The sequence below is a fragment of the Hibiscus syriacus genome, unplaced genomic scaffold (genome assembly GCF_006381635.1).
Source record: "Hibiscus syriacus cultivar Baekdansim isolate YM2019G1 unplaced genomic scaffold, ASM638163v2 tig00110054_pilon, whole genome shotgun sequence".
NCBI lineage: Eukaryota > Viridiplantae > Streptophyta > Magnoliopsida > Malvales > Malvaceae > Hibiscus > Hibiscus syriacus.
In genome coordinates, this window is record NW_024062578.1 from 301,192 (window position 1) to 373,280 (window position 72,089).

A 72,089-nucleotide genomic window follows, 5' to 3' on the forward strand; every position below is an offset into this window, starting at 1 on the left:
AACTTGTTGTTTGTGCTTTCAACTTCTTTTTCTTTGTATTTTTTCTTTCCTTTTTCTTTTGTTTTCTTCTTGAGTGCTTGCAATTTCTTTGTTGATTTTTGAACTTTCTTCACTTGCACTTCTTTTTGTATTTTGATTTGTTGTTGTTGTTGCACGTTGCTTCTTCCACTAAAACTCTGAATATCGCTTGATGTAAGGTAATCGTACCTTCAATTGAGTGTGGATCTAAGAAGGAAGCAAAACAATCTTCAAATAAGTGAATGACTTAAATAGAATGGCTTGGTAGTTGATGTAGGTGAAAATGGAGGGATATTTCTGATATGAGATTGGTAGCGGAAGTATGATTGATATGACAATGGTTTGGGCTTATGAAATAAAGAAAAGGGTAGGATAATATCTTAAATAAACTAAGGAATAACCAGTGCTATAGAAAAGCAAATACCCAACCTTATAAGTTTATTTAAGGGGTGGTAGAAAGGACTTGGACCCACTAGATAATAATCTAGGAACCACGAGTATCAAATGAAAGGGGTTGACGCCACAAGTATTGAAATACTTGATAAGTCGATAAAAGTCACAAAGGACTTGAGAAAATAGATAAATCTCACTTGAATAAATTATATGAAAGGTGTTAACTTGTCAAATGAATTGAAAGCTTCAAGACACTTAGTTAAGAGTACTTCCCTGAATTGTTTAGCTTTGGATCGAGTAATGGACCTTGAGGCATCACTTCTGGATCTAGTGTAGGCGTGACCACATCAATGAGCTTCATTATTTCTCTAAAGAGAGAAATTGAAGGGTAGAAAGGGGTAGGAAGTTGTGATGACTTACTATATTTTTCATTGCTACTTTGTTTTGTGGACATGCACCATGAGGAAAAGAAATATCATACAGCTCTTACGTTTGAGGAAAAGAAAGCCAAAGCAGAAGCGAGGGGAGTAACGTATCATAAAAATATAGAGATTTCCAAAATCAACTTCAAGATATAAAGAAGATGATACAACAAACCTAGCGCAAAATCCACCATTTAGGTAATTTATTAGGTTCATATTTTGTTTATTCTAGTGAATAATGTTTGATTACATTACATTTCACTTTAATGTTTATTATTATTGGATATTTTTAATATATTTTTATTGTTAAGTATTTCAACTTAATTAGTATCATAATTACATTTAAAGTTCGTTGCGAGTGGATAATGGTACAGGGTGTTAAATTTGAGTAGTACAGAACAAAAAATAATATTCGTCAAAACAATTAAACTTAGCGGCATTTTTGTGAATAAACACGCAACTACAAGTCATGATGCTTTGTAGTTTTTTGCGAATAAAATTGTGGCGTTTGTGATGAAACATGCCACTATATACATACTCAATATCGACGTTTGGGTGAAAATGCCACTAAATACCATGACTATTAGCGGCGTTTGAGTGAAAAATGTCATTATAATCATGACTATTAGCGACGTTTGAGTGAAAATACTACTATATATCAAGACTATTAGCGGCGTTTGTGTAGGAAACGCCACTATATATCATGGCTATTAGTGGTGTTTTCACCCAAACGCCTCAAAAGATCTTGACCTTTTGCGACATTTTATGCTCACAAACGTCGCGACCTGTTGTGGTGTTTGCTTTATCGGTGCTTCTTGAGACTCTTTTACTAGCGCAATGAGAGTTTTTAGCGGTGCTTAAAAACGTCGGGAAAAACCTATTTTCCTGTAGTGAAAAAAGTTACGACATGTAGTAATGACACAAATTGGTATATCAAGCATCACTCAATGAGAAATATCAAATTTGATATATTTTCAAAATTAAGATATTAATCTTGAAGTTATCAAAAGCAATAGTGCATATAACCCGTTTAGGTGTAAATAAAGTGAGATTAAACAAATAAGATTGTATTCATGTTTGTTTATTATTTTTGAAGATATTTATATTCATTTCATGCTTGTTTGTTTGTTTTTATAAAGGTGTTCGCATTTGATTGATTTAGCGTTCATGAACATTGTAATACCCCAAAATTTTAGTTGGTGACAAAAATATAAATTTTGAAAGTTTGGTAGCCAAAATAGAAAATTAGGAAAAGTTTAGGTACCTAAGTGGTAATTTTCCCAAAAAGAATTTTATTCCATAAATTGATAGTTTACCCTTGAGACTAGGGTTTTATTGAAATCAGATTCTTGATCTGGAAATTGTGTTAAAAACTAGAAAGTGTTAAAGTCTAGTAAATATTTGGTAAATTGGATCGAATAGAAAATTTGAGAAAATTTGAAGGATGATAAATTAAGTTTAGAAATATTATTTCCGCATGTTAAAATTATGGGAAATAATATGGGTCATTGGATTTGAGAAATTCATTTCCATGTTCAATTTGGACCGTTAGATGAAAAATGGCAAGATTGAAATTTCTGAAAGATTGCATGGGCAAAGTTGTAAAGGGTGAAATATTTTGTTCAACTTTGACTTTGGAAAGATGACAAGGTTATGTGACTTACTATTATTGTAAATATAAAGTTTCATTAATGGTAAAATGGACATTTCACATTAAATGAATTTTTAATTCATTTAAGCTATAATATAAGGTAAATTAACATGAAATTCATTAAAAATTTCATGAAAACTTAGCCAATTTCAGCTCCATTTCGTGCTCCCCATGACCAAGGTAAGAGAAATTTTATTTTTCATTTTTGAGCAATTTCCTTTGGATTTTGGATCATGCTGTGAAATAGAAAATTATTCTATTTGAAAAATGCTATCATTTGGTACCATTATTGCTTGCTAATTTGGTTTGTGTTCAAAGATCCAAATTCTAGGGTTTATGTTCACATTAGGGTCTATGGAATTGATGAAGGATTTTGATGTTTTTGAGGTGGTAGAATCAATTCCAAGCATAATTTATGATTAAAATCAACTATACATGCCTATATAAGCTATGGGTAATTTCGACCTAACCCTAATCTTGGAGAAAGATTATGTTATGAAGAAATTTGATTAGGGCTTTGTTGGTAGAGTTTGTATAAGGTTGAATCGAGGTTGATTTTATGCTTGAATCGAATCGAAATCGAATAAAATCATGAAAACCTAGTCTTAAGTATATAAACCATTTGTCCTTAGCCTTAAAGGATGAGGAAAATTTTGCAAAAATTATGTAAGGGTTGTAAATGACGTAGGAAATATTCTACAAGCCTTAGAAAATTTTGGGGACCATTTTATAATTTTTGAAAAGTTGGGGGACCAAATTGGCAATGTTGGAAAGTTGTTGATTGTTGTGTAATTGTTCAATAGTTGATATAATATTCTGGAAATTAATGTTTGAGTGTTCAAATTGAAGTTAGGATGTGAAATTTGATTGTTTTAGAAAACTTGTAAAAGTTGAGGTTTAAATCAAAAATATGGAAAGGTTGGGAGCTTAAGTGAAAATGTTATGTGAAGTTGGGATAAAAAGGAACTTGAGTAGTCAATTAGAAGTGTTAAGGTCAACACTTATTGTTGAAAACATTTTGATGTTTCGATATAACAAATTAAATTAAATAAATTTTAAGATTTCACAAATGATTTTTTAAGTATATTCGATTTAATTACTCGAATATCAAATTATTACTCCAAGTCTTTCAAGATCAATTTCAAACCTTACTAAATGTGTAAAATTGTGTTTTATACTTAAACTATTTTTGAAACAATTTTCACAAAGTATTTTGAACAAAAATCAAGCCTAAAATCAATTTTTCAAAGTGATGCACCGATGCACCAATCCATGCATCGATGCACCAATTAATTTTTCAAACATCGAATGCATTTTATGCATCGATGCACATACCATGCATCGATGCACTCAGTGCATTTGATGCATCGATGCACTCAGGCTTTTTCAAAACATCGAATGCACTTTATGCATCGATGGACTCTCAGTGCATACTCTTAGTGCACCGATGCACTGAGAGTCCAACTATCAAAAATATTTGAATTTTACACTGATGCACCGATGCACCTAGGGTATGCATCGATGCACTGACGCTCCTAACTGAATTTATTAATTGTTTTCACACTTAAACGGCTCTATTGACTCCACTAATCATCCTACGTTCAGAATCATTTGAAGGTGTATTTAAACAAGCTTAGAAGCCATTGATCAAAAACAAGAAACAACAAGCAACTAGAATCAAGAGAGAATCAAAGAGAAAGCATCAAACCTCATGTTTGAGCATTTCAAGCCTATTTTTCATTCAATGTTCATTTTGCTTTCAAGAACACTACTTGTACTCAATTGTATTCATTCTTGAGTATTCTTTTCTTTGTTGTAGAATTGTACAAACAATTTACGTTGTGAGGATTTCCTTGTAAGTTTGCAAATTTGTAATCTTCTCTTTGAGAAAGAGTGTTCTCAAGAATTGGGGTATATTCTTGAGGGTGTTGTAAGGTTATCTCTTTGGCCTCAAAAGAAAGAACAAATTAGTGAATTTGTTGGAAAATCCTTAGTGTGGATAGCTAAGGTAGTGGACGTAGACTTTGGTTGAGAAAGTTGAACCACTCTAAATCGTTGTGCAAATCTTTTCAATTTTCTGCAAAAGATCCACCGAAATTTTTAATTGCCAATTCACCCCCCTCTTGGTCGATTCCGTCGATCGATTAACTCAATAATTGGTATCAGAGCCTCACTCATTTAAAGGTTTAATCACCTCTTCAGTCGATTCGAGAAGAGTTACATCGATAATCAAGTCATCAATGGCCTCCACTTCAAACGTCGACTCTGATCTTGATTCGATGCCCGTCAACAAGCCTCCTTTCTTCAATGGAGCTAACTATGCCTATTGGAAGAATATGATGATGTATTTCATTCAAGCAAGTGACATGGGAGCTTGGAATGTTGTAGAAGATGGATATATCAAACCTCTCACTCATCCAAGATTGTGGAGTGAATGAGATACAAGAATGTTCCAGCTCAACTCCAAAGCCATCCATATCATATTTTGTGCTCTTGGACCAGATGAATATGGAAGAGTTTCATCTTGTACAACCGCCAAAGAAATATGGGATAAACTACAAGTCACTCATGAAGGCACCGATGAGGTAAAAGAATCTAAAATAAGTATTCTAACACATAGCCATAAAAATTTCAGGATGAAACCAAATGAAGATATCAAAGCTATGACGGATAGATTCTCAACGATTGTCAATGAGCTCAAATCATATGGATAGATCATTCCAAATGAGAAGCTTGTGAGGAAGTTAGTTTATTCACTTCCAAAATCATGGCAATCCAAGAAGACGACAATCATTGAGGCTAAGAACCTAAAATCCTTAACTCTTGAAGAGCTAATCGGTTCCCTCCTCACTCATTTGAAGATGAGGTGGACCTCGATAAGATTGAAGAGACACCAAAGGAGAATGAGAAGAAGAAAAACATTGGAGTTGCTCTCAAATCCACAAAAGATGAGAGTGATTCGGATGAAGATGACGATGACGAGGAGATGGCATTGTTTGCCAAACGGTTCAGAAAAATGATGAGACCTTACCGAGGAAGAAAATCCAAACGAAATGAAGGCCTTAAAAATAAACCAAAAGAGAAGGACCCAATCATTTGCTATGAATGCAAAAAGTCGGGGCATGTCAAATATGATTGCTCACAATTGAAGAGGAAGGATTAATCAAAGAATAAACACAAGGCTCATATGCCTACATGGAGCAATGAAGAAGGTTTCGATGAAGAGGAACAAGAAGTAGCAAACTTGTGTTTGATGGCATTCGAGGAAGATTCTAAGGTAACCTCTAACTCATCTGAATTAGATGATTTTTCGTATGATGAGTTATTAGAGGAATATAATGGGTTGGCTTCAGATTATGAGAAATTGTTTTTAAAATATAAAAATGATATTTCAAAATTGAAAAATGAAAATAAACTCATATCCAAGACCAACAACGATCTTGAAAGTAAAATCAAAGATTTGCAAATCAAACTAGAAGAGTTTGAAAAGAAAAATTCGGATTTGCAAAATTTACTTTCAAAGGTTAATGATGATCATCAAAAGAAAATTGATGATCTTAAAACTTCTTTTGATAAAGTTGGAACAAAACGTTTTGAAAAAGGAGAAAATTCAAAAACCAACTTTGTTAGAAAAAGTTTTAAAAACTACAATCATAGTGGTCCCCGAAGAACCTCTAATGGAAAAATTGTTAGAAGTATGTGGGTTCCTAAAGAACTCATTACTACTAAAGATAAAGATATCCTACACAAATGGATACCTAAGGGGACTAGAATTTTAGAAACTAATGAATATGAACCCAAAAGAATTTGGGTACCAAAAATAAAAAAGTAATCTATGTTTGTAGGAAAAGGAGCATTGCTATAAGGCACGGGAAACAAATTCAAATTCATGGTACCTTGATAGTGAATGCTCGAGACACATGACCGGTGACAAAAGCCGGTTCATTGAGCTTAACGCCAAAAATAGAGGAGAAGTGACTTTTGGTGATGATTCAAAAGGTCACATTGAAGGTATAGGTACTATAGGTAATACCTCTTCCATACAAATTAAGAATGTTTTATATGTGAATGGATTAAAGCATAATCTTTTGAGTATTAGTCAATTTTGTGATAAAGGATTTAATGTCATGTTTGAAACTAATGGTTGTAAAGTTATTGACATTGCATCTAATCAGATTATGCTTGTTGGTCATAGAATATGAAACATTTACATGGTGCATTTAGATTCTATTAATGTGACTAATTTATGCCTAGTTGCAAAAGATGAGCATGATAGTTGGTTATGGCATAGGAGACTAGGACATGCTAGCATGAGTGTTTTGCAACGGTTAATTCAAGGAGACTTAGTAAGAGGGCTGCCTAAACTGAAATTTGATAATGATAAAATCTGTGATGCTTGTGCTAAAGGAAAACAAAAGTGAGTTTCTTTTAAATCCATTAATGACGTATCAACTAGTAGAGTATTATAATTAATCCATTTAGATCTTTTTGAGCCATCTAGAACTACTACCTTGGGTGGAAAACAATATGCATTTGTCTTGGTAGATGACTATTCTAGATATACTTGGGTTCTATTTTTAAGTACTAAAGATGAAGCATTAGAAAAAAATCATCATGTTTTCAAAAGTAATGCAAAACGAAAAAGGTTATTTTATAACTAGTGTTAGGAGTGATCAAGGAACTGAATTTGAAAATCTTGGATTTACTGATTTTTGTAATTCTAATGGTATTAGCCATAATTTTTCAGCACCTAGAACCCCTCAACAAAATGGATTTGTTGAGAGGAAAAATCGAACTTTAGAAGAAATGGCTAGAACCATGCTTTATGAAAATAATTTGCCAAAATATTTTTGGGCGGAAGCCACAAATACCACTTGTTATGTTATAAATCGAGTAATGATTAGGCCTATTTTAAAGAAAACTCCATATGAACTTTTCAAAAATAAAAAGCCTAACATTAGCTATTTTCATCCTTTTGGATGTAAGTGTTTTGTTTTAAACAACGGTAAAAACAATCTTGGCAAATTTGATGCTAAAAGTGATGAAGGAATTTTTCTGGGTTATTCCTTAAATTCTAAAGCTTATCGAGTATTTAATAAAAGAACTTTGGTTGTAGAAGAGTCTATAGATGTTGTTTTCGATGATAATCTCCTTCTGAGGAAGGATTCTTGTGTGAATGATGATATAGGTGTTATAAATACAAATAATGTTAGACATGACGTTGGAGAACCATCATCAAAGGAAGAAACAAAAAATGAGGAAACTCATGATCCTCTCAAGAATCCAACCATTGAAGAAAGGGAAGTCTCTTACCCAAGGGAATACAACTATGTCAAGGATGGTGAGATTGTAGCTGATCCATCCAAAGGGGTAACAACTCGATCCTCTCTAAGAAAAATTTGTAATTATGTGGCATTTATCTCATGCATAGAGCCTAAGAATATTAAAGAAGCATTAAAAGATGAACATTGGATTATGGCTATGCAAGAAGAGTTAAATCAATTTGAGAGGAGTAAAGTATGGACATTAGTTGAAAGGCCTAGTAATAAATCTATTGTAGGTACTAGATGGGTATTTAGGAATAAGCTTGATGAGAGTGGTAATATAATGAGAAACAAGGCTAGACTTGTTGCTCAAGGCTATACACAAGAAGAAGGCATAGACTATGATGAAACATACGCTCCCGTAGCTAGGATGGAAGCAATTAGAATGTTATTAGCATTTGCATGTTTTCATGAATTTAAATTATATCAAATGGATGTTAAAAGTGCATTTTAAATGGTTTTATAAAAGAAGAAGTGTACGTGGAACAACCTCCAGGTTTTGAAGATTCAAAATTTCCGGACCATGTTCTTAAATTGACAAAAGCGCTTTATGGTTTAAAACAAGCTCCTAGAGCTTGGTATGAAAGATTGTCAAATTTTTTAATTGAAAAAGGGTTTTCAAAAGGGAAGGTTGACACTACATTGTTTTTAAAGCATAAAGTTAAAGATTTATTAGTAGTTCAAATTTATGTTGATGATATAATATTTGGTTCTACTAATGATGTTCTTTTCCAAGAATTTTCTAAGCTAATGCAAAGTGAATTTGAGATAAGCATGATGGGGGAGCTCTCATTTTTCTTGGGACTCCAAATCAAGCAAAGAAAAGATGACATCTTCATCAATCAAGCTAAATATGTCAAAGATATGCTCAAGAAGTTTGGACTAGAAAATGGGAAACCTCATGACACTCCAATGAGCTCATCAACAAAGTTTGACTTAGATGAAGGAGGTAAATGTGTCTATGTTAAATTTTATAGGTCAATGATTAGTTCTTTGCTTTATCTAACTGCAAGTAGACCGGACATTATGTTTAGTGTTTGCCTATGTGCTAGATTTCAATCATGCCCTAAGGGATCACATTTACTAGCTGTTAAGAGGATCTTTAGATACCTTAAGGACACTCCTAGTTTAGGACTTTGGTATCCTAGAGACTCTAGGTTTAGCTTGCATGCTTTCTCCGATGTGGATTATGGAGGATGCAAATTAGATAGGAAAAGGACCTCCAGTACTTGCCAATTCCTTGGAAATATGTTTATTTCTTGATTTTCAAAGAAACAAAATTATGTTGCATTATCTACCACTGAAGCGGAATACATTTCAGCCGGTAGTTGTTGTGCACAAGTTTTATGGATGAAACAACAACTTTTTTATTATGGAATTGAAGTAAGTACCATTCCTATCAAGTGTGACAATACTAGTACTATTTGTCTCACTAAAAATCCCATCCAACACTATAGAACTAAGCACATTGAAATAAGACATCACTTCATTAGAGACTTTGTCACTAAGGAAAATGTAGTTCTAGAATTTGTTGATACTTTGCATCAATTAGCGGATATATTTACAAAACCTTTAAACAAGGAAAGATTTTGGACACTTAGGAGAGAATTAGGTTTAACTTACATATCTTCACTTAGTGTTTAAAATAATTTTAGCACTTTTAAGAATAAATGAAAAATGCTTATAATAGTTGCATTCATTGCTATTAGTTAGGGGGAGTTTATGTTATTTGGTGAAAATTAATTTTATGTTCAAATGTTGTTTAAAGAGTAATTTGATTGATTGAACATGATTAAATTTCAATATATGAGTTGCCAATACCACTAGAGCTAATTAATTTAGCATTTTAAGTATTTAAAATGAATTTTTGATATTTTGTGCTTCATGCATCGATACACTTAACAGTGCATCGATGCATCCCTTTGAATGTGCATCGATTCATCATATTGAAGCACCGATGCACGCCTTGAATGTGCATCGATGCACAGGGTCGTGCATCGATGAATCCGTCGGGTTTTAGGTATTAAAACCCTATTTTCTTATTCTTTCAAATGTCTAAACCTCAAAATACCTCGCCGTTCGTTCCTCTTTCACTCAAAAATCTCCTTTTGCTTAAAATCAACGAAATATTGTTGGAATCTTCGATTTTTTTCAACTCCTAATCTTGCATTTATCATCAAATAGTGCAAAACAACATCACATTCCTCTCAAATCTGAAATTTTCAAGGTAATATTTTAAAAACCCTGTTTTATTAATTTTTGATCTTATGACTAGTTTTAAAAAGTTCTAGGATGAACATTATATCGAGCATTGATAGTTTGATGATTACAAACTAGTTTTTACAACTAATTTCATCAAAACTCACAAATTTTCAATGAATTTGTGAATTTTTGAAATAAAAAAAACAAAAATCTAAATTTAATTTCTAAATTTGATGTTTTTGATTTAATTATGTTGTTTTCATGAAAAACCATACATATTATTTACAAATATTATTTTCAAATAGTTTTTCAAAACATTGCCCATTAGGATTCGGTTTAGAGAACCTTGAATTATTGAGGACTCAATTGAGTTTTGGGATTGATTATTGTGTATACATGTGTTTCATATTGCAGGTTACATTCCTAAACCATGTCTAATCCCAAACGCCCTAGAACTTCATCGAGTCGTTCTCATTCAAACCAACCTCCAAATCTCATTTCTCCTCCTCCTAATAGTCTTATAGGACTTTGTTTCAACATGCCTGAACGTCGTAGAGATGACTTGTACCATAGGTATATGGAGTCTTTCCAATCCTATAGAATCTGGGAAGAGCGTATTCCTTCTCTTCAAGCCATGATTGACATTGATTTTGAATACCTCCCAATTCTTAAAACTTGGAAGTTTGATAAATTGTTTCGTCTCAAACCTATCGTTTTTCATCAGTTAGTCCGCATTTTCTATTCTAATGGTGTGCATTCAAAATGATACTCAATGTGGGACTATTTCTATTAGATCCTATGTCTTAGGCCAATATATTAATATTGACCCCTCGACTATAGCCTCACGTTTTGGGTTAGATGATGATGGGTCATATAATGAAAATGAAAATGTGAATTATCCCTATATTCCAAACGCTAGTGTTAGTACCCTTCGTTCTCATCACGATCATTTTCTTCATTTGATAATCTCGTGGTGGTTTCGACCATCTGCTGGTAGGTACTCCACCCTTCGTGCTAGGGATTTATGGTGGATGTATTGTATTAAGAACAAAATCAAAATAAATCTGCCCCACATTAGTTTTAGCCAACTAGTAGATATCATAAACATTGTTCCTTTAAAACATGTAGAAACATTAGTTTGTGGATGTCTTCTTAGTAACCTCTTTATCAAACTTGGTCTAGACGTCTCTCTCGATAATCCCATTCCTCTCCAAAACTCAATCAATCTAACCTCTTTAAAGAAGGCTGAGTGGAAACAAGATGAGGAAATCGGTCAATGGGTCTTTTAGACCCGGAAAGCAAACTCCGGGAGTTAGTTCCTCACGAGCTGCTCCTAGCTCCTCTCGTGCTCCTCCTCCTCCTCCGGCTCCAGCTGCTGACGATGATCCTGAATTTCAACAGCTTATGCAAGACATCGACGATCACGTACCAGATGATGAGCCTGCTCCACAAGAGGATCAAGTGCCTCCATACTTTCGTTTGTTTTTGGAGACATTTGATCTATGGTATGCTTCCATCGAATCCCACTTGACTGCTACTCACGAAGCAGTAAATCAACGCCTAGACACTTTGGAAGCTCGACAGATGGAGTTTCAAAGGGAGATGCTTGCACGTATGGATGCACTCTCTTGAGATGCAAGCCCGATTTCCTCCTCCGCCTCCCGATCATTCTATGGACGAGTAGACCTTGTTTTGTTTTGGATCTTCATTGAACTTTTCTTGTTAAAACATTTTGAATATTTGAGAATTATTGTTTTTTTGGATTGTTTGACTTTGTTTGGAGATATGATTTGGATGTTTTATGGATTTTAAACTTAATTTATATTTGTTTGAGCTTAATGTTTATTAATTTTTGCATCATTTACGTATTAGTTCATTATGACCAATTATCCATTACATGTTTATGAATATTGATTATGAAACTAATGGCTAACGTTTCTCTTTATTGTGGTCTTAGCAGCTTAAGCTATATTACTAATCTATTGGCTAAATTTTTTTACAACCTTGTTTATATTTTGGAGTCTTTTTGATTTAACAAAAAGGGGGAGAAATGTTAAGTGTTACAATATTTTAAAGGGGAGAAGTGTTATAGTAAGGGGGAGTAGTAATTTCAAAATTAATTTCAAACTTGATTTTTCAAAGAAAATCTTAAAATTTCACAAATGTTTTGTTATATCAAAAAGGGGGAGATTGTTGAAAACATTTTGATGTTTCGATATAACAAATTAAATTAAATAAATTTTAAGATTTCACAAATGATTTTCTAAGTATATTCGATTTAATTACTCGAATATCAAATTATTACTCCAAGTCTTTCAAGATCAATTTCAAACCTTACTAAATGTGTAAAATTGTGTTTTATACTTAAACTATTTTTGAAACAATTTTCACAAAGTATTTTGAACCAAAATCAAGCCTAAAATCAATTTTTCAAAGTGATGCACCAATTAATTTTTCAAACATCGAATGCATTTTATGCATCGATGCACATATCATGCATCGATGCACAAGACCATGCATCAATGCACTCAGGCTTTTTCAAAACATCGAATGCATTTTATGCATCGATGCACTCTTAGTGCACCGATGCACTCTTAGTGCACCGATGCACTGAGAGTCCAACGGTAAAAAATATTTGAATTTTACACTGATGCACCGATGCACCTAGGGTATGCATCGATGCACTGACGCTCCTAACTGAATTTATTAATTGTTTTCACACTTAAAATGCTCTATTGACTCCACTAATCATCCCCAACGATCAGAATCATTTGAAGGTGTATTTAAACAAGCTTAGAAGCCATTGATCAAAAACAAGAAACAACAAGCAACTAGAATCAAGAGAGAATCAAAGAGAAAGCATCAAACCTCAAGTTTGAGCATTTCAAGCCTATTTTTCATTCAATATTCATTTTGCTTTCAAGAACACTACTTGTACTCAATTGTATTCATTCTTGAGTGTTCTTTTCTTTGTTCTAGAATTGTTCAAACAATTTACGTTGTGAGGATTTCCTTGTAAGTTTGCAAATTTGTAATCTTCTCTTTGAGAAAGAGTGTTCTCAAGAATTGTGGTATATTCTTGAGGGTGTTGTAAGGTTATCTCTTTGGCCTCAAAAGAAAGAACAAATTAGTGAATTTGTTGGAAAATTCTTAGTGTGGATAGCTAAGGTAGTGGACGTAGACTTTGGTTGAGAAAGTCGAACCACTCTAAATCGCTGTGCAAATCTTTTCAATTTTCTGCAAAAGCTGTACCGAAATTTTTAATTGCCAATTCACCCCCTCTTGGCCGATTCTGTCGATCGATTAACTCAACACTTATGTTGTGACATGGAATTTCTATCGAATGAGCATCGGAAGATTTATTAGGAAATTATTTTCTAACGTGTGCCTATGTTAGTAAGATTCTTAACATGTGGTTATATTGCATATGTTTTGTAATGATGCTCATTTAGATTATGTGCTTTAAATAAAGATCAAGCATTATTAAAGCTAAGAAAAAGCTTAAGGATGAAATGTGAAATTCTAAGGAAGGTTTGCAAGCTAAGGACACCAGGTGAGTGCAAATTTAATTTGTACTTATGTTATCGAACAAACATTGGCTTGCAATGAGCCAGTGACAGAGTTACTATGGTAAGGAGTGACTTCTAAAATATTATGTGATTTCTGATGCATGCATATATGTGCATTTGGTGAGCTAATAGAATTAGTGAACAAGTTGAAAATGCAAATTGGTGAAATCTTCTTAGAATTTAGTTTTGGATAGTAAGTTTAGAAAATCACCATAAATTCTAAAACAATTATTAGATGATCATTTTTATACCTTTGGATTCTTATACCGGTCTAGTTTTTTTTAGAACTAAACAGAAACTGATTTCGAGGTATATACAAAAATATATGAATTTTTAACCGATGATAGGTCAGAAAACGGGGCAGCAGATTCTGCTCAAAACAGATTATGTTGGTCAACTTTGAAAATTCACCATAAATTGTACAAGTTGAACTAGAAGAATTTCCTTATTATATATTATATATTATATATTAATATTTGAGTCTAGTTTCCAGTGGTACAAATGGAATAATTTTTAAAGGTGTATATTAATACAAAATAATATTTCTTTAAAGGTAGTGCAAACTGCCAAGATATGAAATTATGACAAATTTTGGGATTTAACCAAATTAGAAGCAAATGATCAAGTTAAAACTTAGTGAGGCTTATATTTTTAATTGCATATAAAGTCTCAAAGTGAGTGCAATGCATGCATAATATTATACATGGATGTTTATACATCGTTGGGTAGGACTTGTGATAAGTCTGCCTTAATTGTATTGTCATGATATTTATGGCATTTATCATATAATTGATATATTCTAAATATGTCAAAGGTGAATATATAATACATTGATCATTGTTTATTACACATGATGTTATCATGAATACATAAATGTTATTTTGGGTATGAACTACCCAAAGGTTAACTGGTAATTATATACCTTGCTATGGATTGATCAAATAAAAATAGATTATACGCCCAAGTATGTTATTGAGGGTTAATGGTATTAATGGCATGTCATAGAGTCTAGCAGCTACATATTAGGTAGCACTAGAGTGTCTAGCGAAGGCACATAGTGTAGGTCTCAAAGTGTATAACGAAGACACACGGTACAAAATGCTGTAGTGTATAAGGTGGGTACGGCCTAACCTCAACACTATTATGTGAGCAAGGCTCGACCTCAACACTACAGTGAAACATTTGACTCCTATACAGGGGTCCTCATAAAGTTATACTTTGGCTATGGTTTATTGGATAACAAATGATAAACAGGTGAATAAGATGTTGAGCTTCTGGAATAAATGACAAGTATATTGGTAAGAAACTTTATATCCGGTTATATCATGTTAATTTATGGTAACATGGATGGTATACAAGTAAAGTGATCATATTGCATTGAATATTGTTATTCCTCTAAATTATGTTGCAATGCTTTGAATATTTATATAATTGGCTCACTAAGTGTATACTTAGCGTATGATGATTTTCACGTGTAGGAAAAAGGAAAAAAAGTGAGTAAGGAGATGAGCTTGGCATCAATCACCAAGGAAATATTTACAAGTAATAACGATGACATCCTACTGTGTTCTAAAGGTTCTAGCTGGCATGTATACAAGAATAAAATGTCTGCAATTTCTTAATATAGTTAGTATTAAATATAATTAATAGTATAAATAGATGTTATGATATTAAACTATGTTTAAAAAATTTGGGTTTTAAATCAAACGTGTTAGACAATATTATTTATTTTATGAAACAGAACAGAATTGTCTATCACTGCTTGAAACTAGTTTTGAATTGGTAACCAAAAATATTATATTACGATTTTTCTCTGAATAATTATTTTATAATAAGTGTTCAAGTTATGAAACTGGTGATATTTGAATGAAACAAAATTTTACTCAATTCAATTAAAGAAATGTTTTGAATTTCTGGTGTGACATCTGTAACTCGTATTGGTTCATGTGTACGGGTTATGGGTGTTACAAACATGTTCGTTTAACATTTGTTAACATGTTCACTTATATATTCAGAAAAATGATGATATTATGCCATTAGTCCTTAAGTTCCTTAGGCTTTATAATTTTAACTCCAAAGTTCACTATGTGTTCAATTTATTTCCTACTTTCACTAATATTTAAAATGTAAAAAATAAGAAGAATCGGATAAATGAGGTTATAAATGAGTCATTAAACAATCTTATAAATGAACCTGTTTGTAAACATAAATGAATCGAGCATACTATGCTAATGTTCGTTCATTTATCAAATAAATATAAAAATTTATTCATACTCTTCTATTTAACTTAATAAACAAATACAATAAATATTATATGAACAATTCATCAAATACTTTGTTAATTTACACTCCTACCATTAACTATGCTCTAGATACCTATGGAAGGGATTGCATTTCTGCAAATGGAGACAACACTTGCGGAAACCAAAGGTTCATGTAATATTTTCCTATCTTTGGGATATTTTGTTTCATTTGTAGTTTTCTAGTCCCAATAGGGCAAATATTTTAATTAATTAGCCTAATAGGGAATTTTGGAGTTTATTTTTGGATCTACGACATTTGTTACAGTGTTATTAAAACTCGTCACGTTGAGGTGACAAGTTCCAATTAAAATTATTTTTTAATCGACATATAAATATTTAATTATTGTGCTTAAAACTCTTCACCTCAACGTGATGAGTTTCATTAAATTAATATATATTTTTTAACTTTGAGTATTTTGTTTTTTATTAAAAAAAAGTGGAACTCGTCATGCAGAGGTGACGAGTTTCATTAAAATAATATTTCTTTTAAAATTGGTAGTTGTTTATATCCGTTGGAAAACCAACAACATGATTGTTTTGAATTGATGGAATTGGTCACCTCGACGTGATGAGTTTTAACGGTTATTTTCACAAATTTTTCATTATAAATAAGAGTGGATGAGTTGATAGAGTGTATATGAGATTGAAATCATGCATTTGTGTTAAGAATATTACCAAAAAAAATTTAATGGTATATTTGGGTCTGATTACTCATACATTGATAATTCGGATTTGAGCTCGTCTTCAAATGAATAGTGGGTAAATAAGGCTATAAAGTCGATACTTGATCAACATAAGGAGATAAGGAAACTTGAATAAGAGAATAAGGAGATGAAAATCAAGGAGGAGGAGAAGAAGAAGCATTAAGAGTTACTGATCCAACGTAGCAAACGACTTATAGAGAATAATGAAAAAAATAGTTGTGTAAAAATTGAGAAGAAGAAGAAGGAGACAAAAAGTTGTTTTGTATGTTGATTTTTTTATATTAAAGAAATGTTTTATATGTATGAATTTATGTTTCGTTAAAAGTTATTTTTGAGTAGTTTGTAATTATGTATGAAAAATTAAAAATGTAGATGGATAATGATGTTTATAAATTATCCAACGATTGATACAACAAAAAAACATGATAATAGAATTACGAGAGTTTTATCAGCCTACTCGATATTTAGGAAGATGCGGACAATGTTTTCTGTTGTCGCATTCACCTCTGTAGTGGCCACAAAGCTTTGGCAAACCTTGCTTTCATTGAAGATCATCCATATCCGTATGAATTCGACTAGATTCAGGTCGACCTTCAACTTCCTTCGTAATTGCGGGTTTGACAACCATTCTTCAAAAATTGTTGGTAGCCAATCAACATCATTTGGGAGATACTTAAACTCACAGCTGGATGATGATAGTGAGGCATTTTGGGTTGAGCCATTTGGGGCTGATGAGGTGTTGTTGAATAGGCCCAACCACTTTGAGCATTTTGCAATGCATGACCCCGTGAAACTGCTACCTCTCATACATCACCCTCAACATAGAAACCTTGTCCCTCTAAAGCAACCTCATCGATATCAGAATCATCAATTATTAGTGTGTCATTGTCTACTATCATTGGAACAAAAGTTTCATTATCCTCTCTAAAATCAATAATGCTTTCATCGAAACACCCAAAAGGTTGTCATCTGATGATGTTTCTACTTCTTCAACGACAAACGCAACTGTTAACGAAGTACGAATATATACAACATTTTTGTTTCAGTGTATATCTCGATCATTTGATTATTTGAAGATTGATGCAATCTAACCATCACAACAACATCGTCATCATCCTCAAGCTAGATCGCTCCATATATAAGTGGAGTCTATGAAATTATGTGTCGATAACTCAAACATGAAACAGAAGCTCCAAGTTTTCTTTCAATTTTTTGCTTCACGTGGTGATGAGATACAGCTACCGGAAACATCATGTTTATAGGCCTTTGTGACTTAAACACAACACCATCATCAGTTTGTAATTTTTGGCCATTTGAATGGACAACTGTGAAAAATTTGTCTGTCATTGCTTGAGAAAAGTTTCTAGTGATTCAATGAAATTGTAGAAAGTAGAAGTTTTGTGTATATTCTCATAACATAAGCAAATTTAAAAGAAAAATGAGCTATCATTAATGATCATTCAATTCTGTGACATAAACTTTTCAGTGATATATCACTTCATTCAGAAACTTGTCCGTGATAAATCACTTCATTCAGAAACTTTTCAGTGATAAATCACTTCATTCAGAAACTTTTCAGTGATGTATAACTTCATTCAGAAAATTTTCAGTCATATACCAATGCATTTAAGAAGCTTTTAAAAGACAAGCTATCATCAATGACCATTTAATGTCTTTTTCTCATACACCATTTAATACACAATGACAATAACTTTAGTGGCAAATTACTTCACTTCAAACACTTTTCATTGATATATCACTTCATTTCAGAAACTTTTCAGCGATAAATAAATTTATTTCAGAAAAACATCATTTTCTCATACACCAATTAATACACAATGACAACAACTTTTCAGTGCTCAATCACTTCACTTTTCAATGATATATCACTTCATTTTATTGTTATATCAGACAATGACATTTATAAACTTATTTTTTATATGTTTTTATTTAATCTTATGTAGTTTTTTTGTTGTAATATCAGCTCGTCCTATAGTAAGTGCTTCATGAGGGCCTATAAATATATGTGAGGTGAAACAAAAAATATCTTAGCAAAATTGAGTCTTTCACTTCCAAAACTTGACTTTTTTTCTAACATGACTACTATTTTTGTAACTGTTTTTTATGATTGCAAATCTTTAACCATGTCTTTCAAAAAAAATTCAACTAAACGAGTTGAAGTTCAAAATAGAAAGAATAGTTCAACTCGGAAGTAATAGAATTATATCTTCATTATATTATAAATTTCCACTATCCTGCATGAGGTTTCATCTAAACGATAATGTCGACCTTGCTCGTATGATCAAGACATACTATTATCATTCTATGTTTAATGTCGATTTGTATGTAGAGTTTGTTGTTGTCAACCTTGCTCGTATGGTTGAGGATGCTGCTTCCAACTTGAATATCCCACCAACTAAGAATAATGATGAAGAAACAGAGGAAGATGATAGAGACCTGGAAGTATGGTTTCAATTTGTATGTGAACCCTAATAAGAAAAAACATAAAAAATTAAATAACTTAATATTATTTCTGACGAGTCTACTGATTACGAGGATTAAAACATCATAAAAAAAAGTTGTATGTTTATGGTTTTATTTTACTGTTTAAGGTATGTGTAAGGTTTGTTGTATTTATATTCTTAACATAATGTGTTAATTTTGTTGTTTTTATCTTCTTAATGTAATGTTCTTTTTATCTATTACAAAATATATTTCATTGTCCAATCACATCATTTTATATTTGAAAATAAATAAAACATCAGTATGACACGTTGAGGTGACGAGTTCCTTTTTTTACTTTTTTTAAAAACTCTATAATGGAAAAAATAAAAATATATATATTATTTTAATAAATTCGTCATGTCGAGGTGACATATTTTAAGAAAAATAATTAAGTATTAATACGTTGATTAAAAATCAATTTCAATTGAAACTCGTCACTTTGACACGACGAGTTCTAAGAAGACTATAAAAAATGTCGAAGACCTCAAAATAAACTTCAATATTCTATTGAACTAATTAATTAAAATATTTTCCCGTTTATAAAAAAAAAACCCTCATTTATAAGCAAGTGGTGGATTTAGGACAGTATGTCAAAATGGTTGGTTGGGCTACTCTTCGGTCCAAAGAAAAAGAAATAACGCTAATGACGTGTCAATTCTATACAACAACAACAACAACAACAAAACCCTATTCTCATATGCAATGGAGTAAGGGGAGGTAGGGTAGTAGGCTGCCCCCAATACCAGGTTAAGAGCAACTTCCGTGAAAGACCTCCGGCAATCAGAAAATTAAAATAAAGATAAAATACAATGCATGTATAAATAAATAAATAAATGCATAGTTGAATAGTCTTCATATGCAGTCTTCTTATGCGCGTCTGTAATGGGAATTAATCCCTGCAAATAAATTTCTGCGTAAAAATCTCTGCATATAGACAGAAATGTAAGACCGACTAAATTTAAAAAGAGAAAAAGTGAAGAGAATAATACACATAAGTCATCGATAACAAACTACGACAAAGAATAAAGTCAAATGGATTAAAACTCAAATAGATACCAATTCTATATTGGTTATAATTTCCACGTATGTCACACTAGTAAATCCACGTGTAGCCATACCATTGGATGAAACAACGTGGAATGACATGCAAATCCTCGGTTCTTTGAACCCTCGATAGAAATTCCAACCAGTTGATGTCGAGTCTCATCTCTCAACCCCATTAATATATTGAGAGTTTTCCAAATCACCAAAATAGAAAAGAAAAGGAATAAAAAACATCACATGTAAATCTATAGATTTATATAAATAGGAAGACAAATGTTGAAGATTTTGAGTTGGAATTGGACCTTCGATTCAATGGCTTGGAGAGGATTGGTGAACACAATTTTGATACTCCATTTTGTATTGTTTTGTCAACTTCTGCTTCTTCAGCCTCTCGTTTCTGCTTTGGGTTAGTCGGCTTTTTTTCTTACTATTTTGTTTTTCTTGGAGGATTCCCATTTGATCTGGGGTTTTCTTGGATCAAATTGGTGGGTTTTAGTTGTAAATATGGGTTCTTTAGTTTCATTGGTTTTCTGGGTTTTGTTCAAGTATGGTTAAAGGAAGTTCTTGGGTTGGAGATTATGTGAAGCTCGAACTCTTGGAGGGAAATTTTGGATTTTTCCATATTAATTGCTTGTTTTAGTTTCGATTATAATTTATTCATTGTCAAACATACTGTTTTTGTGATTTCTTGGATTATTGTTTTCTGGAAGAGAAGCCTTTGAATAGGCAATTAGTCATTTTGTGCATCTATACTGCCATTTTTCTTTATCCATCTCGAGTAGACTTGAGAAAAAGACTTCTTTTTTCTTATAAGCATAGAAATGAAGTTTTGAATTTTGTGATATGAAAAATTTTCTTGTATGAAAGGCTTATATTATGTAAAAAGATTATCAGTTTAGGATCCTAATTGTGCGACAACAAATAGTTTTCGCATTTTTGTTCATTACCATTCTCTGTTTGGCATTGGTGGAGTATAATTGTCTATTGGATAGTTCAGTTTGATGAACAACTTATTTCTCATTCTTCATTTTGGAATGTACTATAGTAAAACAAATGAAATGAAAAGAAACTGCTGGTGCAAGCATGAAAGTGTTTGTAAAAATGCATCTTTTTCTTGATGCTTATATGATTTTTCAAGTGTCAGTAGCTGGATAGCTGATAATTCTTGTTTGGATGTCAGAATTGTTATTCTTGAGTTTATATATCTTTCCTGTTTCTTTGTCCTTAGAATTTCCACTTGGATGTGCAGATGGAAAGTCAGGAAATGCTGCTGAGATATTTGAGAGAGTTTCACAGAGTATTAAACTGAAGCGTTACAATGAGGCACTCGATGATCTTAATGCTGCCATTGCGGCAGATCCTGCACTTTCCGAAGCATATTTTCGCCGTGCATCCATCCTGCGTCAGCTATGCCGGTACTTTGAAAACTTAGGAAATTAGTATACATAATTTACAATACTTATTTCCTTTTCATGTTTTATTGAAAATGCATATGTTATTAGAAAATATGGTTTGGACAACATTTTCCTTTATGTGCTAGAAAAATGTGGTATGAATGTTTTGTGAAGTTTTGTGGTTCATTTACACCTTGAAAGTGAAAATTTTCTGGTCTTTTCTCTCTTGCTCTCTCTCCCGCCCATCTTGTCTTTTGATTGGAAAATTATATGACAGGTGCTTTTTCAATGTAGATATGAGGAATCGGAGAAAAGCTACAAAAAGTTCCTGGAATTAAAACCGGGAAATTCAGTCACTGAGAAAGAACTTTCTCAATTGCATCAGGCTCAAAGTGCTTTGGAAACAGCTTTCAGTCTCTTTGACTCTGGAGACTTTACAAAAGGTTTGGAATACCTGGACAAAGTTGTGCTAGTTTTTTCGCCCGCATGCTCAAAGGTAGCAACCTACATTAAATTTATTTTCCTTTATTTTTCCGGAGTTTTAACAATATATGTAAAATCTATTTTGCTTCACTGTTTGCAGGCTAAGATCCTCAAGGTGAAGTTGTTGTTAGCAGCTAAAGACTATTCTAGTGTAATATCAGAAACCGGGTTTATTCTCAAGGAAGATGAAAACAATCTTGAGGCCTTGCTCCTTCGTGGTCGAGCATATTACTATTTAGCAGATCATGATGTTGCTCAAAGGTTTGTCTTGCAAAAGAGCATTTTTTGCTATTGGACTACATGAAGAATGGGGGTTTAATAGATACATGGTCCTTTCAGGCATTACCAGAAAGGTCTACGCCTTGATCCCGAGCACAGCGAACTGAAGAAAGCATATTTTGGATTGAAAAATTTATTGAAGAAGACTAAAAGTGTAGGCCTACTAAACATCTTTTTATTCTGCCTCTCCTCTTGTTTTTTTTATATTACTGTAGGTTTAGATACATGGTTGTTTGCCACTAGCCCTACTTTATCGAACAACCTTCAATTTGTTGTTATTATCACATTTCCTTATTTTATTAACATACTCGGACTCGTGGAATCTTGTGTAGGCGGAAGATAACTTGAACAAGGGCAAGTTGCACCTTGCAGTCGAGGACTATAAAGCCACACTTTCTTTGGATCCAGATCATCTTGCTCATAATGTGCATCTTCACCTTGGATTATGTAAGGTCTTGGTTAAACTTGGCAGAGGGAAGGATGCTTTAAGTAGTTGCTCTGAGGCGCTTAACATTGATGAGGAACTTCTTGAAGCTTTAGTACAGGTCTGTAGATTCGATTCGCTTTGTACAACTTTTAATTACAGTGGGGAAAACATAATGCCATAAATCTTTAACTGTGTTTCAATGGTTCAGAGGGGAGAGGCTAAACTTCTAACAGAGGATTGGGATGGTGCTGTGGAGGATCTGAAATCGGCGGCTCAAAAATCTCCTCAGGTTAGTCAAAAATGTTAAATTTGGGTGATAATTTTCCATATTGAAATTTCTTCTCCCGGATTATAGGGCTTCATGAGAGCTAAAAGAATTGTTTGTTTTGCAGGATATGAATATCCGTGAAGCACTTGCGAGAGCTGAGAAAGCTTTGAAGATGAGCAAACGGAAAGACTGGTACAAAATTCTGGGAGTTTCAAAGACTGCTTCGGTTGCGGAAATAAAAAGAGCATACAAAAAGCTTGCTCTGCAATGGCACCCGGATAAGAATGTTGATAATAGGGAAGAAGCTGAGGCTCAATTCCGAGAAATTGCTGCTGCATATGAGGTCCGATCCGTTAAAACTCAACATTCTTTAACTTCGCTGATTATATGAACGAAATACTAGTAACATATTGCATCTTACAGGTTCTTGGGGATGACGAAAAGAGAGCAAGGTATGACAGAGGAGAAGATATCGAAGACATGGGAATGGGAGGTGGCGGTTTCAATCCGTTTGGTGGTGGTGGTGGACAACATTTCACGTTTACGTTCGACGGAGGCTTTGGCGGAGGTTTCCACTTTTGATACCTTCACCACTATGACTTTGCCTGACGTGTTTTCTTCAGCATCTAACTTGTACACCACCAAAATTTAGCTATCCTTTGGCTTCATTAATTCGTTTTAAAATTTGTAGCAGTTGATGATAGCTAATTGAAGTGATTTGATTCGAGTTATTTATGTGTTGTGCCTTTGTTAATTTGTAAATATTTTCTACTGCTTTCCCCAACAAAGCAACAATGAAATACATTAAAATAAGAATTATGTGGCATCATACAGTGGCGATGCTTGAAGAAGTACATCAATATTGGAAAAATAATTAACAAGCTTTGGATTTGGATTCAAGCATTTAAGGTTTTGGTTCGGCCTGATCCATTTCATCTTCTTTTCATGTTTATAATGTAATATTTTATTTTATTTTTATATATTATATAGTTTAATTATATAAAATTCACTTAATATATTTTTAGTGTCTAAACTATACCTTAAAATATGATTTGGTGTCTAAAGAATTTTTTTGTTAATGATAGATACCTATAGTTATTTTTTAATAATAAAATTATTATTTTTTAAAAAATATTTTTTTAGAAAAATCAAACCCCTGCATCATCCCTCTTCTTCCCATCTCCTTACCTATGACGACGAAGGATCACCACCGGTTAAATTTTGTTTGGAGTAGGACGAGGAACTCAATGGTAGCGGTCGTGTAACGTACGGGCAGCTGTATCTTTCGAAATTGTCGAAAAATAACAATGAAAACTTAGAAATCTAGTGATCCTAAGCGAGTTTTTTCACGACGATTAGCGGAGTTTCACAATAGGTGGGAGACTGAGTTTTGGTTGTCACGACGAGACGGTTCAGATGATGTCAACGGTGACCGCTACAGACCGACGATGAAAGGCGTAAAATTTGAAGGGTTTTTTTTTATTTTTTTTAATTATAATATTAAGTTTTTTTACAATAAAATAATTTTTGAAATTTTATTTGCATGAAATGTCAGATAACGGTCAAATTTAACGACTATTTTGGTCCATACACCTAAAAGTTTAATATTCGAAATGTTAAACACCTTTTATTAGGAGAAAAAATTAGACACCAAATGGTATTTTAAAATATAGTTTAGGCACTAAAAATATATTAAGCGAAAATTAAAATTACATTATATTTAATATTAAAATATAAATTTTAAAAATATATTGATTATCAATATTTAAATTTTTTAATAAATGAAAAATATAATTATTATATAAATTAAAATAGTACAATCTACCAATAACCAGCTGGTTTAGTTGGATGAGACACTAGATCCCTCAAGTAAGGTCAATGGTTCGAATCCTAGCTATTGCCAAAAGAGCAAATTAGGTTGGGAAGATTATCCTTGCCTCTGCAGTATCTGATTCAAATTGTCGATCAATAGATCGAATATAGGTGGTTATACAAAAGAAAAAATAGTACAATCTATATAAAAAAATAAAATAAATTGACGAATTTAGATTAGTCATTTATGAATATAGACAGATTTTAATAAAAATTTAAAATTTGTATTTAGAGATGGATCAAACTTTGCTCAAACATAAAATATATAAATTAAACCTATATTATATCTTTCGTTTAATATGATTAAATAATTAAATGATATGATTGATAAATTAAAAGATTAATGGTTTTTAAATTAAAATGCATATATAAATAAATGGTCATAAGTATAGTTTTCTGTAGAATATATTATAATATACACAATTTTAACCCGTTAAATTTAAAATTAATTATTTCATTTCTACTTTTTATTTTTAATATACTATTTTCACTAAATTTAAAAAAAAAGTACATATTACAATTCTATTTAGAGTTAATTGTATCATATATCCTTTCATTATGATTTTTATTTTAATTGATTTTTAAATTTTTGAATTAATTTCATCCCTAAATTATAACTATCATTCTAAGTTAATTAATAAACTTTGAACATTTCAATTTCCTAAACTATGACCCTCATTCTAAATTGGTCCCCAAACTTTTGAATATTTCAATTTCATCCCCAGAGTCATCCAAATATATAATTAGTTTCAAGTATAATTTAACCTAATTTTTTCAAACATATAATAATATAACTTGGCCTAATAATTTTATTCTCGAAGGATGTGATTAATATATACATATAATTTGGGATGAAATTGAAATTTTCAAAAAGTTTAAGGGCCAATTTAGAATGAAGGTCATAGTTTAAGGATGAAAATGAAATGTTCAAAAGTTTGAGGACTAATATAGAATGATAGTCATAGTTTAAGGATAAAATTAAAATATTTAAAAGTTTAATGACTAATTTAAAATAAGAGTCATAATTTAGGGATTTGTGAGATGGAATTAACTCTTTATTTAAGCTCCAATCTTTATAGGTTTCTCGGTATGTAAAAATCATTTTTAAATGAAAAAAAAGTAGGATTAAGGCTTGAAAGCCCATAATGTTTAAGTAAAAGAGCAAACAAAAATTTCTGAAATATATTTAATCAAATCTCACACACTAAAGATCAAAGAAAACAGAGAGAACATCTACCGTTGCCATTTTCTCTGCAATCTCATCTTGTCTGTCTCTCCCAATCCTCTCTCTTCTATCATCTATCTCCCATCACCACCGTCCATTGCGTTGATTTTCCTCTGATTTCGCCTCAAAGTCAAACTCTTGACTACACCTAGTCAAAGCAAATGAAGCAAAAAACCCAGATTACGGCCCCCGATCAGTGCAAACTGAGACACTTATCATAAGCTGCAACCACAGGATCCCCCCTTTCTCTTAGCTTCTTTCTTTGATCTCTATAGGCTATTGCCATTGAAGAACAAAAAGAGAAGTCTTTTCATTTTTGGGTTTTATTATTTTTGTCTTGGTGAATAAGAAAGAAATTTTGAACATTGAGAAGGGAAGGTAGAAGAAACAAAAAGGAAACCCTAAAGTGTTATGATCAGATTGTGTTATCGGCTGTATGACTAGGAGGCGGCATGATTTCGACATCTTCTTCATCGGCGAACGCTCAATCGCCGGGTTTGAAGACTTATTTTAAAACGCCAGAAGGTCGATATAAGCTTCACTACGAAAAGACTCACCCTTCTAGCCTTCTTCACTACGCTTATGGCAAGACTGTTACTCAGGTAGCTTCAAATTTCTAGGGTTATAATCAAGATCCATCTTTTTAGTTTCACTTTAAGTAGGTCTTATTTGGAGTGCAGAATTTTAATTTGGTGTTTTTGTACTTAAAATCTATAATCTGATAATAGCATTTCCAACATATTTGTAAAAATAGTAACCATTTGTTGGAAGCACTGAAAGGACAGGTTTTGTTAAGCTATTTTTTTATGCTCAATTTTAGCATTGTTGATTGAAAGACTTTAAATTAATCCCCTTAAACTTCAAATTTCTATTGTTCTGTTTCAAAATTGATTTTCTAGGTTACCCTTGCACATCTAAAGGAAAAACCAGCTCCGTCAACTCCAACGGCTTCATCATCCAGCTTCAGTGCTAGCGCTGGGGTAAAATCAGCAGCAGTAAGGTGGCTAGGCACTGGGAATGGCAGCCGTGCACTTAGCTTTGTTGGAGGGAATGGTGGGATTAAAAATGTTGGTAGTACTAGTAGGATTGGTGGGTCGTTGGGTGCTTCAAGTTCGAGCAATTCATTGACTAATACAAATTTTGATGGGAAAGGAACTTACATAATTTCCAATGTTGGTGATGCTATTTTTATAAGTGATTTGAATTCGCAGGATAAGGTAATTTAGAATTTGATTTGCTAAGATATTTGAGGAATTGAAAATGATTTACTTGAGCTATTTTAAGAATCTTTGTGTTTAATGTAGGATCCGATAAAGTCTATCCATTTCAGCAATTCAAACCCTGTTTGCCATGCATTTGACCAGGATGCCAAAGAGGGGCATGATTTGCTCATTGGGTTGAACTCTGGGGATGGTAATCATTGTTCTGATTTGCAATTTTGATTCCAAGGTTTAAACTCTGCAAATTTGTGAGTTCTGTTTCATTCTGTAGTTTACTCAGTGTCACTGAGACAGCAGCTACAAGATGTTGGAAAGAAGCTTGTTGGGGCTCTGCATTACAATAAAGATGGTTATGTCAATAGCAGGCAAGATTCAGATTGCTATATCTTTTATATATTTCCGACTTTTTCGAAGTTTGACTTTTTCAACCGGTGTTCCCTGACAAATTATATTTTAAGTTTCCATCTTCAGCATGTTCTGTTTTAGTTCTTCCTGCATTGTGATTCTTGTAGGTTTGTGTCTCCTATTTCTAGGGTTGCATGAAGACTGATTGTAATACCCAATGACTCTGTGGCAGGATAAGTTTCAATGACATCTTATTAGCTTAGTTTTTCTTTCAGATGGTGCATATGTAGCTTACTCCATGAAACCGTTATAAAATATATTTATTTGGAATACACATTTGTTGTTTTACAGGGGCAGTATTGCCTTTTTGGTCAACCATAAATTTAATTTCAATCCACCTTTGAGACCTTGCTTTAGAGGGCTTCATTTGCTCTCTTTGACATTGATATTCAATCTGAACTTATAAGGTGTCAATACTCTCCATGAATCGATTGTCATCGTAATTTGCAATATTCAACATATAATTTCTCTTCCAGTTTTGCTTTCCTCTTGGGCTTCCCTTAGGATGATAGAGGAGGACAACAAAATTGTCACTAGTTGGTGTTATCTTCAATATTGATGTGTGTGTGTGTGTATATATATATTTTGTGTGCGTGTCTGTGTGTTGGATCTACACTTTGTTTGATTAATGCTTGTTGTTTCCAGCAGTCGCTGTACTAATATCACATGGGTTCCTGGGGGTGATGGTGCTTTTGTTGTTGCTCATGCTGATGGAAATATTTATGTGTATGAAAAGGCAAGTTTCTAATAATTAGATCATTAGATGGCTCTTTCCATCTGTGCAAATTACATGATGTTCTATGCAATATGTTTTTTTTAGCTTTTCTTTTTTCCCCTCCAGAACAAGGATGCTGCTGGTGATACTACATTTTCTGTTATAAAAGACCAAACTCAATTTTCTGTATCGCATGCACGCTACAGTAAGGTACTAGTAAGTTCATTTATAGAATTTTGACTTTCTCATTTGTGTATGCTTCCTGAAATTGGTATTCTTTACCTTAGAACTATTGTCTAAAGCCGGAGGCCATTAATATTATATCATCTGTATGGTTCTAGTAGGCCTTGCCTGGTTATAACTTACTGCAGCATACATGACCTAGAGTCTAAAAATAGTGATCGACACCCAAATTTAATAGACACCTGCAATTAGTCCTGATTTTGCCTACGCTTTTTTATTTACTAGTTTTTTTTTTCTCTGGAAAAGCTGCAAGTAATTATGTAGAAGCCAATATTAATCATGCATGCTCAAAACCTTTAATCAATTCATTAACTGCTACTGTAGTATTAGAATGAAAGAAAAAAGAAATAAGATATAGTGTTGTGCTTGCTTGGTGGTGTATATATTTATTTTGTTACAGTTAATGCTATGATAGCCTTGGTATGTGGCACGATAGAGGACCCACCCTAGAACCATAATTTGGGATTTGTCTGACTGTTGTTTTATATCATTGAGGAAGCAATATATGTATTACTCCAAACTTTCTATGTATTCCCTGTCTATCACTTTGTTGACTCGCCAATTTTTACTTGCAGAGTAATCCAATTGCTAGATGGCATGTTTGTCAAGGGTCAATTAATAGCATTGCTTTCTCCTTTGATGGAGCCTACCTGGCCACCGTTGGAAGAGATGGTATTAATTCAAATTCACATAATTTACATATTCTGGTCTTTTTCTTTTGTAGTTTGTTTGAACTTTAGCTTTCCCTTTTCTCTTTTAATATGCTGAGTGCAGGCTATCTGCGAGTGTTTGATTATTCGAAAGAACAGCTCGTATGTGGTGGAAAAAGTTACTATGGTGCTGTATTATGTTGTGCTTGGAGGTGCTCTATTTTTGTTTTAACTTTTTAAAACTGTGGCTGTTTTATCTAGAGTGTACTGTGTTTTCAATTTGTCAAGTTCTGTTCCTTTTATATAAAAAATAAATGTCATTGACGACAACATCCACAAAACAGCACGGATGGGAAATATATTCTGACCGGAGGTGAAGATGACTTGGTTCAAGTTTGGAGTATGGAAGATCGGAAGATTGTCGCATGGGGTGAGGGGCACAACTCGTGGGTATGATTTTTATCTTCTAATGAAGGCTTCTGTTTATTTATTTTTTATGATGATGACCTAATTATGAACTGGTGCTGACAGGTCAGTGGAGTGGCGTTTGATTCATATTGGTCAGCACCCAATACCGATGGCACACGAGAGACTGTGATGTACCGTTTTGGTTCTGTTGGTCAGGTATATAGTCTTTTCAAAATAATGACTGCCTATTATCATAATTTCCATCTTGATTCGACGTTTTCCCAAAGTTCAACCTGCTCATGCATTCTGATTGTGTTTGAGGATTCAACTCTTAAGTTCCAGAAATGTCTTGCTTCTGCAAGTTAATAGATGCTTCAAACTTATGTTTTAGTCATGAAGCAATGTTCCTAGAGGTAGGGGTTACCTCCTTTTCCTATCTCATTACTGCTTTCCTTTGTGTAGGACACACAGTTGTTATTGTGGGACCTGGAAATGGATGAAATTGTGGTGCCGTTGCGTCGATTCGCTGGAGGGTCCCCTACTTACAGCACAGGGAACCAGTCTTCCCACTGGGACAATGCATCCCCCTTGGGTACCTTGCAACCAGCCTCAAGCATTCGAGATGTCCCTAAAATTTCACCACTGGTTGCTCATCGCATTCACAACGAACCCCTCTCAGGCATGATTTTTACCCATGACTCTGTACTTACAGTTTGTCAAGAGGGGCACATAAAAATCTGGATGAGACCAGGTGCTGCAGAAAGCCAATCAAGCAACACCGAAACATTGTTAAGTACCAGCTCCAAGGATAAGCCATTGCTTTCCAGCAAAATTGGCGGTTCTAGCTACAAGCAATGATCAGACTATCATCGAAGATTCAAGACAAAATGAAAGCCATTGCTAGTGTGGGCCGTTCATCTCTATCTAACCTGTTGGTTTTTGCAAGTACAACTGTTTGAACCGAATTGAATTGCAATGAGATGAAGCACCTGAATCCATTGTATTTTCAAAGGACAAATTGCCATTGACAGCAGAAAGAGGTGTGGAGGAAAGAAACTCCATTATAAAAGTACAAACGGCTGTTCCTATAATATTTGACACTGACAGGAATAACATGAAGTTGCTCCTCTAAGAGTAGTTTTCTTAAGAGGTGAACTTGAGTTATTATTTATTATTATTGGTGATGCATCATTGCCATTAAGATTATTATTTTTGTTGGATCGTTGAAAAACTGATGTTGAACATGCTGATAGCTTCATGCACATAATAGTTTCATGGACTTGCAGAAAATAATCCTGAAATTTTGGGAAATCATCTTATGATTTGATTGAAACAATGTGATTTTTACAACAGATCAAAAAAGAAAATTTCACATTCAGGAAAAAATTCATTCATTGTATATGCATGTAGTAGCATTAATTGTTATAGCTTCCTGTTTGATTATTACAATGACCTGACATAGTGTGAGATCAAAAAGAGAAAAAAAGGCAAAAGCCAAAAGAAAAGCAATAGGGTACTACTACTACTTACAGGAAGAAACATAATTTCATCTCATTCATCAGGGCCATTGTTGACCTTTATCTCCAAAAGCCTTTCAACTGGTTGCCTACATATCGGACAGCGATTGCTTTGGCATCTCAAAACCTTTGCACAAGAGCTGCACATGCACTGCGTAACCAACAAAAAAGAAAAAAATTAAAAATATGAAAAACATAAAAGATCAAAGAAAAGAATAAATGAAGCGGATGATTCGAGTTTTACCATGTGCCTGCAGGGAAGAACGGTTGTGTCCCGGGGCTCCGAAAGGCAAATGGCACATTCTTTTCCGGGACCATTTGCATCAACACCGTCATCAACTGAATTTCCAATCCCATATATTTCTTGCAGTTCATATCTTACCCCACTCACCCACAGTATCTGTTTCACTACTCTAGTGTGGTATTCACCCTTCTCCTTCTCAAACACGGCCTGAGTTATCTGAGAATTCATGGTTCCCGACACTTGGTTTCTGTCTGACCCATCCTGGTTGACAGGCAATGCCTCTGCTTTCACTGCCAGATAATAGATATCTGTGTCTACTTTCAGTAACTCGGACTCCTCAAACATAGAGAAATCAATCCCTGTTCCAGAGGGCTGTGTGAACTTCTGTCCAAGACCTTGTTCGAAAGGCACGGTAACTGGTGGTAGAATACTGTCCTTCATTGGTGTTAGATCACAGTTTTCACCTTCTTTTGCAAAGAAAATAACAATCATCCTGTTTGCCGAGCAAAGCAAAAACTACATCTTGTTAAGATCAATATCAGAACACAAGATCCAAATAATGGCAACCCTTCAACGAAGATGCAACATTGATCAGATATGATGCTGCATATGAAATAACCTAAATGCATAAAAATAGCTAGTAAGAAAAAAAGGAAAAAGCTTGTCGGAAAGGCTACATGAATCCACTCCATTAAATAAGTACAGCTTTTCTCAAGATGAATAAGAAACAGAATTACCATAAAAGACATTTTTAGAAAAAACCAAGTGTGATTCTACCCATACTATGATAAGAATGAAAACTCAAACCAAAAGAGAAGGATCATAAGAAGTGTTTTACAAGAAATTCTGCCAGATCAACGCTCGCCATGTAAGTTGTGTTGATCAACAAACCATTCATGATTATTTTCTGTTATCCATTGCAACATTTCATTCAAGCAAAAGCATAGAGCTCATCTTTCCATCATTTTACTCTAGTTGAGAAGTTTCTATAACCGATTACTAGGACACACAATATCACCATCATTTTAGTTTTCATTACATTAAAGCTATTGACACTTTCTCTCAAGTCAAACAAGAAAATCAAAGAGCCTGAACTTTGACAAACGGAAGCGGGGAAGATCTCAAAACACCTTAACCATTGTGAAATACCATTTTTGGACGTTTTCTTCCTTTTTCCAGACAATTGGATTCTTTGATCACTGTCAGACCCCATATAAACAAGGAAGCCTTAAGACCTCGAAATATAACTGACAAACAACAAAATCAACACTTAAAGTTAACAAAAGGTGTCCAATCTTTCATTGTTCTATATTTTAAAAGTCGTCTGGCAAACCTTAATCACATCAATTATATCCATGGCGTTAAATTCCAATGAAAAGGAGCTCATATTCATTGCTGCAACCAGTGATTCTCATTGACAAAAAAAAAAGTAAATAAAAATTCATCTGAGAAGGTTGAATTTTATACCTTCCAGCATGAGTAGCAGCAAAAGTGAAAAAAAAACCCCAAAAACTAGCTGGGATTCTCCTCATCAGATAACAATTTCAAGAAAAACAAAATCTATAATTTAAAAATGGCTTAAGGGTTACCTTTGCCCCGGTAGTAGACCAATTTATCAGTTTTGGCCCTATCGTGGTTTCGCATCAAGTTAGCTCTCAAAGTTGCTCAATTGCGTCAGTCTATATATTCTATCCCTAAATTATAAACCCTAAGTTATAATTTATGGTTTAGAGAATATAAGGTTATGATTTAGGGTTTTAAGTTATAGTAGGTATAGAATGATGCAGTTGAGCACCTTCAAGGGCTAAATTGATAAATTGAGTCTACTATAGGAGCAAAAGTTACCCTTTTGCCTTTAAAAATCCTTTCATAACCTAGGAACCGGGAGGGCTAACCAAAAAAAATCCATTCGCAAACCTTAAACCCTCTAATAGTTCCTCTATCAAAAGGCAATGCACTTATCGTTCTAATATGACATAGTATAAATCTCAAGCACTAAAATTGAAGATAGTTTTAACAAAATAATCACATCAATTCTATAAACAGATTATCAAAAGCAACCCATATTCATAGCTGCAACCAGTCATTCTCATTGACAACAAAAATTGAAACTTAAATTTTTATACCTTCCAGCAAGAGTAGCATCAAAAGCGAAAGAAACCAAAAACTTCCCAGGATTCTCCTCGTCAGGTACCAATTTCAAACTTTCCTTCTTCAAATTAACGTCATTCCTTATAGTAACCGCCTTCTGATGCTCAATATACGGCACCGGTGGTGGAGGCGGCATCATCGGTCCATAACCATACCTACTCCAACTGGCGGATTCCATGTGAGGACCGCCTCGATGGTGATGATCGTAAGGCGCCGGAAGAGGCAAGGGAACCGGCGGCTGAGGCGGATAGTAGCCTGGATACTGATAGTATTGGGGTGTGTTCGTGTTGGGATACTGGGGCGGGTAAGGCGTGGCAGCAGCGAAGACGTAGCGATTGGCAGCGATTTCGGGTTGAGGTTGTACTGGAGTAGGCGACGGTGGAGGAGGAGGGTGGTTTCGCCGAGTGCCGTTCCGCCGCCAGCCATTTGCGCTACTTCCGATGTTTCCCATGAATACCTTTTTTGCGGCAGAAGAAGATACGAAGGGAAACAAAGTGGAAGTTGTTATAAATATCTATCTATAAAGAGAAGATTTTTATGAAGAAGTGAGATCCAAATTCAAGTGAACAGATTTGGGTTTTCCCCAAAAACAGAAGGAAACTTGGGATAGGAAGGAAAGGAGAACAGTTTGTTATTTGTTTGGTATTTCGTCAGTAGAAGCGAAGGTCAAGAGAGAAAAGAGAATATTTGGATGGCTGTAATGGTTTGTGTAGTGTTCCACTCAATTCACCATTAATGGCTTATTGTGGCACGTGTCATAACAAGAATGAAAGGTTTTTTTAATTTAATTATTTTATTTTCCACTTAATCATATAATGACACGTCTGGGGGATTCAAACCTGGGCAAGGTTGGATGAAAAAGCAACATACGAGACAGATTTCGAGTTACTCAAATAGATTTTATTTTTTTAAAATAAATTATTAATAATATTAATATTTATGTATTGATGTTTTAAAAAATACAGTAAATTTATGTATTTAAAGTTCATGTCGAGTTTGAGTTTGAGGTTTCAATCGAGTTAAGTTTAAGATTTTTTTTTTCATTTTGAGTCTTTTCGAGCTGCTCACGAGCTTCAGTTCACGATTTCGAGTTCGAGTTGAGCTTGAAAATTTGAAGCTCGCGAGTTTTCGAGTCGAGACGAGCTTTATTTCAGAGTTTTTAAGTCGATTCGAGCTCAGCAATACTCGAACTCGGCTCGGCTCGTTTACACCCTTAACCCAAACCCAAACCACCAAGGTAAGAGCATTGTTTGGATTAAAATGAACATATAAGGTATAAGATACTGTAGTGAATGAGAGAAAAAAGTTAAAAACAAGATATTCAATTTTTTTTAATAAATATATAAATTATTTGATAAAATTAACAACAATATATATAGGGGGAGTAGAGTGGGAATCGGCGGGAAAAGGTGGTAGGAAAGATCAGCGGGAAAGGGTGGCGGGACTGGAGGGAAGACGCGCGCCAATAGATGCGCCTTCCAAAAACCCTAACTCGACATAAACGCTTCTCATCAAACGTGCCTTAGTGCCTTTTAATCTTAAAATTTATTTATTTATAAAATTCAAAATAATTAATCAAATTGAATTATCATCTTAAAAATTTGAACCAAACGTTCTGAAATTATTTCAATCATTAAAAATATAATTTTTTTATTAAAATTTAACACTTTTTAGAAAACTGGAAATTAAATAAGACTCATTTATTATTATACTTACAGTAAAAGAAGAAATTTGAAAACTTTTATTGGAGAAACTATAGATATAAATGGAATCTTATCCCATGCCTCAACAAGCAACCAAGCAAAGTTAAACCCTACAAATGAGCACTGGAACGTTTCACCAAACGTGTCTTATCTTCTCTCTCTTTTTAAGACGCGTTTGATGAAACGCGCCTATTCTCTTTCCTCCAAACAAGTGTTAGATCAATAAATGTTTGAGAAAAGATGTCAGATTAATTATATTTGATTTTTAGAGTGAATTTTGGGTCAAATTGCCTGAAAAGTGACCTAGGGTAAAGTTGAGTGAAGTACCGATAAGATTGTTTCACCATTGGAATTTTAATAAAAAAAGAAATTATTATTAATACTATCATATTATAATAAACTGATAACTTATTATTAACAATCATTATCTTAATAATAAAAAATTGATATAGTATGTTAAACTAACTTACTTGACCAAAACTCTATCTCTATCCCACTCAATTAGTTGATGTAACATATTTTATTTTTCTTCGACTCTCTTGATCCCGCTCTTTCAAAACTTCCTATCTTCTTTTCTCACACATTTAATTCACAGTATCAATTCTAAAAATTTATAAATAAATAAAAAAACATAAATAGCAGTCGTAAAAACAGTTTAACTGCATTCTTTTAAGACGAAGTCTTATGTGACAAGTATAAAAAAGACAGCTCGAGATGTCATTGACGTTATTCGAACCAGCTTTATAACCAACTTCAATTTGTAGCCAAGATGCTCGTTGACTTTTGTAAATCACAGGATGTTACTGGTGACACCACTAAACCGTCGTCACTAGTGCCCTCAAATAATACTATTGTTTTTTATCAATCATATCTATCTTACTATTATGCCTGATTTTCTCTACAAGGCTTCAATTAAAGTCGTCGATGTCATCTGACGTAACGGTTCTTACGTTTTTATTAGCGGGGAGCGATTTAATTTAATTTAAAAGAATAAGTTTGGAAAAATAAATAAATTTTGAGTCATCATCGACCTTTGAGTTAGGTAAATCGAAAATTAAAATTCATTTTAAGGGTTTGAGAGTCGATTGAGCATGAGGAAGGATGCACATCACACAACGCCCAAAATTTGTACCTAAGAAATATTGTTTTAAATTATGACGCATTTTAGAAAAATTTAAAATATATTTTCTACGAACAATCATTGAAAACTCACTTCTTGTTAGTCAAGACGTGTTTCCATATATTTCCTTACAAAAGATCATTGCCTTAATTTTTAGAAATATATATATATATATATATTATATATCACTCGAATATAAAAAGGATAATATTTTGTATGAACAATCCTCGAAAACACACTCTTATCAGTCAACACCTATTTTTATAGATTCCTCTCACAAAATATTGTTGTCTTGTATTTTAATTATATATATATAGAACTCATCAAATATAAAAAAAAATACTATTTTGTATGAACAATCATCAGAAACACACTCATTGTCATTCAAGACGCGTTTTCATAAACTTTCCTCACAAATTAATAGTTTAAAAATATTTACAATCAAATCCAATAAAATATATTTAATTCCATATATATATAAATATTATAGACAAAAACTTAATATATATATATATACACTAACTCAAACCCCCAAAATGTTATATACATATAATACATAATATGAAAAGAAAAAAATGGCGTGCGTACATATATAAGTACATGCTTAATTAAAAAATATACATAACACAAGCAAAATTTAATATCTACATGATAATTGATAACAATATGTAAACTATAATAATCTAATTAAAGTTGTGATATGTAAATAATCGCAACACATTACATACATATGACATAGGTGCATGACACGAATATTAATGTATAATATATGCACGTGATGGGCCAAAATGCATGTTATAGTAACCAAGTGAGCATAAACACAAACATAGCAAAGAAAAGGGATTAAATGTAAATAGCGTAAACTGATATAAATGAACAAAAGGATTGAAATGAAACGTGGGTAAAATAAAGAACAAAAAAGGAAAGTAGAAAAGCCTCTAAATGAGGACTATTTTGCATTTCCTACAAAATTGGATGGAGCCCTCACCAAATACACCTAAAACCCAACAAACAGAAACCTTGGCCCTTAATACAAAATGATGTCGTTCAATTGTTTAGATTAAATCTTAGTTAGTCTAATCTAACTCATTTTGGGGTGTTTGGTTAAAGAATGGGATTCCCATGGGAATGAAATCCACATTTCATGTTTGGTTGGCTGGGAATCTCATTCCCGGTAAGTTTTATTACTAATAATAGATTTTTTTGGGTATATTATCGGGAATGTCATTACCTCCCTTTCTTAAGTATTGTTGGATTACCGGTGCTTTGGACTAAAATGCCCTTAAATTTTTTTCTCAAAAATATCTTCTTCTGTCATTGAATAATAAAAATTCTACAAAGGTTAAATTACAAATTTATCCTTAAACTATTTTAAATTTACAAAAAAATCTATAATTAAAATTTTACACTTTCATTAAACTTTTTTATATTTTCAATTTTGTAAAAAATATATAAATTTTATGAATTTAAATTTTTTAAATAAAATATATAAATATTTTCCAACTTGTTAAAAAATAAATATATAATAAAGATAATTTGGTCAAATATACATTCTAATAATCTTTTATTCGTTTAACTAAACACGGTAATCTTACATTTCTGCTAAACCAACTAAACACAAAATACAATATTCTATAATCTATTATCAGGAAATATTACATTCCACAGTAATCTTACATTCCGCGAACCAAACGTACCCTATATGTTTTGCATCTTCTACCCCTCCACTTATCTCACTAGCTTAAGGAGGATTCTCCCTTCTCTTTTCCGTTTTAGAGAGGAGACCACAAGTCCTCCGACCACCGTAAATTTGACGGTGACAAGGGATAAAACACTACCCAACGACTCTCTCCTCTACCTTTGAACCCAAAACAAGACCTTTCAAAGCTCTCAAAACCCCGCCACAACTCTTCTCAAACTCCGAAAAAGGTTATAACTTAGCCTAGCTTTAAAGGTAATTAGGTTACATGCAGATACAGTTTCTTCGATGAGCGACAATAGTGAACGAGGTAAGCTCTTTTTAGGGTTTTTTCTCTCTTTTCCTTTTTTCTCTCTGGGTATTTCTTCGATGATCAAAGGACTCCCCCTTTTTGTTTCTCTTTCGAGTTGTATAACCCTCTTTGATCATAAAAAGTTCCCCGTTGATTTTTACTACGTGGATGAATCTAAGGGCTCCAAAATGCCCATTCTTTCTTTTAGAGTCTCGTGATACAAATCCCCCACCATTTGCTTGTCATGGCAGAGAGAGGGGTACAACAGCTCACACGAACGGGGAGGGGGGACCATCTATGGTGCGTATTGAAGCTTAGTGCACGTCCATGGGGTGTGTTAGTATCTCGAACACTAACTGGTGCATCACATGTGCGGCCAGATCAACGATCAATTATGATGGGAGCGTCTAGATCGTTGGATAGATGACATGATCCAGCGGTCGCGTTTTCGGTCGCGGTGCGTTTATCGCTGTTGTTAATATAACGGATGTCATCGCGCTGCAGGTGTCGTGATGGTGATTTTTTTTTTAAATTAGCACAACTTATCCTAAAATATAATTATTATAGTTATAATTTTAAAGATTATCAGCATAGAAAAAACTCTAAAAAAATTAAAATGGATAAAATAAATTACCATTATGATTCACTTACGAAAATCAACATATTATAACTTACTAAAATAAATATGTGTAAAATAAAAGATCCAAATCAAAAGATCAACAAGTTTCAAAAAAATTACTAAATTACAACACGCATAAAAATTGGAGACCAAATTAAAATATATAAAAGTCTCAATCAGGGGACTAAACTGAAATTGAAACAAAATTATAAGCTTGAACTGAAAAGATAAAATTTTTATTTGATGACAAAGGAAAATTTACAATTGAAAAGGACCTCACCGAGGGATTTAACCATGCATCAAATTCATGAAACCACACCCACATTTTATTTCTTCATTTTGCTCAAAGCAAAGGAAAATTCACATGCTCTAAAAGAGCCCCTCGATTGTGTAGTTCATTAATCATGGACACCGATGACGACTGACCACAGTGGTCGAGGATGGTCCAAGAGTCTTAGAAGACTCGTCTTGTTCTCCCAACTTAAATTAAAACCCCTTTTTCCTAAAACCAAATAGCAAACCCTAGATTTAAAAAATTACATTTAAGTAAATTGGATTCAGGTGACCCTCAAGTTTCCCGGCTACCTACGATAAAGGTGAGTTCTCTATCTTTCTTTTTCGTTTTTTTTGTTTCAAATCACCCCGTTTTTTGTTGTATTCGACTGATTTGGTGTAACGGAAAATAACGGGAATAGCGGGTTGTTATCGTCGCGATCTGCCGTTACCGTTAAGTTACGACCGCTATCGGCTGTTATTGGTGTGATTCCGTATTCACACCGCTATTTCAGACAATATCGGTTTCGAACGGCGGTGCTACCACGAAATAACGGTGTATAGCATTTTGTTCCGCTATTTGAAACCTGGTTGTAGTTGTTATGGACTTGGTCTTCGTTTGTTGACATGGGATTGAATTGGAAATGCAAAATAGGAAAAGAGACAGAGATAGTTGATGAGGTTGGTTACAAATGACGATGAAGCAACAAGGGTGTCGCCATTTTTTCTCCTCTGTTTTGTTTGTATTTCATTTTTAGTGAAGTTTCCATTTTTTCATGTTACTTAAAACTCCAGTTTCACCCGCCAACAGGTGTAACCATGAAATCAACTTCTCATCAAATCACTATCTCAAGTAATTTCCATTGTTTATTCAAACAGATTTTGGTTTCCTCAATTAGACAGCTTCATATGCGTGGAACTTCAACTGTCCATGTTAAGTCTAAGGTGGTGTTTGTTTTTGCAGAGGTAAAAGGTTTGCAGTCTGCGGACCACATCCGCCGACATCTGTAGCAGAAGAGGTGGACTAAATGTTTGCAGTCTGTAAGAAGAAGATTGTTTGTTTTTTAAAGTCTACAGACTGCTAAAATAAACTGAAATATAAATAAACTGATTTTTTAAACTATACTCAAATAACCATTTTTGCTATTAATTTTTTAAAAATTATAAAAATGTTATTAAATTTAATGAATTATTACAAAATAGTCACTATAATGTTGTAATAAATTATAAATGTTCGATAATATAATAATTATTTTTATAGTATTTAGATAAATTTATTAATAATTTTATAATCTTTTAATAAATTTAATAAGTATTTTATAATTTTTTAAACTTTATTGAGGAAAATGATCATTTGTATATAACTCAACGATATCTAATATACTTTATTTGAAAAAATATATTAAATAAATATTATACGAATTTTATTATTATAAATTATTACATCTACGAACTATTAGATTTTGGTTTTAATATTATATATCATTTTAAAAATTATTATTAAATCAATCGATAATGAAATCAATTTGATTTTAATTCAATTTGTTTGTTTCGGTTTAAGTAATTGTTAAAAAAATTATATTTTAATTCTCAATTATTATCGATTCACAAATATATCAATACTCGATTTTATAATATCATTTAAATCATCTTAATTTATTCGAGTGGTACAATCCGATTCTAGTAACATCAAAATATATATATAATATATACTCCATATAATATACATCAATTAGTATTTTTCTATTTAGAAAAAATATATTATTTGTTATTTATTTATTTATTTATTTTGTATAAAGGGACTTTCGTACTTTATCATAATTAAATGATAAGAATCAGATTTTTCAATAGTGTGAATATTTTTTTATTAAAATATTTATTTTATCTTTTAATGCTAATAATTGTATGTCTCCGTAATTTTCTAAGTTTTTATATAAAAAAAGTTTACTAAGTTTAATTGTATAATATTTTTTACTAAGTTTAATATATTTTTTCAAATAAAGTATATTAGATATCGTTGAATTATATACAAATGATCATTTTCGTCAATAAAGTTTAAAAATTATAAAATACTTATTAAATTTATTAAAAGATTGTAAAATTATTAATAAATTTATCTAAATACTATAAAATAATTATTATATTATCGAACTTTTATAATTTATTACAACATTATAGTGATTATTTTGTAATAATACATTAAATTTAATGGCATTTTATAAATTTTAAAAAATTAATAGAAAAAAATGATTCTTTGAAGAGGTTAGAAGAGCTTTGAAGACATAAGTCCACGTCTACGCCATTAATAGAAAAATGGTTCTTTGAAGAGGTTAGAAAGCTTTGAAGAGCTTTAAACAGTAAAAACAAACACCACCTAAAACACGACAGGAACAGAGTAATCTGACAGCAAAGTTATGCTAAGAATTGAATGCAGCGTCAAGTTGATTGCAGAGTGATGGAGGGGAATGTTTCAGATTCTCAAAAGAAGGAATAAAAAAACAATATTTCAGTGTCGATACGTGAAGTAGCTGACAAAAACCCTTTATCCTAGAGATTATGAACACCCTGCTCTTATCACCAGTGTTTTGAAAATCGGACCGGTCAGTTCAATCGATTTAATCGGGAATCGTTGTTTAGTTCAGTTCAATTTACATCGGTTGAATCGTTACTAGTGAACCGGCCGGAACCACTGAACCGTTCGAATCAGACCGGCTAAAAACCAGAAAAAACTGTCAATTTTGTTTTTTTTTTAAAAAAAATTAAACCAAACGACGTCGTTTGTTAAACGAGCCAAGACGAACTCGAGTATTGCTGAGCTCGACTCGAATTTGAAAACTTTAAAAGTAAGCTCAACTCGACTCAAACTCACGAGCTAAAAATTATCAAGTTCAACTCGAACTCGAAATATAATATTGAAACTTGAACTCGAAAAGGCTTGAACTCGAAAAAAATTTAGAAGCTCGATTGAAGCCTAAAATTCAAGCTTGCTTGAAGTGAAAGAATAGTTCACTCAATGCTCATCAAAAGGCTTCATGGTTTTGAATGCCAAATTACCTCTATTATTTATAAAAGTTAGTTGGGATGCTCTTCTATGTTTCTTAGCCATGTGGGATTGTTTTGTTCTCATATTTTTACTCTTTAGACTTTTGTGATGCTCTTTTATGTTTCTTAGCCATGTGGAATTGTTTTTAAAAAAATTAAACCAAACAATATCATTTTGTTATGATGTTTTTAGCCCCAAAGTTATTTTTTAATTATAGTTATATAATTATATTTATTATTTAATATGTTTTACCTTAAATATTATGTTGTAGTTAATTTGAATCATTTTGTTTTACTTGATTTTATGGTTTTTAACTTATATATGTTATGACTTGCTTTGAATATGATTTGTGATATAAAAAATTATTTTTTATTTAATTTTTAAATAATTATGACGTCGTCCGATTCTTCTGACCGATCAAACCAATTCAATCAGTTGAACCATGAACTGATAATATAACAGGTTCGCTAACCGATACAGTTCTGAAAACCAATGATGCTTCTTCTGTCAGCTTGTCCGGCTCTTTTCGTTTGCAACTAAACCCCTCCGGGATTGTCTCAGGAAAGGCGGGTTAATATACGGCTAATATACGGCAGTACCGGATACATTAAAATGTATTTAATAAATTCGGTTTAGCGGTACCTATTATGTTGACAACTAATAATGTTTTAGTAGAAAATATGAAAAACTATTAAAAAATTTGGTAACCGGTAAACTTTGGTTATCGGTAAGTATCTATCCTTTTTATAAAAGTGTCCATACTTTTAACATATCAAGTAAATTTTACCGGTTTTGTCATAATGAATCTGGTTTTGTCATATTTTTACCTGTTATATTGCAAAGTATTTATCCTTTTTATAAAAGTGTCCATACTTATTTCACTGTGAAAATATATTTATTATTATCTTTGGTTAATATTGTTAAATTTAAATTCTAAATAATATTTTATAAAATATCAAAACAATCAAATAATTTTGTGTGTAAATGAAATTATTAAATTAATATTTGTAGGTGGAAAACATGAAACACTATTAAAAAAATTGAAACATAAATTACATAACTTTAAAAAAAGTATATATCATTTTTATAAAAGTGTCCATACTTATTTCACTGTGGAAAACATATTTATTATTATCTTTGGTTAATATTGTTAAATTTAAATTCTAAATAATATTTTATAAAATATCAAAAATCAAATAATTTTTAGTGTAAATGAAATTATTAAATTAATATTGTAGGTGGAAAACATGAAACACTATTAAAAAAAATTGAAACATAAATTACATAACTTTAAAAAAAGTATATATCATTTTTATAAAAGTGTCCATACTTATTTCACTGAGGAAAGCATATTTATTATTATCTTTGGTTAATATTGTTAAATTTAAATTCTAAATAATATTTTATAAAATATCAAAAAATCAAATAATTTTTTTTGTAAATGAAATTATTAAATTAATATTGTAGGTGGAAAACATGAAACACTATTAAAAAAAATTGAAACATAAATTACATAACTTTAAAAAAAGTATATCATTTTTATAAAAGTGTCCATACTTATTTCACTGTGGAAAACATATTTATTATTATCTTTGGTTAATATTGTTAAATTTAAATTCTAAATAATATTTTATAAAAATATCAAAAATCAAATAATTTTTTTGTGTAAATGAAATTATTAAATTAATATTGTAAGTGGAAAACATGAAACACTATTAAAAAAATTGAAAAATAAATTACATAACTTTAAAAAAAGTATATATCATTTTTATAAAAGTGTCCATACGTATAAAAGTAGGTATAAGTCATGAAGAAATATTAAAACGATATACCAGGTAAAAATATGATAAAACCGGTAACAAAATGATAAAACCGGTAAAACGTTACCGGATATATTGAAAGTGTCGATACTTTATATAAGGATCGACACTTTGTGAATTTAAAAGAGAAGCAGTTTTAGCGCTTATAATGTGTCGATACTTTAAAAAAATATCGATCCACAACGATATAACAGGTAAAAATATGATAAAACAGGTATCAAAATGATAAAACCGGTAAAATGATACCGGATATATTGAAAGTGTCGATACTTTCGTAAGTACGTGTAATAAATTATCGACACTTTCAAAGAAATAGGTAATTATCCTTTCGAAAGTATCGACACCTGACATAAAAGTATCGACACTTTTGTATTTGTATCGATTAAATATAAATAACATATCCGATCAAAATATAAGCTAAATCTCCTCTGAAAATAGATAGAACAGACGAGTTTTTGAAAGCGAAGCATAATTGTTGTTGCATTTCAGAAGGCGTTTCTAAAGCGAAGTTTGTTTGTTTGTTGCTGCAGTCGAATCGAAAAGTATGTTGTCGAAACCCTAATTTTTTATTATTACAATAATCGTGATAGGGTTTTTATGTGTTGTTTGGGGTTTTGTAGTAAAGAAGCATTTGTGAACGATTGCAGGTAGAAAGTGATATTCAATGAAAAATATAAATGTCGATACTTTTATTAAATATTATAGGTAGAAAATGATATTATAGGTTGTATAAAATGTGCCGACACATTTTGGTGTGGCCATTCAAATTCTTTTGAAGAAAACCGTTTTACCACAAGAGTAGTTATCTATATTTGTATATTGAATAAAGTGTATGTAACAAAATAATTTGATTTGCGTAAACTGATATATGAAGGAAAAATGGAGTCAATGGGTTGGAAAATTGTTGGTGGAGCAGATGACTTTGAAATTGAGGCCGAGACTCGAAAGCAACCCAAGGGTGGATATATGTACTTCTAGTAAGTATCAATGTCTTTTTGTTATTATTGTTGAAATGGTAATTGGATTAAAGTATCGATAAACTTTAAATTGATTACAAATTTTAAATGTTGACAGTATGGCCGAATGCAAAAGGATGAAGGAAGATGGCACACAGAGCGGTTCGGTATGTAAAATGAAATTGACATTGACATTGAGTAGTATTTAGTGTTAATGTATTGATTAAGAAACGTTTATGTTTTATATTAGGTGACAAAAGATGTGAGGTCCAAATGGAATTCAATGAGTGATGCTGAAAAGGAACCTTACATCACACAGTCAAGGAATGATAGTAAAGAATACAAAGAACGGAGGAAAGCACATGAAAATAAGGTATTCATTAAACTTGTAAATACGTTGATACAAAATATATAAGAACTATAACATTATATATTGTTAAAAAATGTAGGAAGTGTCGACAAGATGCAGTATTAAAAGGGTGAATTTATTAATTAAACACCTTAAGGAGAAGGGTCAGTTGAATGTGCTGGGAGAAATAGGTTTTGGATCGTTGGTAGGAGTAAGGGATCGACCTATTCGGAGGGCATTGTGTCGATCCTTAATGGCGCAATTTGATGTCAGGCAATGTATTGCTAAATATGGTGATTTTTCATTTCCTCTCGGGATCCCATGTGCTGCAGCCGTATTGGGGGTAGAAAATGAAGGCAAAAGTGTTTTAGAAGTCTGTCAGAGTAAGGACTGGAAAGCACTTTCCTCCAAATATGGTTTGAAGCATAAGGTGACATATGCTGAAATTGAAGAGGAAATAAAAAGTGGATCTTACGTTGGGGATGAGCTGAAGGCCAGAGTTCTATTATACCTTGTCGGTATCTTTCTTTGTCCAACGGGTAATACGTCAACGAACAAAGAACATATGAAGCTCATTTGTGATGAAGGCTTGAAGGGTGAATTCAATTGGGCTGAATATATCCATTCGAGATTGATTGAATCAATAATCACCTTTAAAAAGGGCAGCCAGAGATACCTCAAAGGGTGCATAGCAATCTTAGAGGTAAATGAGTTGAAGAACTTTTTTGTGTTTTTATATAAAAATATAAATTTTATTATAAATGCAAGTTGCACTGTTCGATTTTTGGTCGGGCTGTGAGGCAGTGCCGGCTTATGAAAGAACCGGAGTGGCACGCATCCGTGCATGGGGGGAGGAAGAGGTGGTTAGAGTGATGGTGAAGTTGAAGTTGGATAGAGCGAAGAACCAAGAAAGGGTAATAAATGTAATTAAATAATATTAAGAATATAATCAATGTCTTAATATTGTAATTTAATTTTGAAGGTTATTGGCAAGGATGTAGAGGAGGCAGTGGAGGCAGAGGAGAAGAAATGAGGGATGGTTATATTGGGGGATGACGGTGAGTGGGACGACGGTGAGGGAAAACGTAGTAACTTCGACATTTTGATGTCTGAATTGGCTGATATCAAAAAAATCCAATTTGAAATCATGCAAAGACAATCAAGAGTCGAAGAGAAACTTGAGAGAGTCGAAGATACACTTGAGAGGCATAAGGGGTAGTGGAAGGAAAAATAGATGGAGTGGTGAAAGAAGTAGAGGTGTTGAGAGGTGAAGTGGTGAAAGAAGTTGGGGTGTTAAGGGGTGATATTAAGATGGTGACGGGTGAAAAATTTGAGGGAGTGGTGAAGGAGGTTGTGAAATTGAGGAGTGAACTTACGGGGGTGAAGGGGGTGGTTGATAAATACTTGGATGAAGGAGATCAATTGAAGGGTGAAATAAAAGAGATGAAGAGCTATGTAGAAAAAAATACGATGAATTGAAAAAATATGAAGAAGAAAAGAGGGAGGAGGAAGAAGAAGAGATGGAAGAAGTGAGGAGGAAGGAAGTCAATGTCATTTATACACCGGAGAGTGTTATAGCAGCAGATTTGGATTCGGAATGTCCTGCACCCCAGAAGAAGAAGCAGAAGGTAAGTTGAATAAAAGAAAACTTAATTTGATTTTTATTATGTTGTTGTGACAAAAATTTGTATGCAAAATTGTAGGTTGAAAAAGCGGATATTCCAAGCGGAATTGATGACATCGAAGCTGCAATTTGTGATTATTTATGGAATAGCGAGTTAGAATCGGAGGAAGTGAAATATATTGTTTTGTGAGTGATATTTAAATATTTCACGACAACATATTAATCCTAATGATTCATACAGATATTCTGTAATCTCAATGGGAAATCAATTCGCTACTGTATACGACGTTGCAACGTTGAAGCCTACGGAATGGGTTGGCGGTGTGGTAAGTAGAAAGTAGAAAATGTTAAAACTTATTGAATATGTTCTGATTGTGTAATTAATTTTGTTAGGTTATCGATTTGCTCGCCTGGACAATATGCTACGATTCTCAAAAGTCACTCCGGAGGATTGGCTACCTTCCATACCTCTTAGCGGTGAGTTAAATTAGTAAATGTTGAAAAGTAGTGTTATAGACGGTAAATTAATAATGTTTGTTGCGTAATTACAGCAACAGGCGTTGGATGCCAACAACAAAGAAAGTGTTGAGAGTATTTCTACCTTCTGGGGTCTCATATTGGATAACTATGTGAAATTCACCGACTGTGAGAAGGTAAGACACCATACCAATTACAAATGATGTTTTCGGATATAGAATGTTGAATTTTGTCAAATTGGGTGTGAAATTTGTTGCAGATCATGATCACAATAAACTACCATAATTCACATTGGTATCTGTTGGTGTTGGATATGGTAGATCGTGTTGCAACAATATATGATAGTATGTTTACAACTGAAGCAGCTAAACAGAGAGTGAAGGATGCTAAGAGATTGGTATGTATGTATGTATGTATGAAAGGACATTATGTAAATTATAATGCATAATTTTTTTGGTGCATAACTTCTTCTATTTTAATGCAGATTAAAATATTAGATTCTTATAATAAGAAACGCATTTGGGTTGAATCCTGTGGATCTCTAGGAAAGTATCCCTTGAAAAATTTCAAATTTGTGGAGCATAAGAAGAATAAGCAATTGAATGGGTATGAGATGTTATCACAAATAGAAAGCTTAATTTATGCAGTATTCATCATAATTGACATGTGTGGTTTTCAAATCTTGTAACAGACATGATTGCGGCATGTATGTGATGATGTGGATGGAATCGATCGGTTCTACAGGGGCAACTGGTGATTTTGTAAGTGGATAGAAAAATTCGTTTGTGACAAAATTGTTAAAAGTCGTAGATTTAATGTTGTAGTTGACAATACTTAACGTTCTGACAATTTGAATATAGGTTGTTGGAGACTGGGATCGATCGCGAATATTAAACGATCTCGTAAGCCACAATCAAAATGAACGAAGACAGGAGATAACAAAAGCTGCCATATTACATAAGAATAACAAAAGGATGCAATGATGTAAATGTAGGGTTAATTTTGTATAAGAGTTATAATTTTGTATACGATTTATATTTTTGTATGTGAATATAATTATGAATGAGATGAGAAAAGTTAGCAGTATGTTGTTGTACATGTTTCTTATACACATTAAGGGTCATGTTGATACTTTGAAGTATAAGGCAAATTTACAATATGGCCAACAGGGTGCAACCATAAAGTGTCGATCCATATATAAAAACTGTCGATCCCAAAATCATCGAAAACCAAAAGTATAATGTAATATGTAATTTTTCAATCTAACCGGTACAAGTATACCGGTTTTATGAGAGAATATGTCTAAATAATGTGTCGACACTATTTTAGTTTGTGTCGATATTTTGTTCCAGAATGAATGGAAAACAGGGTGCACCCATAAAGTGTCGATCCGTATATAAAAGTGTCGATCCCAAAAACATCGAACCCAAAAGTATAATGTAATATGTAATTTTTCAATCTAACCGGTACAAGTATACCGGTTTTATGAGAGAATATGTCTAAATAATGTGTCGACACTATTTTAGTTTGTGTCGATATTTTTGTTCCAGAATGAATGGAAAACAGGGTGCACCCATAAAGTGTCGATCCGTATATAAAAAGTGTCGATCCCAAAAACATCGAACCCAAAAGTATAATGTAATATGTAATTTTTCAATCTAACCGGTACAAGTATACCGGTTTTATGAGAGAATATGTCTAAATAATGTGTCGATACTATTTTAGTTTGTGTCGATATTTTTGTTCCATAATGAATGGAAAACAGGGTGCAACCATAAAGTGTCGATCCATATATAAAAGTGTCGATCCCAAAAATATCGAACCCAAAAGTATAATGTAATATGTAATTTTTCAATCTAACCGGTACAAGTATACCGGTTTTATGAGAGAATATGTCTAAATAATGTGTCAACACTATTTTAGTTTGTGTCGATATTTTTGTTCCAGAATGAATGGAAAACAAGGTGCACCCATAAAGTGTCGATCCATATATAAAAAGTGTCGATCCCAAAAACATCGAACCCAAAAGTATAATGTAATATGTAATTTTTCAATCTAACCGGTACAAGTATACCGGTTTTATGAGAGAATATGTCTAAATAATGTGTCGACTATTTAGTTTGTGTCGATATTTTGTTCCAGAATGAATGGAAAACAGGGTGCACCCATAAAGTGTCGATCCATATATAAAAAGTGTCGATCCCAAAAACATCAAACCCAAAAGTATAATGTAATATGTAATTTTTCAATCTAACCGGTACAAGTATACCGGTTTTATGAGAGAATATATCTAAATAATGTGTCGACACTATTTTAGTTTGTGTCGATACTAATTTAAATATCAAGTGTTTTTCCACCGTTCACTATATATAGTACTCTTAATCGAGAAACCCTAAACATAAAGGCAAGCAGGCAGAAGATAACTCTTCCTCTTTCTTCTACCGTTATCATAAGTGACGATCAGATATTCAGGTAAATGTATCGATATTTTATGGGTTTGATTGATTTCTATATTGGAGTTTTTTTCCTGAATGTGTTTGTGTTCCATTGTAATAGCATCCAACCAAAATGGCTCCAAAACGTCAGCGTCAGAAGCGAGGTCTTTCTCAAAGCTCTTCTCAACCCAGTTCTTCTCAACCACAACCTCCTTCTATAACAAACGATTCTTCTGAGGAAATCAGGTCCTTCGAAACTCTGAACTTTAGATCCGATATGGAGAAACAAAGATGGCAGACGAGTTTTAAAGTAAGGAAGATTCGTCCCGAACGTGTCATTGACCTGGGTTTCTTGTTTGATGATAAATATGCTTTTAGTTTTAAATCCATATTTACATCTTGGGGTTGGCTTGAATTCCTTGGTGTAGAACCAAGATATTATCCCAACCTAGTTAGAGTCTTCTACAACAATGCTTCCTTACAGCACGAGCCTAATAAGACTAATATAATAGGAATTAATACACATGCCATGGGGAAGGATATATATATATCTCCAGAAACTATTGTGGAGGGTTTAGGTGTAGCGAATACAGGGGATTCAGATGAAAATGGTGTAGATTGGTCTACAATTAAACGGGTTGCTAGAAATAGCCCAATTCACCTCGATGTAGAGTCGAGAGTGTTTCACAAAATGCTCACATGGTATATCCGGCCTAGTGGGGGAAAACATTCAACGCTTCGAGACAACGATTATTGGTGGATAACAAAGTATAAATCCAAAATGGCTCCAAACATTGCAAAAATCATATTTAATACAATTGTATATATGGTCACAAAGGGAGCAACAATTTCAACTACACTACCATATGGATGTGTCATCACCCATCTGTTGAAGAAGAAGGAAGTTGATTTTTCGCATGACGCCCCTGTTCGATTAACCCGCAAGATTGACATGGTATTTATTAAAAAAGCGAGATATGATTTTGTTGAAAAACTCGGTTGGAAGCGTGTCAAGGAGGTCGGATTAGATCAAGAGAGGGAGGAAATGGACCCCGTTGGCCATGAAGAAGAGCAACCAAGTAGAGACGCAATGATGGAAGAAACTCCAGTTCCAGTTGCAGAGGATGTCACAATTAAGACCGTGATGGAATACATGGTCAATTTTCGGGAGCATATTGATTCCCTTGTGAGTGGAATGCGATCCGATATTTCATCATTGCAACGTGAAGTCTCCATGTTGCGTAACGAATTACGTCAACGACATCAAACGAGTTAGGTAATTCATTATCTATGTTTCTTAACATTTACACGTTCTGAACTTTATTTTATTAAATTGTTAACAGATGTGGACAACCAAGCGGTCGCAGAAGATGAAGCTGACGATGAAGATGACGATGATGATGACGATGAAGCTGACGATGAAGATGATGAAGATGATGATGATGATGATGAAGATGATGATCCAAACAAGTATATCGTGTCTGCAACGCCGCCTTTAAGAAAACTTTTAATTTTTGATCTCTGTGGTGTCCTTGCCTACATCCCAAGACTGTCTGCAGGTTTTAATTATATTCTTTTGTATCCATTATTTTAACATATAAACGTAGAACTTTAATCTCATTTTCTTCATGTTGTAGATGTTGTCCTCAGAAGAGGATTATTTGAATTTATGCAATTTTGTGTCGACAATTTTGTTGTTGCCCTTTGGTCTTCAAAGATGAGTTAGAACATGTTTGAAGCAATTGAATTACTGTAGTCAAAATCGTTAATATACATTTGAATGTTAACATTCAAACTTGATTACAATCTCAGGCATAACGTCGACCGTGTACTTGAGAAACTACCTGTATTTTCCGAGCATTTTCTATTCGTGTGGGTAAGATGAATGTCATTACAGTTTGCTGACTTTCGTTGTCTATGATTCCTACATATTTATGTTCGACTGTTTGTGAACAGGATCAAAAAAATGCAAAACATCGATTCTGTTACCTACTGTAAAGATCTCAATGATGTTTGGAACGCGTGTCCAGATTTTAACGAGCTAAATACACTTTTGGTCGATGATTCAGCGGAAAAAATGATTTATAATCTGGTAAGTTGCATTTATGCAATATGTTTTTCCAGTTGAACAGGTGTTCAGACATTGATTATTTTAACAACTTATGTTTTTATAGAAATACAATTACATATGTCCACATACCTTTGACGCTACTTCCCATTCGAACGACAATGCTCTAGGTATGACACAAATTTATTCATGCTTATGCGAATTTAGTTTATTGTTAGTAAAATTGCACCTCATTAGTTTGATAATTGAAATTATTATGTATGTCCTCAGAAAAAGGCGGAAACATACGAGAGTATTTGGAAAATTTGTTGAAGGCCTCTAATGTTCCGGACTTCGTTAGAATAACCCTTTTTCATCGATTAATTTGTTTGTCGGTACATTATTTGAACATTATTGTGTATTTATATTTTGGTGTGATTATATTGTGTGTATATTTTTATTAATTATTCCATATTTGTTTCTATGTGTACATATACATTTGAGGATTGTTGAAATATCAATACTAATGTATTTTACATTGCTTGCAAATGTATCGAAACCATGACTAGCATTGTTTTCGATGATATCCACAACAAAGTGTCGATTTAAAAAAGTGTCGACTGAAAAATGTAATAGACAATTTTATAATATAACCGGTATAAATATATCGGTTTACTTATAAAATAGGTAAATATAAGCGCTACCTATTACATAACGGTATATATTTATTAAATTAAAAAAATAAACATATATATTACATATTTATTATTATCTTTGGTTAATGTTGTTAAATTTAAATTCTAAATATTATTTATAAAATATCAAACAATCAAATAATTTTTTGTGTTAATGAAATTATTAAATTAATATTGTAGGTGGAAAACATGAACACTATTAAAAAAATTTAAACACAAATACATAACTTTTAAAAAAGTATCGATCCTTTTTATAAAAAGTATGGACACTTTCAATATAATAGGTAAAAATATGATGTAATAGGTAGCGCTTATAAATGTAATAGGTATCGTTTATATAATGTAATAGGTAGTGGTTATATTGTAAAGTATCTATCCTTTTTATAAAAGTGTCTATACTTTTTTACTGTGGAAAACATTAATTTAAGGTTATCTTTTGAGTTAGTTTAAGATATTAATTTAGTAATTATAAGCGTCTATTGATTTATTTTTACGTTACGATATATATTATTATTAAATTAAAAATTCTTAATATTATTTTATAACATATCAAAACAATCAAATAATTTTTTGTGCAAATGAAATTATTAAATAAATTGTAGGTGGAAAACATGAAACATACTTAAAAAAATTGAAAACATAAATTACATATCTTTAAAAAAAGTATCGATCCTTTTTATAAAAGTATGGACACTTTCAACATATTATAATAAAATAGGTAAATTTGCAATGCTATCGGTATAAATATACCGGTTTTATGCGCGAATAGGTCTACAACCTATATCGACACTTTTTAATATTGTGTCGGTACTTATGTCCAGATTGGAAGAAAAATGTGTCGATACATTGTCAAAAGTGTCGACATTTACACTCGGAACCCATAATTATAATGTAATAGATAATTTTGTAATATAACCGGTATAAATATACCAGTTTTATGCGCGAATAGGTCTACAACCTATATCGACACTTTTTAATATTGTCGTACTTTATGTCCAGATTGGAAGAAAAATGTGTCGATACCATTTAAAAAAGTGTCGGTAATTTTAAGTAATGCGGTTTTTCTTCCTTCATTCAAAATATTTATATGTACATACAATAGGAGTCATGTTGATACTTACGATATATTATATGGAGATCGTTGTCATTCCATTCCGTCTTCGAAAAAATCAGTTGATGTAGGCTGTGTGCTTGTACTCAAACTGAGCTTGACTTGAGGACATGTTAGTTTGTTATGTCCCTCATCGTTGCAGTACCCACATCGCCTAATTTTCTTCTCGACCTTGTTCTTCGGCACTTCTTTTCGCTTGCGTTGTTTTCGTTGAGGGTCACGAACATTGTTTACTACAATGCTCTGGTTGACTGAATGATTCAAACCAAACGAGTTTTCTAATTCTTCTATTAGTTTTTTCATCTCATCTCTTGCGGTTTGAAAGACTCGTCTGTCTTTGATGCAATGTAGCATAACCTACTTGACGTTGAACGTAGAGCAGCGAACCTTGCCATTTGCATCACTTCTGGAGACACATTCAAATCAACATAGTTGGGTGCAGAAGCCTTCGCATCATTAGTCCACCTACTTTGAATCAAAGTCCCGGGCAAATATGTGTAGTCCAATTGCTTCAAAATGTGAAGTTGATGGCGACACGGAAGTCCAACGGTCTCGAATTTTTTGCAGGAGCAAATTAGAGTTTTCTTATGAGAATCAAAACTAATTTCAAATTTCCTATTTTTTTCTGCGTACTTTGACAAAATATAATGTTGACATTCATCTGATAAGGACTTAATCTCTGCCTCAATCCGGTACAATGTCTCCGTATAAGTTCATCTTGGAACACACGAAAAGATTCGCGGTAAAAATCGCAGCGGCATGGCTTTCAAGGTCGACCAGTTTTGTGATCTGGAAGGGCTTCGTATGGGAACTTAAGTAATCCGCTTTCAACTCGTTCATACGCATTCTACTAATTCCATCTTCAATTGCACGAACAACATCTAAATATGTCTTCTTGTGTTTCAGTGCAATAGCTAGTGAAGCATTCATAGACTCGCACCTTTGTGTTGAGCGAATATTGGCAAATAAATGACCGGTTAGATATGCTTGTGCCCATAAGTGTCGTGTATTTCCCTTCTCAATCACCCATGGATGCTTTTGGACTTTGAATTCTGAAACAACCGAACGCCATTGAATATCAAATTCCTTGGTTGTCCACCAGGAAGCCATGCATTTGAGATGCTGCTGTAAACTTTGGGTCACCAATGTTAGCTTGTGCATTGCGAGAAAGATGCCAAGAACATAATATGTGCTTAGCATAAGGGATAACAGATTTGATAGCCCTCTACATTACCCTATCCTCATCGGTTACAACAGAAATAGGTGATTTATTCATCATGGCTTCTAAAAAATTCTGTAACACCCACTCGAAAGATTGAGACGTCTCGTCAGCGATTATGGCAGTGGCAAACACAATTGTGTTATGGTGATGATTGACACCAACAATAGGCATAATTGGTCGACCATACAAATTATCTTTGTACGTTGTGTCGAACGCAATTACATCACCGAAGCATGTGTAATCCGATCTCGATGTAGAATCCGACCAAATAAGATTATACAATGCCCCCGATTCGTCTACCGAGTATGTCATAAAAAACCCAGGATCATCATGTTTCTTATAATCAAAGTAGGCAATAAGCGCATTCACATCCCCATCGACGATTTCCTTTGCTTTACCTCTTTGAAGTGCATTGTAGAGGTCTTTATGTGTAAATCCAACATTATGATAGCCCCCTGCCTACTGCGTTAAATAGTTCATTACTTGTGACGTGCCAACACCGACCTCTTTCAATGTTGTTGCCTCATCGATATCAGCCTTACTTACAGCTCTATTAGAACGCATAAATGGTGTCATAGCAGGTGTGCACAATGCATGATTATGTTTCTGATCAGACTTACTTATAACCCACTGATCGTTTGTATTTGTTGCTGTAACTACGACTCTAGCCTTACATCCTGTTCTTGTGACTGGCGTATGAGCACGTTGACGATCACAGTATTGACTCTTGATACTCGGAACCCTTCTTTGGAACAACAAAATTCTGTCTTCACATTCCCTTCCACGTCAAGCGTGTTGTTCCCTTACGTGCACTAAACCCATGTTCTCGTGCGAATCCCTTGTAAGAGTGCCAAGCTTGATCACGTGAACAGAAGAGCTGACCAACCAATCTGTCAGATTCATCAACATTATGTACTTCATGGCATCCTCGGTTGGCTTAACATTGTCTACATCAGTATTATCCATGGCAAAAATTTTGTTGTGCAAGTTCAGTGCTCCAGGAGTTGATGGAGATGTAAGCAAAGTTCATTTTGAACATGTTTCTGTCGTGCTGCTTTCAATAGGATGTGGCATTGGTAGTGGTAGTTAAAGGGTGGGTACAACAAATTCGCAGTACATATTTAGGTATGTACAATAACTACAAGTATATTATCATTAAATTTAGGTATGTACAATAACTACATATTTAGGTATGTTTGTTAACTACATATTTAGGTATATACATCTTTTGAGTGAGTTTTAAGATATTAATTTAGTAATTATAGGCGTCTAATGATTATTTTTTACGTTACGGTATATATTATTATTAAATTAAAAACAATAAACATATATTACATATTTTTATTATCTTTGGTTAATGTTGTTAAATTTAAATTATAAATAATTTTTATAAAATATCAAAACAATCAAATAATTTTTTGTGTAAATGAAATTATTAAATTAATATTGTAGGTGGAAAACATGAAACACTGTTAAAAAAATTGAAACATAAATTACATAACTTTTAAAAAAAGTATCGATCCTTTTTATAAAAAGTATGGACACTTTCAATATAATAGGTAAACATATGATGTAATAGGTAACGCTATATATGTAATAGGTATCATTTATATATGTAATAGGTAGTGGTTATATTGTAAAGTGTCTATCCTTTTATAAAAGTGTCCATACTTTTTTCACTGTGGAAAACATTAATTTAAGGTTATCTTTTGAGTGAGTTTTAAGATATTAATTTAGTAATTATAGGCGTCTAATGATTTATTTTTTACGTTACGGTATATATTATTATTAAATTAAAAACAATAAACATATATTTACATATTATTATTATCTTTGGTTAATGTTGTTAAATTTAAATTCTAAATATTTTTAAATATCAAAACAATCAAATAATTTTTTGTGTAAATGAAATTATTAAATTAATATTGTAGGTGGAAAACATGAAACACTGTTAAAAAAATTGAAACATAAATTACATAACTTTTAAAAAAGTATCGATCCTTTTTATAAAAAGTATGGACACTTTCAATATAATAGGTAAACATATGATGTAATAGGTAGCGCTTATATAATAATAGGTATCGTTTATATAATGTAATAGGTAGTGGTTATATTGTAAAGTGTCTATCCTTTTTATAAAAGTGTCCATACTTTTTCACTGTGGAAAACATAATTTAAGGTTATCTTTTGAGTGAGTTTTAAGATATTAATTTAGTAATTATAGGCGTCTAATGATTTATTTTTTACGTTACGGTATATATTATTATTAAATTAAAACAATAAACATATATATTACATATTTATTATTATCTTTGGTTAATGTTAAATTTAAATTCTAAATAATATTTTATAAATTATCAAAACAATCAAATAATTTTTTGTGTAAATGAAATTATTAAATTAATATTGTAGGTGGAAAACATGAAACACTGTTAAAAAAATTGAAACATAATTACATAACTTTTAAAAAAGTATCGATCCTTTTTATAAAAAGTATGGACACTTTCAATATATAGGTAAACATATGATGTAATAGGTAGCGCTTATATAATGTAATAGGTATCGTTTATAATGTAATAGGTAGTGGTTATATTGTAAAGTGTCTATCATTTTATAAAAGTGTCCATACTTTTTTCACTGTGGAAAACAATTTAAGGTTATCTTTTGAGTGAGTTTTAAGATATTAATTTAGTAATTATAGGCGTCTAATGATTTATTTTTATGTTACGATATATTATTATTAAATTAAAATTCTAAATATATTTTATAAAATATCAAAACAATCAAATAATTTTTTGTGCAAATGAAATTATTAAATCAAATAATTCAAATTGAAAATTGAAAATTAAACAACAAATCAATTAAACATTGTTGTGGGTACATTAATTGAACATTGTTATGGGTACATTATTTGGAAAAATAATGTTCCGGACTTTGTTAGAAATAACTCTTTTTCATTGGATTAATTTCGTTTTTGTGGGTACATTATTTGAACATTGTTATATAAATTTGTTGTGTATGTATGTTTTGGTTTGATTATATTGTATGTATATTTTCATTCAGTTGAGATGGGTTATGTATAACAAAACAAGTGTGACAACTCCATCAACTCACAACTCAGCTTTGAACTCAATCAATATTGTCTTTTAGCTTGATGGTTCATAAAGCATGTTACTTGAACAATATGAATCAATTATGCAATTTTCATGTTCAATTTAACATTGCATTTCAAATTCATTTCATATGTAATTGGAGTTTGAATTTAAATTTCAATTTGAGTTTGAATTTCAATATATATTTCGGCTCCACTATAAATATTAGCTCAAGCCAATATGCATGTTATCATTGATTATTCCTAATTTCCATTGTTTTTTTTCCAACGTTTAAACGCGAGGGAAATCCCGACCATTGTATTTTTTGGTCAACTTTAAAGCGTCAGAAACGTTTCGGGCGTATGATCTGGGTGGTATACAAGAAATGTAACAAATAGCAACTAAAATCATAAGTTGAGTACCACCCAAATCATAAGTCCGAAATACTTCCGATGCTCATCAAAATCCAAAGCTCATATGGTGCAAAGCAAAAGGAAATCAAAATCCAAATCTCATATGATGCCAAGCAAAAGGAAATCAAAATCTACAACTTGAGTTTGAACATTGATATGATATGTTCAGTTGTTATCATGTTGGGATTTTCTCGTTTTTGATTGCTTGGATAGTTGTTCTCTTGCTTCTTCAAGTGTTCTTAAGGTTATCCTTTGAGTGGGTTTAAGATATTAATTTAGTAATTATAGGCGTAATGATTTATTTTTTACGTTACGATATATTATTATTAAATTAAAAATTCTAAATAATATTTTATAAAATATCAAAACAATCAAATAATTTTTTGTGTAAATGAAATTATTAAATTAATATTGTAGGTGGAAAACATGAAACACTGTTAAAAAATTGAAACATAAATTACATAACTTTTAAAAAAAGTATCGATCTTTTTATAAAAAGTATGGACACTTCAATATAATAGGTAAACATATGATGTAATAGGTAGCGCTTATATAATGTAATAGGTATCGTTTATATAATGTAATAGGTAGTGGTTATATTGTAAAGTGTCTATCCTTTTATAAAAGTGTCCATACTTTTTTCACTGTGGAAACATTAATTTAAGGTTATTTTTGAGTGAGTTTTAAGATATTAATTTAGTAATTATAGGCGTCTAATGATTTATTTTTTACGTTACGATATATATTATTAAATTAAAAATTCTAAATAATATTTTATAAAATATCAAAACAATCAAATAATTTTTGTACAAATGAATTATTAACTTAATATTGTAGGTGGAAAACATGAAACACTATTAAAAAAATTGAAACATAAATTACATAACTTTAAAAGAAGCGTCGATCCTTTTTATAAAAAGTATGGACACTTTCAATATAATATAATGTAATAGGTAAATTTGCAATGCTATCGGTATAAATATACCGGTTTACTTATAAAATAGGTAAATATAAGCGCTACCTATTACATTATATAAGCGCTACCTAGTATGTTATTGTACTTTATAATATTTCCGGTTAAATAATATAACATAACCGGTCTAAATTTTAACCGATCACTTATTTAACCGGTCACACCGTATATTAATCATTTTTTAGGCGTCGCACCGCAGAACTACCCAACCCCTCCCTATAGTCAACCTGAATCTTCTTTTTGTTTTCCCGACTGTTAATAAAGTTTGAGTTTCATTTTTCACTTTCAAAAATTTACAAAACCGTTATTAACATTACCGTTTTCCAATAACTGTCACTCGACTGTAAACTGCGTGACGGAACTTTTGACCCCTTGAAAAAACCACAAGTGAAGAAGGTAAGATTTAGGCGGTTTCAAATACACTTTTAATTAAAAAAAGTTCGTTTTTGAACCCAAAGAAATATTAAATAATTAAAAAATAAAAACGTGATAAAAATGATAGTTTCATATCAATCGCAAAAGGTAGGATTTGTAGTTTTTTTATTTTTAACTGTGTTTGGGAGTAAACTATAATTTTACCCTTATTAATGCATGCACTACACTACACTCAATTATGTATTTACATTTTTATTTTAATAATTTAATAATAACATCTTTAAAAAAATGTATAGTTTAAAAATATTATTAATAAATTATCTTAAAATATTTTTTATATTTTTATTATAGTTTAAGTGATATATTTTATATATTATAGTATTAATAAGTGTAAATATAATTTAAATTTTAAATTTTTAATTTACAATATAATGTCTACAATGGATATTTTATATTTTTAAACTCACTTTTTAACAATAATAACAAACGATTAAATTTTAAATTACACTTATGTAGACACTCATTTTTGTCCGAGTTTACAAAAATATTTTATTATATTATTTACTTATTTATTATTATTTATTTTTTTTATAACCCCATCTACTACCCCACCATTACCTCACCCACTAAACCACTAAACACCTCACTACCAACCCACCCACCACCTAACATGTCTCTCTATAATTGAAAGTGGGAGTGCTGCTTATTTATTCAAATCAGCTTTTGACTTTAAAAAGGAGGAGATTAGGGGGTTTTTGGGTACTATGCAGGAGATTGTGAATCAGTTTTGGAAGATGTGGCTCATAAATATATCGGTAAAGAAGATATTGGATAGAGTGGAGTGAGCGAAGTGAACATCAACTGTTCTTATAAAGAAAGTTTTGTAGAGGGAGTTACGATTATGTGGGTTAGGGGTGCGGGGGCTGTGCCCCTGCGGTACGGTACATGGTTAATTTTGTAATTATGTACTAGGGTTTTCTATTATAAATAGAGATGTAACCTAAATCTATTATCATTGAATAAAAATTTTCTAACGCCGCTTAGATACCGAAGACGTAAGCACATTGTCCGATTTATCAACAAGCTTGATGGCTTTGATGCTCGTGGAAACATTAAAGTCCTGATGGCAACAAACATACCAGTTAACAATCCGAACCAAATCTCTTGAAAGAAAGAAAAGAAATTATTGCTTATCATTCGCTTTCAATTCCTTCACCCATCTCCCGAGAATGCTTCAAGAACACTGTCCCCTAGCTCCCTTCTCTCGTGTTTGTCCTTTTCTTGAACGTTTCTGCCGCTGTCACCCCATATTTTCTTGCTTTCCCATTCGGATTCCGAGAAAATTCTTTGGGTTTTATTTTTTTGTTCGTTTTTGGAACTACTGCCCCTGTTTTGTTTCTTTATAGACTTTCAGATAAGCATACATAGATGGGTATTTATCTCCGCACCCCCAAAACTCAGAAATTCTCAGAGGATGGAGAGAATGACAGGGTTAGATATGGGATATCATCCATACAGGGATGGCGTGCAACTATGAAAGATGCTCATGCTGCATATCTTGTCTTGATCTCGATGATTCGGCTTCGTTCTTTGGGGTTTATGATGGTCATGGAGGCAAGGTTGTTGCAAAGTTCTGTGCCAAGTACCTTCACCAGCAGGTTCTCAAGCATGAAGCATATGCAGCTGGTGACATAGAGACATCACTTCAAGGAGCATTTTTCCAAATGGATGAGATGATGCGTGGACAAAGAGGATGGAGAGAATTAGCTATTTTGGGTGATAAAATAGACAAGTTTACTGGCATGATTGAAGGGTTGATATGGTCGCCGAAGGTAGTGACGGGCCCTCACTCTGACTTTTCTGGACCAACTTCTGGGAGCACAGCGTGCATAGCAGTTCTAAGGAACAACAAACTTCTTGCTGCAAATGCTGGTGATTCTCGTTGTGTGATATCAAGAAAGGGACGTGTCAATGGCAGTTTGAATCTTTCAAGAGCTATAGTTAATTTACTGCCCTGCTCGATAACTATAAATAATAAAGGTACTAATTGAACTTGCTGATTTAGTACGTAGGTTTCCAAAAGATAGAGGTGTACACCATTGGGCACAAAGTGCTAGCATTATTTCATAATTTTTTTCGATATCGTTTCTAATATTTATTTGATATTTATTTATTTATTTTTTATTGTACAATCTAACATTTTTGATCTTTTAGATAAATTTCAATCAATCAGTGGTAAGTAATTTGAATCGTTTTTTATTTTAATTTTATTTTAAATTTTTGTAATTTAATACAACCGACAAATTAATTGGTACCAAAAGGGTGGTTCAAGGATGCTAATTCTTTCTTGACCGTAACCGACTCCCGAACCCAACACATTTCTGGTAAAACGCAGATCAGGTAAGATGGTGTCCGATCAACCTAAAATTGTTTTTAAATGATCGGTGGCGACTCTAACTCAGTATTTCAAGTCGAATCACAATTCCGGGCCCAATCGAAACACGACCGCGACAACTTCTAAATAATACTTTTAAAAATTCTTTTCTACTACATTTTTAAAAGTCATTTTTCAAAAAATCTACTAAGCTAAGTTGGCAAGAAGAAAGGCTTCTATATAATTAATATTTTTTTTAAATGGGTCAAAGGGTGCCAAATCAACTTCCTGACTGTCGCATGCTAAAGGATTAATAGTCGATGAATGGTCAAATGCTATTGTTAGAATCCAACGTTATGAAAACATGAAACCTTAATGAATAGCTTAACTACAAGATAGAAAAGCTTGATCTCCAAGCAATTATTAGGGTTGATGAATGGTCACTTTCTAGTGATATTCAAGTCATTTCATTGTGTGAACATATAATATACATATATATAGTATATAGAGAGACAGATATGCAGGGTGAGGGTGGTAGATCCATGGTCAGGATAAGCAGTGCACTTAGATATTTAATGATGTACGTATGATTTTATATTAAGGATGAATTTATAAAATTTTAAAAACGATGAATTTATAAAAATTTTAAAAAATAAAAATAGATCATTAATAGAACATATAAAAATTACGACTCTCTAACCCTGCAGATAGTCTAAGGGGACTGTGAGCAGTGCATGTGGACAGTCGTGAAGAGGATTTGTCACATTAATTTACTTGCTGGTCATGACTAAGTAAATTTAAATGTTCCATTTTTAAGTTGTTTGTCGAATTAAAATTTAAACTAAATGTTAATTACAGTTTAAAAAAAATAAAGTTTAGATATTAAAATAAAAAATAATAATAATATAGATATTAAACATGTATTTAACTAAATTATTAGTATCTTTGCAACAATATTTATTCAAATTATAATCAAAATCAGTAAAGACATTCCAATTATACTTGTATATATGGGGACAAATCAGCAAACTAAAAGTCTTGAAGAAATCCAAGTGGAAGCATTCTTCTCCAACCTAATCATGCATGAAGCTGCATATTTCTTAGATCGATCCTTCATGTTCCATGCACTCCAAATTCTATATATATAGCGTGGCAATACAGTAGACATAAATTTAAAATGATATAGCTTCACATCACAGATAGTTCAAAGTTCAAACCCCTTCTTTCTTGCCCAAGCACTGATACTGATATTGTGCTCTAACATCGTCTTTCTTCCTCTTCTGGTACACGAAAGCTCCCACACCGATAACACAAGAACCAACCAGGACACCAGACACTGCTCCATTCGCTCTGTTCCAAGAATCCTCCTCTTCTTCCGAAGGCTCGACGGGCTCATCTTCGGCCCTGTAGTTGAATGGCAGGATTGTATGCTGATTACTTGTCGGAGCTGAATCGTAAGTGTCATCGTTTGAAGGAGCCGATTGGATGTTAGGGCCTAATTCGGGGTACGAAACTGCCTCCGAAGGTGCCGGGACGACGTTGTTTGGTTGGGAGTTGTAGTCATTAAGTTGAGGTACATTTTCGGGATTTTCGGATACGGTGTTGGAATGAGGAGATTGATTTTCTTGAGTGAAACTTCCGTCGTCTGAGGTTTCGAAAGCCGGGGTGTCGATGTATGCAGGGGGAAGAGAAGGAGAAGGAGAAGGATAAGGAGATGAAGGAACCAATGTATTGAAGAGAGGTGTTTCCTTGCACAAGATCTTCATTGCTACTCTCTTTGGTTTCAGCAACTGGAGAATCAGCTTTCGAAAGAGGCACTGATGTATTCTCTTGGGAGATACTATCCATGTCTCCGGTGTCGAGGACCGAATTATCATCGATCGAATTCGAAGAAGAAGGAGAAGTTAGGCTATTGTTGTCACCTTTGGTTTCAACAGTTTGAGGAATAGAGGTGTTTTCTTGTTCAATAACTCCAATGCCACTCCCTTTGGTTTCGGCGGATGGAGGATCGGCATTCAATCGAGGGACCGGTGTATTCTCTTGAGAGAGACTATCCATATCTCTGGTGTTGAGGACCGAATTATCGACAGCAGAAGGAGAAGGAGAAGTAAAGCTATTGTTATCACCTTTGGTTTCAACAGTAGCAGGAAGAGAGGTGTTTTCTTGGACAGTAACTCCAATGCCATTCCCTTTGGTTTCAGCAGCTGGAGGATCGGCATTCGATAGAGCAACCGGCGTATTCTCTCGAGAGAGACTATCCGTATCTCCAGCATTGAGGTCTGAATTATCAACAACAGGAGAAGGAGAAGGCTATTGTTATTACCTTTGGATTCAACAGTAGGAGGAACAGAGGTGTTTACTTGGGCAGTAACACCAATGCCGCTCCCTTTGGTTTCAGCAGCTGGAGGATCGGCATTTGATAGAGCGACTGAAGTATTCTCTCTCGAGAAACTATCCGTATCTCTGGTGTCGAGGACCGAATTATCAACAACAGAAGGAGAAATCGGGATATTGTTATCAGCATTGACAGATGGTGAAGATGCAAGCTGTTGGTCTAAGAGATTTTGTCCACCTCTGGTTTGAACATCAGTTGGATCAGTAGATTTGTTTTCAGATTCTGATGCTGTTGGAGCATATTGCTTAGTTGAATTTGTGGAAACACTATAGTTTACTAACAATGAGAGCAGTATAAACAAAGAGAAACACGCTTTGAAGGCTTGTTTAGGCATGGTTTGGATCTTAGAAATCGTAAAATTCTTGAGGATTTAAATGTCTCAAGTTGTATAACACAGGGCATTATATAAACTTTTGTCCGGGGACGAAGTTCGTTTGATGCGGAAGCCTTGTTGGTGATATTGTTTCAGCACGGAAAGATTGCAATTAATAATTCCTCAACATCAGGGTTTAATGCAATTGCCATTAAAACATTAATGCCAAGAAATTTCCCGAGACAGAAAGGTGGCATGACAAAATGAGGAAAGCTCCACCTTAAAACATGCAAAAATATGAAATCTTCACATGTAACACCACCTCTGAGTAGAGGATGCAATCAGGATTATTTTGGCAGTTCAGATCCAAACTCTCTTGGCAATTTAAAAATTGTAATTAATATTATAAACATAATAAAAATAAGGGTAAAATACACAAATAATCCCCCAACGATAGAATACTATTTACTGAGTCCCTTGAATGATGTGGAAAGTTATTATATCTCTTAACTATTAAAAATTATAAAATAATTATAACCTATTTATTATATTCTAAACTCATCTTCTCATTAAAAATTAAACCAATTTAATTGAAGTGAAATTTCTTTAATTAAATTCTAGATCAAATTTGAAGGATAAAAATATTTTCTAATTTAAATTAAATAAGAGTTAGATTTTATTATGTTAAAAATGATAATATCGATCCATCTAATTTCCATCTAAGAAGCAAAATAAAACTCATTTAAGTATAACAGAAGAGTAGTTGATTTTATAAAATTTTCAAGCATAACTTAGTACACCAAGACAAAAAGAAAAAGACAAATAAAAGGAAAGAAAACATGCAGGGATAATGATGGGGCACATTGAAAATAAGTGCCACATTAAGAAAAGCACTACATCTTCCATTACAATTTACAAATTCAGCAGTCTCAGAATGCCTCTTCACCACACTGATAAAACTTAATTCAACCATCTTTTCTTCATTTTTATGAACTTCTGGCTACAGATTCATTGCTTAAATTACATGGCCGAGCTGCTCCTGAAGGATCCAAGAGCTTTAACAGCACCCTGCCCTAAGGATAAACTGGTAATAGAATGCAGCAATGGCAGCACCAATGAATGGACCAACCCAGAAAATCCAGTGGTCATCCCAAGGCTTGTCCTTGTTCAAGATAACAGCTGCTCCGAAACTACGAGCAGGGTTGATACCGGTGCCCGTGATTGGAATAGTTGCCAAGTGAACCATGAACACAGCAAATCCAATGGGAAGTGGTGCCAACACCTTAAATCAAAATCATAATATTAAGTACTTAAGAACAAACATACTGAGTAGTTAAGAAAAAAATTGAAGAAATTTGTAGACATACAGGGACATGGGAGTCTCTGGCATTCCTCTTGGGATCAGTTGCAGAGAAAACAGTGTAGACTAGAACAAAGGTACCGATGATTTCAGCTCCCAAACCAGTTCCGGTGCTGTATCCATCAGCAAGGCTGTTGGCTCCTCCTCCATACTGATTGTAATATGATTTTTGGAATGCCTTCACCAGTCCACATCCACAAATGGCACCCAAGCATTGAGCCGCCATGTAAAGTATGGCTCGAACTAATGAAACTTTCCTAGCCAAGAATAGCCCGAATGTCACTGCTGGGTTAATGTGTCCTCCTGCATACATATAATTCACCTAAACTTTTTAGAAACAGGAGGCGGAAAAAACATACCCTTTGCATCAAACACATGGTGATGTGAATAGTTTTGAAACTTACCAGAGATACCAGCGGTGCAGTAAACAAGGATAAAGATCATGCCACCGAAAGCCCAAGCGATGCCGAGAATGCCAACGCCACCACAATCGTCACCGCCCTTGGTGGCGTCGACTTGGCTCTTGTATCCGATGACCGTCAACACGGTTATGTACAGAAACAAGAGGGTGGCGATGAACTCGGCTATGACGGCTCTGTAGAATGACCACTTTGTTAACTCCTCGGCGTCCACCAATGGAGCCGGTGGTGGATCATGGTAGTCCTTGGCTTGGAACTCACCGCCAACCTCAATGTCCTTACCCATACTTTCCCAGGAAATTCAAGTGTCAAAGAAATCCAAAATATGATTGGAATTTGAGATAGATGAGAAGAAATTGTATTAGTTAGTGATTGGAAGTATGGAAAAGCGGAGATGATGTGTGTATATATATACTCGGTGAGTGTGTTAATTTAACATATCACTGTGCCGCCCCATATTCCTAAAGATATGGTTTATTATATTGTCGGAGACCCCGCCGTGAGCCATCACTGTTTTGTTCATGGACTTTGATTCTTCGTCTCCCTCGTTGTTTCTAGTCGTTTCTATTTGCTTCTAAAGTTTTTAAAGTTAAAATTTTCGTTTTATTATATTTATATGTTTTTTAATTATTTGAAATGGGTATAAGTTATTGTCTATTAAAATAATTTTTAATTATTTTAGATTAAACGTTCAAACTTTTGGACACTCATAGTACTTAAATTCGAATATAAAAAAAATAACAATTTTTTTATCATTAAAATTGTTTAGGTTGTATTTTTATTATATTTATATGCATAGATATACGAGGCTATCCAAAATAATTGTTTTTCTAAAAATTTTAAATTTTCATAATTTAAATTTTTTATAATTTTTATTAATAAATTAATATTATTCCTAAAATTTTATAAGTTTATCCATTAATATAAAATTATATAATCGTCTCCAGACATTTATACAATCAATGATAGATTAAAGGAATGAGTGAGTACTATCTGTTTTGAAAATTTTAAAATCTCATATATTTTAAATATTTTTTTATTTATTATTGATAGTATATTTATACCCTAAAATTTTATAAAAAACATTTAATTTTTATAAATTCATCTTTTAATGAAAAAAATCTTACTTCTATTCATATAATGGTGAGTGAAAATATTATCCTTTTCCATTTTCCCTTTTTATTAGTTAGTTACATAATAATTATTAATTAAACCATTGGATGTATTTTTAATGAGATTGCTTATTTAAATAAATAAATAAATAAATATGGTTCATTAATTAGTTAATTACGAAGAGCGCAGTGCGTGTTCCACTATTACACTGGCTGTCAAAAACAGGAAGACGGAAAGTCACATTCAGCAATCAGAGCCGTACTTGATAAGTGGTTTATAAGTTGCCACGTGTCTTGAAATCAAGGATAGCGCCGTTGATTAGTTCAACGACTCTTCTCCGCCCACGTTTAATGTAGGCCCCACAAGCCCCTATATTGGCCATATTTGTTGTATATTGTTTTTAAAATGTTAACCCATGTGTAACCAATAAAAAATGTAATTATTGCTAAAATTTCTCTCACTAACTTTGTAATTAAAAGAATTTTAAATCAAAATATTTATTAGAAATAAATATGTAGTAATTAGAATTGATAAAAATTAAATTATATATATATTTTTTAATTATTTTTAAAATTAATTATTTTTATTTTAATACTTTTAATTTTCTTCTATCATTTTATATCTTCTATTTTTTTTTATAAATTTAAATTGATTACAAGGTAATATATATTTAAAGACTCTCAATCCTTTAACAATGAAGACTCGTACTCCTAGTATATGAGATATCGAGAATTCAAGACATAATAACAAATCTCTTAATCACTTAGGTCACTTGTTTGTTCTTTTAAATCATCTACTACATATACAATCGGGGTAATATTTATAAAAATTAATTAACTTGTTATTTTTATTTAAAAATAATATATTAAATATATTTTAAATCAATTAGTTTCTTTAATGATAACTTTAAAATGCTTTTATAATAATAGTGTTTTAATTAATTATTGTTTACATTAAATATAATATTTCGATTCATTTAATGTCATGAGCCAGGTATTAATAATTTAATTAATAATTAAAATAAAAATTTATTTCATACTCTTATCAATAGAGTTAAGAAAATATAAATATTATTGAATGAGTAACATATGATATTAAAAAATAAAAAATTTAGACTGTCAAATTTACTATTTAGAGTTTGGAGTCAGGTTTACAATATATAAATAATATTTAAATATTATTAAATCATTTTTAATAATCATATGATAAATGATTATTATTTGTTTTCTATATTATATAATATTTATATATACAAAACAGTGATTGAATTAGTATTAAAAGTTATTTAATTCAGAATTTAATAATATTTCGAATTAATTTTATTATATAGTTTAGTTGTTAAAAATTGATGAAACTTTTCTTAAATTACCATTATCTATTGCATTAAATAATATATCATTATTAGTAAGCAATAAATTAGGGTGATTATGTTGTACGATAGTTTTAATATGACTAAGGAAAAGTCTACCGAAAATATTAATATTTTTTTTAATATTTCTGGTAAAACGCTATTTAAAATATTATTTTTTTACCAAAATTATTAATTTCGCTATCTAAATTACCTAAATTCTGATAGAAAAATAATAATTTAGGTAGCGTCCAATATTAATATTTTTGATAAAAAAATAATATTTTAAATATATTTTACTAAAAATATTAAAAAATATTAACATTTCGTAACTTTTTTTCTCTCTAATAATATATTAAGACTATTGCACCATAAACATCCCGATAAACTAAGTCGTGTCTGAACAAGAATAAAATACAGTTCTTAAAAAAACAAATAGTATAAGAAGTATTCGTGGCTTATGTTTAGCCACGTTAAGTGATCAGAATGTGAAGGCTGATGTCGGGGTTTGAACCGTTGACGGACTAATATGTTAAAATCGGTCTATTGGATTGTCATCTTCTGCTACTTTTATAGAGCATATAATGTACGTTCAAAAAATAAATAAATGAAAGTGCATTAATGTGGCTATTATCTTCTTAGGAAAGAAAAATATTATAAATTAGATAGGTGGTTGTTGTTTAGGAATATGATCAGTACATGATGCATTGATGAATGCCTGAAGACTCAGATCGTGGAGTTAGAGACGGATAACCTTCAAGTCTTTACATAGATTGGAAGGTGGAGGAAAATTCATTTACCATGAACCACCAAGTTAGATCACAGGCTTACTGCTGCATGAGGCGTCTGGAAGTCCCTAGAATAGTTTCATTGCTGTTTCCAAGTTTATCAAAATACTAATAATAATTTAGAATAAATGATTTTTTCCCAAAAATCCTTAAATATAGTTCCAAAATAGACAGAAATATCAGCTTCTAATACTTTAGACAAAATAGACATTGAAAAACAGTGGGTTGAGGATTTTAGAGTGCATGTTTTTCTTTGCAAAATGTAGTAATAATGAAGCTGAAAGAAGAGAATGGTGTAGTGGGAGGTAGCTTTGCTTTCCCTTTACGCTGAAGGCATGTGGAAAACATGGAAAGAGGCACTTAGTCACAGGCGCATGGGGCAACAACAGTGTACAAAATGTCTTTTTCCAAAACGACACATTTGGGTAATCAAATCTGCCACACATTTGGTTGGATTTAAATTTCACACTCGAACCAAAGTACAAATAATTTTCCTAAGTTGAGAGTTTTCACACGCCAAGTTTTCCAACCTAAAAGAAAAAACACCCCCCCCCCCCCGACTCCATTTCTTTTTCACTTGAATGCAACCAAGAGAGATATTGGTTCACGTCTCTATATAATTCCAAACTCTATAACAGATTCAGGCTCAACAACAATCTCGCTTCAAAGGCTTTAGATAATCAATCCCACAACCTTGATAAGTTAGATTAAGTAGTAAAAAAAACTAGCACATTTCGACGGTCTAATTAATATCTTCTAGAAGATAATCAAAATTATCTTGAATATTTAATTTAAAATTTATCGGAGACAATGTTATCTTGAAGATACATCAAAATTCAATTAGGATTATAAGACTTAGATATTTATTTTTATCATTTGTGATAAACTATGTAGATTTAAGATTTTTAGTTTGATTGTTTTATTTAGAAATTATTTATTTTTTTTATTTAGAACTTCTAGTAGAACTTTGTTTTGGTTATTTTATTTAGGAATTAGTTATTTAACTTAGAACTGTCGAGTTATAAATATTCATTAGGTTCAACAGCTAAAACACATATTAGAATTTATATTCCCTTTGTTATTTATTGAAATTATGCTTTTCTTTATCTTTTTTTTTTCTTTCATTATTCTCTTTTATTATTTTTTTTCTACAATGCTAAGCATGATCCAATCCATACTTAGCTAAACTTCCACTTAGCCAAAAGTTTTTGCGAAACTTAATTCTAATAGTGAGAATTGAGTCTTGATCTTCATACCTTTAGATTGTATTATTCGATTCTCTATAAATTGAGAGAGTGGTAACCGGTCATTCCCTTAAAAATTATTAAATCTTCAACTCAAAAGGCGCATATTGATTTGAAGATTGTTCTACTTGAAGTTTGGAAGTCGATTCGGTTGATCGTAATTTGGCTTCATGTGAACAAACTTAGTGGCGGTTCTTTTATGGTGAATTAAAATTGAGTTTGATTTTTGGTGAGACATTATAACTCAAATTGGGTTTTTCCAAAACTTAAAGCTATTTTGGACCTAACGGCGATAGACGTAGCTAGACTAACAAGGACCGAATTTCAGGGATAAACTTGTTAACTTCGATTAACCGGAGAGAAGAGTTAATTGCTGAGGTTGAGCCCTGTTGACTGTAACCGTCGTATATCACGAAGGAAAAATTTTATTTTGATGATCGATCGAAATTGAGGCTAAACAAAACCTAAGGTTATATCATCTCTATTGAATTCTTCTACTTTATTTATTTTCTCATTATTTTTTATTCAATATTTATATTTTATTATTCACTTTCATTAATTTTTAAAATCTTCCTTTTTTTTTGCAGTTGACATTATAAAACTTTCTTAGTGCCTATGGATCGATCATACTTCTCTATACTATTTTATTTATTTATTTGAGAATTATAAATTATTTTTATTTGAAAAATTTGACGCTTGTCAAATTAGTGCCGTTGTCAGGGACTTCAGCAAAAATTACTTATCATTTCTTGTTTTAATCT

At 32.4% G+C, this 72,089-nt stretch overlaps 4 protein-coding genes and 1 pseudogene across 5 annotated transcripts; 3 read left to right on the plus strand and 2 right to left on the minus strand.

Annotated features, from left to right (window-relative positions):
• The first annotated feature begins 20,347 nt into the window (after positions 1 to 20,347).
• Positions 20,348 to 23,710, plus strand: LOC120214194 (dnaJ protein P58IPK homolog). The gene is made up of 9 exons (XM_039212150.1): positions 20,348 to 20,541; positions 21,385 to 21,550; positions 21,824 to 22,025; positions 22,113 to 22,273; positions 22,352 to 22,445; positions 22,624 to 22,836; positions 22,927 to 23,007; positions 23,111 to 23,329; positions 23,410 to 23,710. The coding sequence occupies exons 1-9, from the start codon at positions 20,409 to 20,411 to the stop codon at positions 23,566 to 23,568; spliced, it is 1,428 nt and encodes a 475-aa protein (XP_039068081.1). The 5' UTR covers positions 20,348 to 20,408; the 3' UTR covers positions 23,569 to 23,710.
• Positions 23,711 to 26,173: 2,463 nt separating this feature from the next.
• Positions 26,174 to 30,720, plus strand: LOC120214193 (WD repeat-containing protein 20-like). 2 transcript variants are annotated; one of them, XM_039212149.1, is made up of 11 exons: positions 26,174 to 26,685; positions 26,983 to 27,300; positions 27,388 to 27,496; positions 27,575 to 27,668; positions 28,357 to 28,444; positions 28,550 to 28,633; positions 29,242 to 29,338; positions 29,441 to 29,528; positions 29,661 to 29,766; positions 29,848 to 29,940; positions 30,196 to 30,720. In XM_039212149.1, the coding sequence occupies exons 1-11, from the start codon at positions 26,536 to 26,538 to the stop codon at positions 30,580 to 30,582; spliced, it is 1,614 nt and encodes a 537-aa protein (XP_039068080.1). In that variant the 5' UTR covers positions 26,174 to 26,535; the 3' UTR covers positions 30,583 to 30,720. The 2 variants fall into 2 exon arrangements, with proteins under 2 accessions (XP_039068080.1, XP_039068079.1); XM_039212148.1 differs by having other exon boundaries at positions 26,201 to 26,685; positions 30,187 to 30,720.
• A 360-nt stretch (positions 30,721 to 31,080) lies between these two features.
• Positions 31,081 to 34,254, minus strand: LOC120214196 (probable E3 ubiquitin-protein ligase LOG2). The gene is made up of 3 exons (XM_039212151.1): positions 33,612 to 34,254; positions 31,486 to 31,978; positions 31,081 to 31,392 (listed from the first exon to the last, which is right to left on the minus strand). The coding sequence occupies exons 1-3, from the start codon at positions 34,085 to 34,087 to the stop codon at positions 31,276 to 31,278; spliced, it is 1,086 nt and encodes a 361-aa protein (XP_039068082.1). The 5' UTR covers positions 34,088 to 34,254; the 3' UTR covers positions 31,081 to 31,275.
• Positions 34,255 to 61,371: 27,117 nt separating this feature from the next.
• LOC120214202 lies at positions 61,372 to 62,025 on the plus strand (annotated as a pseudogene).
• Positions 62,026 to 65,899: 3,874 nt separating this feature from the next.
• LOC120214197 (aquaporin PIP2-2-like) lies at positions 65,900 to 67,230 on the minus strand. Its single transcript, XM_039212152.1, is given in 4 exon segments — positions 65,900 to 66,124; positions 66,126 to 66,338; positions 66,424 to 66,719; positions 66,821 to 67,230. Coding segments are annotated over 4 exon segments (858 nt in total). The 5' UTR covers positions 67,122 to 67,230; the 3' UTR covers positions 65,900 to 66,076.
• Between the last annotated feature and the right edge of the window lie 4,859 nt (positions 67,231 to 72,089).

Coding starts and splice junctions, on each gene's coding strand:
- LOC120214194 (XM_039212150.1), top strand. CDS start 20,409: ATGTTGAAGATTTTGAGTTGGAATTGGACCTTCGATTCAATGGCTTGG. Junction 22,026..22,112: donor TTTCGCCCGCATGCTCAAAG/GTAGCAACCTAC, acceptor CACTGTTTGCAG/GCTAAGATCCTCAAGGTGAA. Junction 22,446..22,623: donor TATTGAAGAAGACTAAAAGT/GTAGGCCTACTA, acceptor AATCTTGTGTAG/GCGGAAGATAACTTGAACAA.
- LOC120214193 (XM_039212148.1), top strand. CDS start 26,536: ATGATTTCGACATCTTCTTCATCGGCGAACGCTCAATCGCCGGGTTTG. Junction 27,301..27,387: donor ATTTGAATTCGCAGGATAAG/GTAATTTAGAAT, acceptor TGTTTAATGTAG/GATCCGATAAAGTCTATCCA. Junction 28,634..29,241: donor CGCATGCACGCTACAGTAAG/GTACTAGTAAGT, acceptor TTTTACTTGCAG/AGTAATCCAATTGCTAGATG.
- LOC120214196 (XM_039212151.1), bottom strand. CDS start 34,087: ATGGGAAACATCGGAAGTAGCGCAAATGGCTGGCGGCGGAACGGCACT. Junction 31,979..33,611: donor GATGCTACTCTTGCTGGAAG/GTATAAAAATTT, acceptor CTCGGCAAACAG/GATGATTGTTATTTTCTTTG. Junction 31,393..31,485: donor TTCTTCCCTGCAGGCACATG/GTAAAACTCGAA, acceptor TTGGTTACGCAG/TGCATGTGCAGCTCTTGTGC.